The following is a 72,089-nucleotide window of genomic DNA, read 5'->3' as shown; positions in this document are numbered from 1 at the left end:
CTGCTCCAAACTTCTCTGCACTGTGGATTTATAACAAAGGAAGTATTCTAAACTAGGGACTGAGGCCCTTCCAAGCTTTTGGAAGTTTGCCAGAGAGACTTCTGCAAATCTGTGGACTCTTACATCAAAGCTGCAGACCTGATCTCAGGAGTTAGCAATTGTTTGTAATGTATACATCTTTTACCTATTTTAGAACTCTCTTCTTTATTTTTAATACATTCTTAGTTAGTTTGCTAAACATTGACTGGCAGCTTGATTTTGGTAAGTTCTGAAATATTTAGTGACCTGGGATCTGTGGCTAATCCTTTGAGATTGAGGAATCTTAATGTATGGGGAATTGGGTCACACTCAACAATCTCTTACTGTACAAGACCTATTTGTCTGGATTGGGAACTAGGGGCTGGAATGCTTAAGGGGACTGCATGTTTCGGCTTCTTGTTAACCAGTGTGGTATGACAGGAGCTCTTTTGTTACTGGGTTGGTGAATCTAATTAAAGAAGAAACCAGCTGGCAATGGGTCACATGTATATTGTAACATGACCCAACAGCATTTATCCCTTCAAATGTAATATGCATTTCTTTATGGGCCTTTGTGCCCAGTCACATTGCACTAATCTACACAACCTACTGTTTTCAACTATTTAGCATGCTTTGAACTGCGCACAATTGTTCAGTGAATCCACATCCCCGCTCCCTCCAGGATGACACCAGGAAGAGCTAGGAAGGCCACTGCATGGAGTTTGTTTTTTCCTTTTACGTTGCTATTTAATAGGGATAATGTTCAAGGACTTGGAATATATTTGCAACCTAGGCAACTAATAGCTCAGCTTCTTCAAGTCCACAGGGTGTACATTGCTCATTACACTCTGTTATCATCAAACATGGTCCCTTCAGTACATTTTTCTTTGCAGATGAGCACACACAAAATGAAGCCAGTTTACCTTCATGGAAAGTGATCCGACGTTCTTCCGGGGGCACAAAACGCTCCTTTGCCACTTGCACTACTTTAGGTAGGTCATAAATTGTGACTGTAGAATTTGGGTACAAAGAAATACATTCCTGGGCCAAACCACCTGCACATCCTTATAGTGAAAGTGAAATACAGGGTAAATGCTCAAATATAACAATACTGGCCATTTTTATAATATCTTCCATCTCAGAAACTTAGACTGCAATGAACTCAGACTCATGCTGCCTTGTGAGATAGGTTAACGTTAGTGTCCATTTTTATAGAAGGAGACACTAAGTACAAAAAAGGTAAGTGATTTGTTCCTGGTTTCCCAGCCTCTCTCTGGAATAAGACCCAATTCTTCTGCTTCCCAGTACTGTGATCTAACCACTGGACCATAAAGGGTATTGCTTTAAAACAACATAGTATGATGCAATTACAGCTGGCTGGAAATTTTCAAAGGAAGAGTGTTTTCTTTCAAAGAAATGGCCATTCTGAATATGAAATTTTTGTGCAATATTGACTTTTTCTAAGTTTTAGTTTTCATGAATTCTTTATGACTTTTTTAAATAAAAAAAAATAACTAGTAGTATTTTTCATTGAAAACCTGTATTTTGATAAATAGGAAATGGAGATAACCATTTCAATGTTTTCAAACAAACATGAAAATTTAAACAAATAAAATTGGGTCTGTTCTGAACACTGGAAAACAGAAACTTCAATTTTTTAGTGAAAATATTCTGAAAAATTTTCCACCAGCATTAGATGAAACTCAAACAGATAGTCCATTCTTCTGTTTTAAAGTTCCCATCTTCAGTCATTAGGAAGTCATGTAGCATAATAATACTTAGCCTCTTATATAGTGCTATTAAACTAGATGATCATGATGGTCCCCGCTGGCCTTAAAGTCTATGAGTCTATAGTGCGATTAATCTATAAATATCAAAGCACTTTACAAAGGAGGGCACAGATTGTTATCTCCAGTGCACAGAGGCCCAGAGAGGGGAAATGACTTGTCTAAGGTCATCCAGCAGGCCAGGGGCAAAACTGGGATAGGACCCAGGTATCCTGAGTCCCAGCAAAGTCACAATCAGCAACGCCGCTGCCGCAGTGCATTAGAACCCTTCCCTACAAGCTGGCTTTGAAAAGCCCTTGCCTCCTCTCATTAGGATTACACCAAAGCCAGGTCTTTAGTCAGATAGGAAATGATGCACTAAGCCATGAGCAACATAATTGAATTGTAAAAAATGGAAAAGATTCACATCCAGTATTCACTATTCAAAAAGTTGCCATACCAACCTTGTTCAGGATTAGATTTTGTTTGAAACAAACCCCAGAGGGGGAAAGAAACAGGTGAGGAGCGTAATTTGAGTTAGTTTACGTTAAAAGGACAGCATATGTCAAGGTTATTTTTCCCCCATGATATTTAAATTCATGTTTTTCTCACTGTTTACAACAATGAACTGAAAACTGACCTGGTTTCTCTCTGCTTCTGCTGCTTTTGCTCCATCCCACAAGCACATGGGTTTGTTCCTGCAGAGCCAGTCATTTGCGTAAGACTGTGGGCAGTGAGCATTCAACAACAGCCTGCTCTAAAGATCAGTGTCAATGGGACAATTCCCATCAACTATTTTAGGGTTTGGATTCAGACTGAAAAAGGACACAGAAAGATTTTCTGTAAAAGGACTTTGCAAACAGAAAGAAGGATGGGAGGGAAGCAAGTGGTCCAAATTTTGAGCCTACCAAATTTAATAGTGACTCTTCAATATTAATTCTATACAAACAGCCACCAAAAACACTTTTAAATCCCTTGTAATAAAACACTGATTCCAGTCTAGGAAGCAGAGGACTGAAATCGCAAGGCAACCAATACATTTGTCTTAGGGAGAAGGCAGGAGGAGGGAAAGGGACTTTAAGTTGTGTTCAAGTGATGGGTGGGGCGTGGGACAATTTGGAAAGATTCCATGGCTATGAATACGTTAAGCTTCAGGATAACTTACTTACTTCCAGCTTGCCTGCCCTACCTTGCCAGCAGCCCATCTGGTGAGCAGTTTTCTGGGTTGCCCCAGCTCCCTGGCTCCTCAGCAATTCCTGTGGTGGGGTTACCCCAGAGTAGAGCTCTCAAGAAGCATCTTTCATTTGAGAAACTTTGAAATACTCCCCCCTCCAGGAACACTTTGGTGTTTCCAAAATGAAGTATTGCAGAATTTCCCTTCTGCAAAAATGTTTGAGATTTTGGCTTTTCATCCCAATTTGGGATACAGTTTATTTCTAAAACCTTGAAATTTTTGCAGTGTGAGATTCATTTTCCCACCCAGATCTACTTAAAATGAAATGGTCAGAGGGCAGAACAGATCATGCTTATGGACCTTGATTCACCCAGGTGCTTAAGCATAGGCCTATCCTTAAATACATGATAATTCCCATTGAGGCTGAATCAGAGCCATGGACATGGAAAGAATCCAACAAATGTAGTCAAGAAAACTTTAAAATAATAATAAATGACAGTGAAAACACCACCATCATCATCATCATGTAGCAAATTTTAATACCTCACTTGGCTCACGAAAAACACAGAAGTGATTGTGGTGTGACTGCAGAATTTTGACATCCAAACTATAAGGCTATATTTGCTGCCATAAAGGAAATACATTGGCAGAGGCTGTTCTAATGCAATGAATGGCTCCAGCGGAAAATTGTCATCAATATTAGTCAGAAAACCATTGGTAAGGCCATTGCAAGGAAAAATAATGCACAGTTGAGGCCAGTTCCAGCGTTTTTGCCGCCCCAAGTAGCAAAAAAAAAAACCACACTTGCCCTTGAATGGGGAGGCGGAATCCTGCCCGCCAAACACGGAAGCGGAGTGATGGTGCAGCCACCGAATTGCTGCTGGCGACTGAAGAACAGTTGCTTCCCCGCCGCCAAATTCCCGCCGCCGCCGCTGAGGGCAGATTGCTGCCCCAGAGCCTGACGTCCTGCCACCCCTTTACATTGGCCGCCCCAGGCACCTGCTTGGTTTGCTGGTGCCTGGAGCCGGCCCTGGTTGAGGCTTTCTGAAAGGCTTTAGAGTAGTGGTTCTTAACCTGGGGTGCAAGATGCCCTTTCTGGGGGTGTGAGACATGCCAGATATTTTTAGAAGGTAAATCATTGAAAACACAAATTAAGCATAGGCACGTAAGTACAACTACTTTGTTTCATCAAACCTATGTATTTATTAACATTATACATTTTTAACATTGATTACTGTAATATACAAACAAAAAATATATGTAGATTTAAAGAACTGACCTACTTCAATGATTTTTTGATAAGGGGTGCGAGAACACCTTTTGAGAACCAAGGGGGTGCAGGCTGCAGTAAAGGTTAAGAACCACTGCTTTAGCAGTTGAGAAGTGAAAATGGTTAGAACAGATTAGCCAGACTTCATTCCTGCTTTCTGTGTTTTAGAAGCATGGAAGAGTGAAACAGCGGGGGAGAAGTAGAAATGGAGATTGCGTGGTGCTATAAATTCTGACAGGATTGAAATACAGAGACAACGTTAAAGCTGTTTGGGGTAAGATGTATGTAGGCAATTCATCAACCTGAAGTCACTGAATGTAGTGAAGATCAGCCTGGAAGCAGTTCTGATAGAATTTCTTAAGCAAATGGCAAAAGAAAAACCTATCAAACCAGTGAGAAGGAAAATAGGCTGCTACTTAGATCTATGGGGTTCTTTAGACTGAGGAAAACATTCTGCTTTCTAATGCTTTTATCATTTTCATATTTTTATACAACTTTGGCTCAAAATGTAAAATGCTTCCCTTGTGATTGATCCTGGCCATGTAGTCTGTCCTGTTTTTCCTTTACTCACACAGGTCGAAGAACAAGTGCAATATGTATCCATAGCTTACCAAAGAAAACAGTTCAAAGTTCTGATAACACTTACCTCCCAGATCATAAATGACAGTGAAAGGTGAAAGGTCAAATGCAGCAATCACATCTCTGACATATATACTCCAAAATGCATTCAAAAAATACATAAATTTGATCATCTCTTCTTCTTATCTAGTCATTTAAAAGAACATTATTTGTAGCACAAGTAATTATGACACATTCATTCATGGCTAGCATCATATAACTGGTGCCTTTAGCTGAAATACTGTATTAAACCCTGTTTCTCGGCCAGCATGCACAATCATCTATTTTGACCACTATTAAAATGAACTTACATTAACAGATATTCAAAATATTAAGAATAAATCCACCCTGTTTCATATTCCTACATTTTAATAAGATTTACTGAAAGTTACACTTATCTAGCAGTGTGTTATGATGCTAAGCCTAAGGGTCTCCAGCTGTTTTTCATTTAACAGAATTTTCCATTATACCAAACATTGTCCATAGCACATTGTTCATGACAGGTTGCCAGTAAGAACATGATGTTTAGATACCAAGGTGATGAGCACCAGACGTACCAGAGAGTCTCAACACTGGATACCATTGAAATGATGGGGTTTTCATGTGAATAGGACTAATTATCATATTTCACAGTCAAAGTGGTAATACAAAATAGAAAAGTCATCCACATAAAAGAAAAGCATAAAACTCCCGACCCAAAATTGATTATTACCTGTAGAGAGCCCCAAAGATGTCTTCTGATGAAATACCAAATGCTCGCTCATACTGTTTTTTTCTATCTCTTAAAGAAAAATAAATATGGGGTATTTATATTTTAACACCTTACTGCATTGGTGACAATTACGGCTTATTATGGTACCTATTTTATTCAACTTATTAAGGTACAAATGTTACCCTTTGTGTTATTGATTTGATCAGTGATTCTGAAATGCGGCCACCAACCACTTTTTGTGCCGTCATGGGGCTGCCAGCAGTAGGTACTTCGGCCCCGGGATGGCAGGGCTTCAGGGGCCCCAGCACTTCAGGAGGCAGGGTACTGGGCCACCTGGGGCAGCCAATCTCCCAACCCACATCCCTGGGGAAGCAAGGCCCGCAGGGCAGCAGCTTCAGCCAGACTCCCATCCCCCATCTGGGGGCAGCTGGGTCCCCTGGGCTCCAGGCCCCTGCCCCTCAGGCTATCTGACTTCAGCCCCCATTCCTGGGACAGCGGGGCTCTCAGGGCAATGGGGCTTTGGGGTCCCCAATGCTTCAGCAGGTGAGGCAGTAGGACCCCTTTGGGGCTGCCTAGGTCCTGGCCCCCATCCATGGGGTAAGTGGAGCCCGCAAGGGTAGTGAGGGCAGCTGGGCTCTCCAGCCCCTGGTGGCTATGGAGTTCCTGGCCCACAGGGCAGCATGATCACCATCATGAGTTGGCTGCATCCTGAGGCCACCAAAAAAAAATTGGGGCTGGGGGGAAACCCTTGGCTTGATCATTCTGAAAGCTGTCTGTGCCACACCAAAAGATTCAGAAAGGAAATCAGTCTCTACTTTCTTATTATTTTATGTTCATTATTGAACACTACTAAGAGGAAGGAAACACAACTGCTATTTGACGTACCAGAGATAGGGCTCAGATCCTCAGCTGGTGTAAATTGACATAGCTCCATAAAGAGCTGTGCTGACTTGTACCAGCTGAGATTCTGGCCCAATATACACTGACTTCCTTCCTCACTTTCTTCTGCCTTTGGCAACACAACCAATTAGGATCCCTGCAAGCATCCCTCAGACACTATTCATCATCATTTGCCTGGCCGAGGGGGTTTCCCTCCACAGAAACTATTATCATGATAAAATGTTCCCCTTGGGACACACCAAAGAAGCATAGTATAGAAGTGTGTTTCCTGAATCTGCAGTGAATTCATCCACTGAAGCACTAGCAAACATAAGCTTATGTAGTAATAGTTCAACATGCTTCCCAAACAATTACCAGTCAATATCTTCATTTTCTCTTGTTTCCCCAGAGACACATCTCTTCCTGAGGAGGTTCACAAATGTAGCAAAATGCTTTATTGCAATGGGTGTTGGCACATGAATTTTGAACAAATGACATAAGATTTCGTCTCCTTACCTCACAGCATCTGTCAGGTAGTGCCAGCACAAATAGATGGTTTTGGAGTAGTACATCAAATTATGATACTGAGACTTGGGACTTGATTTTGTAAGATAGAGGTTGGAAAGCTCTGGGTTCCTGTAAAAGGCTAAAAGGAAAAAGAAGGTAAGTTAACATTTACAAACTTGTTATTGTGCAAAGCCTGTTTTACAGCATAATCTTTGTAACAAGAACAAGCTGTATGAGTGCAACCAAAGCAACAAAGAAACTAGATAGAATGGAGGAGGGCCCGGGGGCACGCATGCATAGCATACCATATCTACCCATCATATTCTGAAAGAACTGGAGTGAAGGATTGCAGGATGTAAAAAGCATACCCCATCACCACCACCAGTTCTTTGTGAAAGTAGATAAACCATACGGCTGTGGTGGCAGCTCTTTCCACTATGCTTTTTAGTGTTTGTGCTCAAACACATTTTATTTAAACAATAACACCTAACATACTAGTCTTTTTTGGCCTGGTGAGGAAACCAAAGGGAGAGTTAAGTCCCCACGACATAATACCACCTATTATCCCTAACTTGAATAGCTCAGACACTTCTGAGGCTATCTACTGCCACTGGCTGATTACGGGAGTCATCTCAAAGATGCAAAGTTTTGGGTTCTAACTATGCTTACTATGTGTCTTTAATGGACAGACATATAGGCTGCTATAGAATGTGTTCTCTCTCTTACACAGAGGCAAACTCCCACTGAATTCAATGAGAGCCAGATTAGGCTTTAAATCTATTCCTCCACTGTGTATGATGGGAAGACTGGGGTCTAGGCAGCTCCAGGAGAGTCTCTGTGTGGGCTCTATACCCAGGCAGCTGCCACAAAGGAGAAAAGTTCCTCTGAAGCATCCAGCTGAACTTCTATTAGCAGGGTGGATGCTGCCTCATTTGTGCTCCTGCAGCTGGCCTGGTTGCCATGGAAAGGGTGCAGGTGGCTTCAGAAGTGGCTACAGATTTCTAAGGGCTCGTCTACATGGTGAAATGTACTGAAATAGCTGTTTGGTAAAAGCTCCCCATGTTGACAGCTTAGTTTAATCCATTTTGGAAGTGGATCAAGCTAAATGGAACAAGCCAACTCTTATTCTACTGTGGAAAGGCTATAGCACTTTAAATTTCCCCGTCCTTATTCCAAAATAACTTCCACATATAGATGTCACCTAAAAGAAGAGAAAGTATTTGTAAAAAGGCCACTCTTCATGGATGTGTGTCCTAGCAGTTCCCCTGCTATGCAAACAAACACAATAAGAATAAACTTTAGGATCCAGTGTACCAGTGGGTTTATATTAACCCTTAGAACACTGCTTGATTTCCATGGAAGGACTGGAGAGAGGGTCTTGATAGCTGGGAGGGTGTGTGTATGTGTGTGATCTATGAGGAGCAATCTGAGAGGTTGCAAGTAAGTACAAGCAAAAAGAAAAGGAGTACTTGTGGCACCTTAGAGACTAACAAATTTATTAGAGCATAAGCTTTCGTGAGCTACAGCTCACTTCATCGGATGCATTTGGTGGAAAAAACAGAGGAGAGATTTATATACACACACACAGAGAACATGAAACAATGGGTTTATCCTACACACTGTAAGGAGAGTGATCACTTAAGATAAGCCATCACCAACAGCAGGGGGGGGAAGGAGGAAAACCTTTCATGGTGACAAGCAAGGGAGGCTAATTCCAGCAGTTAACAAGAATATCAGAGGAACAGTGGGGGGTGGGGTGGGAGGGAGAAATACCATGGGGAAATAGTTTTACTTTGTGTAATGACTCATCCATTCTCAGTCTCTATTCAAGCCTAAGTTAATTGTATCCAGTTTGCAAATTAATTCCAATTCAGCAGTCTCTCGTTGGAGTCTGTTTTTGAAGCTTTTTTGTTGAAGTATAGCCACTCTTAGGTCTGTGATCGAGTGACCAGAGAGATTGAAGTGTTCTCCAACTGGTTTTTGAATGTTATAATTCTTGACGTCTGATTTGTGTCCATTCATTCTTTTACGTAGAGACTGTCCAGTTTGGCCAATGTACATGGTAGAGGGGCATTGCTGGCACATGATGGCCTATATCACATTGGTAGATGCGCAGGTGAACGAGCCTCTGATAGTGTGGCTGATGTGATTAGGCCCTATGATGGTATCCCCTGAATAGATATGTGGACAGAGTTCGCAACGGGCTTTGTTGCAAGGATAGGTTCCTGGGTTAGTGGTTCTGTTGTGTGGTGTGTGGTTGCTGGTGAGTATTTGCTTCAGATTGGGGGGCTGTCTGTAAGCAAGGACTGGTCTGTCTCCCAAGATCTGAGAGAGCGATGGCTTGTCCTTCAGGATAGGTTGTAGATCCTTGATGATGCGTTGGAGAGGTTTTAGTTGGGGGCTGAAGGTGATGGCTAGTGGTGTTCTGTTGTTTTCTTTGTTGGGCCTGTCCTGTAGTAGGTGACTTCTGGGTATTCTTCTGGCTTTGTCAATCTGTTTCTTCACTTCAGTAGGTGGGTATTGTAGTTGTAGGAATGCATGATAGAGATCTTGTAGGTGTTTGTCTCTGTCTGAGGGGTTGGAGCAAATGCGGTTATATCGTAGCGCTTGGCTGTAGACAATGGATCGAGTGGTATGATCTGGATGAAAGCTAGAGGCATGTAGGTAGGAATAGCGGTCAGTAGGTTTCCGATTTCGGGTGGTGTTTATGTGACCATCGCTTATTAGCACCGTAGTGTCCAGGAAGTGGATCTCTTGTGTGGACTGGTCCAGGCTGAGGTTGATGGTGGGATGGAAATTGTTGAAATCATGGTGGAATTCCTCAAGAGCTTCTTTTCCATGGGTCCAGATGATGAAGATGTCATCAATGTAGCGCAAGTAGAGTAGGGGCATTAGGGGACGAGAGCTGAGGAAGCGTTGTTCTAAGTCAGCCATAAAAATGTTGGCATACTGTGGGGCCATGCGGGTACCCATCGCAGTGCCGCTGATTTGAAGGTATACATTGTCACCAAATGTGAAATAGTTATGGGTCAGGACAAAGTCACAAAGTTCTGCCACCAGGTTAGCCGTGACAGTATCGGGGATACTGTTCCTGACGGCTTGTAGTCCATCTTTGTGTGGAATGTTGGTGTAGAGGGCTTCTACATCCATAGTGTGCTTTTTCAGGGAGTTTCTTGAGCAAATGCTGTAGTTTCTTTTGGTAACTCTCAGTGGGATCAGAGGGTAATGGCTTGTAGAAAGTGGTGTTGGAGAGCTGCCTAGTAGCCTCTTGTTCATACTCCGACCTATTCATGATGACGACAGCTCCTCCTTTGTCAGCCTTTTTGATTATGATGTCAGAGTTGTTTCTGAGGCTGTGGATGGCACTGTGTTCTGCATGGCTGAGGTTATGGGGTAAGCGATGCTGCTTTTCCACAATTTCAGCTCGTGCACGTCGGCGGAAGCAGTCTATGTAGAAATCCAGGCTGCTGTTTCGACCTTCAGGAGGAGTCCACCCAGAATCCTTCTTTTTGTAGTGTTGGCAGGAAGGTCTCTGTGGGTTAATATGTTGGTCAGAGGTGTGTTGGAAATATTCCTTGAGTCTGAGATGTCGAAAATAGGATTCTAGGTCACCACAGAACTGTATCATGTTCGTGGGGGTGGAGGGGCAAAAGGAGAGGCCCCGAGATAGGACAAGAAAGGTGAAGAGGTTCGTGTCACGGGGCCTGGCATGAACACTGAATTCATTCACTAATTTAAATTGATCATTTGGAACTGCTGATTTTTGGAATTATCCAAAGACAATGTTACAAGTTATTTATTGTTCGAAAACCCTGCTCATAACAACATTTGTATGCTTCCTGTGTTTAATACAAATAATTTTTTTAAATGTTCTTGTTTAAAGCATGCTACTGTTGCTTCTGTCAGCAAAATGTGTGAGTGGAATTTACAGAAAGATCCACGATGTTCGCTGCATACGGAATACAACAGATTAGGAAAAGTAGATAGATATTGTATCTAGGGTGACCAGATGTCCCGATTTTATAGGGACTGTCCTGATTTTTGGGTCTTTTTCTTATATAGGCTCCTATTACCCCCCATCCCCATCCCGATTTTTCAAACTTGCTGTCTGGTCACCCTAATTGTATCTGGTACAGTCTTTTCCTGCTCTCTGTGGGCTTTTCTCCTCATTTCTGCCTACTCAATAGTGTACTGCAGGCACAATTCAGGCTGAAAGTGGAGAACGCACAGCAAAGAAGATTCTTTGTATACATAGGATTTTCATTCAGGGTTACTTTGTCTGAACACATCTCTTTCTAAGCTATCTGTAAATATTTCTAAAATACACTTCAGAGTTCCAGACCTTCAGCCAGTGTAAACAGGCATAGCTCTGTCAATTTCAATGGAGTTCCACCAGTTTATACCAGCTTAGGATCTGACCTCTTGTCTTTAGCTCAGGAAGTCTGTAACTACACTTTATGAAATAAGGATAATTAATATAAAGATATAAAGACAATTGGCCAAGTCAGCGGGAGAGCTTAAAGAAGTCTAAATTAGTGTAACTAATACCTTCTTCTGGCCTCCACACTATATATATATATTTACACATCTTACAACATTCTCTTAGATTCCCTTACAGATGCTTAGACTCAAATTCCCTTACTCATGGGTGATTACTATTGCTTGTGAATTTGGTCCAATGCGTTAAAAAGGTTCTTAGGAGAGGTAGAAAAGTGACTATGCATCTGTTTTACTCTCTTACTCCTACACAAGTTCAGTTTTTGTAAATCTGCTGCATTGAGATTTTTCAAATCATACTGTACCTCTTCCCTCATTCTGGCATTTTGGCGTTTAATATTATAACTCAGTCTCGCACATGCTATTTAATGAGGCTTTAAAACCAACAGTGATTTAATTGTTAGTCTTCGACCTTCCCGACAATATTACCTCCTTCACTTTTCATTTCGACTCCCAGGAGCTTTAATCCTACACAGGCATCAAGTAACCGTTCCGTTCCGATGGCACTGGTGCCCAAATATTCAGCAATGGCATCTGAAGACAGGGGCCCTTCTGACTCCAGCAATAGATCAAACACTCTCAATTCACAGGCAGTAAACATAATCTGAAAGCAAACGGAGGTGGGTCAGTGGAGTAAGAGAAAGTGCAGATGCTCCCTGATGAGTTTTAATATAATTTCCAAGCATTATTTGTATTCTTACCTTTGAGACTAAAAACCCATTGTTGTATTGAAATATGATCTGAAGATAGTCAAGGTCTTGTGTGGAGCTCATTTTCCTTCAGCACATTGTGAGAGATCCTCTTTCCTTAGTTGTTCAAATAAGCTAATTTTCCAGTAGATACAGATCACACTGGGTAGTTCACTTAATCTGATTGATCAGGGGCTTCCCTAGCCTCTTCCCCAAGGGGGTTGGGGCCGAAGTGTGTTGTTCTGTCCCATCTAGTGGCACGGAGACCATGTAGAGAGAGAAATAAAATTAATCTGCTTTACAGCCTTAGCTAACAGCCAGTTGGCTTTTAGCTCATGCAGTAGAGGCTCGTGCACTAAGCTCTAGAGGTCCCACGTTCAATCCCACCCCCCCAAGACTGGGTTCTGTCAGCATTATGTTGGGACAGTGCCAAATTATTATTATGAATTACTGTGATTGATATGAATGACTGTGGTAAGCATGAGTTTGGTATGGCCTGAAATTGGCTAGAATGGACCGTGAATTTGGTAGGGCCCTATGTATTGTATAACTTTTTACTGCTTGTGTGATTCTTTCTCAAATAAACTGCGGAGCATTGAGCAAATTGAATCCAAATTTTCACTGGTATCAGCTACAATCTGCCCAGCTGTGGGCCATTAAAAATCCATTTCAATAAGGTGGACCTTAGCCGCCCTCTCCTTGAGACTCTGCCCCCACTGTGGACCCCCCACGCTGCCCGGACTTACCTCTGAGCAGCTGCTGGAGGTGAGCACCTGGATAGTAGCTGCCGCTTTGTCTGCTCTGCTTTCAGAGCCTGGCGGCCACAGAGCAGCAACTGCTACTGGGGGTGGGCTACGGGGGGGCCAAGGCAAATTTTAGAGTGGGTATAATCCCCTGCAAGCCCCTCCCTTATCACTACCCCTATTATTAGTTGTGAGAAAGCTATGTTATAAAAAACACACTAGAAAGGCAATGTAAGTGTATGTAACATGTTGGACATGAAGACACAGAAAATATTAATTTAATTAATAATAGTATTCTGTACATTTATACGTAGCCCAGAATCCTTGTAATAATTTAGGCCTAAACTTAGGTTGAGTGTCATGAGCAACAGTAGAAGTAAGCCTGGGAAGAAGGCAGGAGTTACTGAGAGCAGCCTCTGGCCTGAGTGTCCGCCCATCACGGCGCACTAGCCAGTGCAGGTGGAGGGACCGGGGTGCCCCACAGTGGCGCGGACTGACTGGTTGAAGAATTTAAATCAGCCAGTTACTTCTATTAGGTTTCTCACTGTTCTGTCTCTGTCTGTAGGCTCTCTGTCTATAAAGTACAGACAGGAGAATTACTATGTATTTTATCAGCCAAAATTGCATTTTAAAAGCTAATGAGAAGTTACAGAAAGCAAAATAAAGATGTTTAGATGATAGTGTTTACAAAATGTCAAAAACCTGAACAGGGGATGTTCAGTTTATCAAGACATAATAAATCAGTTGCATTAATTCAGGGTCTAATCATAACCATGGTACAATGGCAAACTTCTGTCCTAATTCTATGCTGTTCTGAGTGGGTGATTTTAGCACCAGTGTGGAACTATAGCTCATTAAATATAGATCCTTATTTATCTCCAGTCAAGTTTATCTGCCCGTGGATTTATGGAATGCTCATGTCAGTTCAAGCACACAATTCTAAAGCAGAATTTAGAAATTCAGACAAATAATCCCAGATCAGTTCAAAATTACCTTTTCCAGGTATATTTAGCCAAGCATTGCCACCTATACCAGCACAAAACTATCAGTTGTTATACCCAAAATGTAATATGCAGGTATCATTTTGAAGCTATTTTAATTTTTTTGGAATTTCACCAGTATTGTAAACTTTAAACAGAGATTTAAATAAAAGAGGAAATCTTTAGTTTATAAACCAGTTCACATCTGTTGCTTTTTTTTTTCTGTCTATGAAACTGTGGATTCTCTTGACCATAAAAAACTTTATGTGATTTCTAAACTGAACTCTTGGAAACACTCAGGGTTTCTCATAGTTCATTTTTGTTGTAGGCAAGCACAGTTTCCTGTAACAAATAGTAGTAGGAGGCTTATTTAGTGTAATTAGTTTCTCCAGTCTCAGTACTCTCAACTACTTACTAATTTAACATAATTTCCGGACAAGGCTAAACTTGTAAGTGAAATACAGCTCACAAAACATCATGCGTTTTAATCACTTGGGCCTTGTCTACACATTGACCAGCTTAGCTATTGCAGAATAAGCTATTCCACAATAGTGCCTCATGAACACTCTGTTCCAGAATAAAAGTATACCCCAATTATCCAAAGGTTGCTGGAGACACTCAGCCTAAATTTAGACCTAAATTATTACAAGGATTCTGGCCTATGTGTGGATGTACAGAATGTTATTATTAAGTAAAGCCATATTTTCTCTGTCTTCACTACATAGTGCGACTACACACAGATTACATGCACATACAATTACCCTTCTATTGTATTCTCTGAGCATGTCTGTCTTTAAAAACTTGTGCCACCTCTTTGGCTGAAGTTTAAGGAGAGTAGATGAACCTCCTGAAAAGGTCAAAAGCAGAAGTCAGCACTGAGAGAGAGGGATTTACATTCCACTGACCTACTTTAAAAGAATGCTGTGCTTCAACATTCAGAAGTCATGGCGTGACTATTGCGGATGAACTCACAACCTTAACTCTGTTCATTGTGTGTTTGCACAACACAAACTGTAATCGCATATTGAGCTGCTATTTCTCAAGTAGCACAATATGTCATATAGTGTTTTCTACGGTGTTAGATACACATATCATCTTCTGCACAATGTACCACTCTGTGTATACCAGAGTCCATTCAAGTTAGTTACGTCCAAGATACTGTAGAATCTTTCTCTCAGTCGTAAAATTTCCTTTCATTAGCTCAGCTTCCCCTGCTGGGTTCTTATCAATCCCTTCTTCCTTTTATTAGTAAGGGGGATTATACCACCTCACGTGGTAGCAACATGGAAGGAAGGAGATAGAGGGACAACTTGCACCCACCTTCTACTATGGGTCCAGCTAGGGGATACGAAACAATAGGGCTGATTGCCCCATAACTCAAACTACCCTGAATTTTCTTCTTGGGGCCTCTTCATATGCAACCAACCAGTTTTAGAACCTCCTCCTTATTAGCCCTTTCCTGGCTAGGTGTTACTCTTTAATGAAGCAGTTGGACCCACATCTTGATTAATCTTGATTAATCCCAGGCTGCCCTTATATCTCCCAGAAGGCCTGGTTCTTAGTCACATGGTCTCCAACACATGACTTCTGTACTCATCCCCTTCATCTGGGGAGGCAAGCTAAAGTGTCACACATGAGGCTGAATCCCAACTACTGTTCCCTCTAAACTGTGCGCGTGTGTGCGGGCGCACACAGATCCTAAACCCCATGCACACGGCGAAACACCGCGCGCACAACAATTTGCACAGAAGAAAATTTTTGCGCACGCGGCCTGTCAAAATTTAGAGAGAACATTGGTCCCAACCCCACTCTGCTTACCTCACCTCAAAAGGTTAATTCAGCCCAGGTCAAGGTGTCTGAGGGATGACTTGCTTCCAGAAAAATTATTCTCCTAACTCTCACTACTCAGGGATCAGTGTTAGTATATAGGTCTGTTTGTTAGCCTGGGATAGAATTTGGGGTTTGACTTTTTGATACCCTTATACTAATATGTGTAAACAAAGGACAAAAACGCTATGATGTTGCTTATGCCTAGTCAGCTAGATTTGTTAGTATAATGGGAACCGATAGGAGCAGTTAAAGTGTTACTCAGAGCATATTTTAAGATTGCCTCAACCCCTATCTCAGGGCAAAATCAAGCAACCAGGTGGGAGGGGCAAAGGGACTTGGGAGCTGGGGGGGGCTATAAAACACTAAAAGACCAAAGAACTGCTGACCCAAGCACAACCTCATTCCTTACCCGTTCCATGGGGTACAAAAGATGTGGGATGAAGACCGCAGACTCAAAATGGAGCATGACCAAAAATTGCAAGGGGTGCGACTGTGGGCGTGCATTGCAGGTATATTTGGGCCTGCTAAGAAGGAGGAGATGGGAATGGGGACGCAGGCAAGGGTCAGAGCTGGGAAGGGGGCTGTGGGATAAATGCTCTGCGTTGTCAGAGCTGGGAACGGAACAGTGGGAAACAGACTCTGCCGGCGTGTAGAGCTATGGACATGCTTGCTTGGAACTAACCCCGATAAACATCACATTGCCTACACTTCAGACTTCTGGTCTTTTGCTGCTTGCTGTCTGCGCAGCAAGAACCAGGGAAGTGGGAGGGTGAAGGGAAAGTCCTCTAACAATTAGTTGATACTCAACTGGAATAAGAGTTTTTATTCCTTCCAAAACTCCCCTTTTTTTAATTATGTTTACTACAGCAACTTTGGTTAGCGTAATGATCAGTGCAGACAGCACCTCCACCAACATACAGTGCTGCATTTCTGTTTTAGTGTGAAGCTGTAGTCTTGTATGTTGTTATGTGTTGTGTCTGATCTGGGGGGATTAGTAGGCAGTCAAGTCCTGCCTGTATGTGCTAGAGTCCAGTGGTGAGCTGGAGCTGGTTTACACCGGTTCGCGCGAACCGGTTGTTAAATTTTGAACCAGTTTTAGAACCGGTTGTTAAAAATTGTTACGGCTCCCTGAGTTCCCGGCCGGGGAGGCTCCCTCGGCCCCTCCCCCGCCTTCCCCCCTCTTGCAAAGCCTCAGCGTGCTGCGCCGCTGGCACCAGTGCTCTGGACCACTCCTGGGCAGCTCTGCAGCGCCTGCCGCTTTGAGCAGCATGGTAAGGGGGTGGGGCTGCGAGCTCCAGCGGGCCACACGGCATCCATGCACGCTGCCCTGAGCAGCATGGTATGGGGGCTGGGCTGGGGCTGGGAGGAGGGGTTGGATAAGGGGCAGGGAGCGGTTGGAGGGGGCGGAGGTTCTGGGGGGCCGGTCAGGGGATGGGGAACGGGTTGGGTAGGCATGGGAGTTCCAGGGGATCTGTCGGGCAGGGCCGGTGCAACCACTAGGTGGACTAGGCAGCCGCCTAGGGCGCCAAGTGGTTGGGGGGCGCCAAAAATTTGGGGGCGCCAAACATTTTTTTTTAAAGCAGTGAAGCACCAGGCTGCCATTGCTCCCCGGCTCCAGAGGGGCCGTCTGCGGCATGGTCAGTCGTCTCCCCCGGGGGAACAGCCGGCGGCAAAGTAGGGAAGGGGAGGAGCTAGCACTAGCAGCTGCGCCTTCTTCCCCACGCCACGGGCCGAGCCGAGTTCCCCGCCACCCCTAGGACATTCGGCGGCGGCTGCCACTGCCGAGAGCCCCACAAGTGGCAGGGAGCCCGGCTCGGCCTGCAGCGCGGGGAAGAAGGCGCAGCTTCCCTCTGCTCTTTGGGTGGAGAAGCTGGGTGTCTACTCTGCCTGCAAGGTACCTAGTCAGGCTGCGGGGAACCTCACGGATCTGCTGAGCACCGGGGCGGGGGGTGGGCAGGTTCAGTCCCTGGCCTGGGGAATGGTGTAGGTGGGAGCAACCCGGGCACCCCTCCCCCAGCCAGTGCCACCCCCTCCAACACCCACCGACCTACTTCTTCTCCCCTGTGCACTCCTCGCCCCAACAACCCACCCTGTCCTGCCACTTTTGCCTCTGGGCAGCCTGCACCTGGCACCCCCCCCCCCGCAGCCAGCCATGGTCACCTTCACTCCCCCATCAACCTTGGGACCCCATGGCTCACCGCCAGCCATTGCCTTCCTGCCCACTCCTCCCTTGTGCAAACGCCTCTCTGCCACCTTCACCCCCCTGCAACAACTCCGGGCACATACACACCCCTGCCTGCCAGCCCCTTGCAACAACCCCCTCCTGACCACTTCTCCCTTGTGCCACTCCCTGCTTGCCACTGCACCCCCTGCAACAAGCCCCTTTTGCCTCTGTGCAATCTCTTCCCTGCCACTACACCCCCGCCCTCTCCACCTCTTGGCACATCACTTAAATCAGAAGTTTTTATAGGGAACTGGTTGTTAAGATTGTGGCAGCTCATCACTGTGGTAGAGTAGTTACTTTAAGTGTTCTAGAAATTCCTTTGCTTTGTATAAATGAGTATTATAATACTCTTATAATATAAAAGTTTATTCCTTTTCTGGATCCAGCTAAGCTCCTAGACTCAGTGGTATCCTGTAGCATGAGTGCCACAGACAGTGTGGGGGGAAAACACTTCATTTGATTAGTTTTGAATGTGATACTTTTCATTATACTGACGGTCCTCTTGTTGTTGTGATGTGAGACTGAATTAAGAAACATTTGAAGAAACTGAAAGATGGCAAATCCTGACAAGAAAGAGTTCACTCCCTTTACACTGTATACATTTTCATAGAATCTCAGTGCATCCAACAGTATTCAGTACAATGATGTACAGTTTATATTTGCAGAAAGAAAGCTGAGTACAAACCCAGATGGGTCAGACATTATGTTAAAGTGGGGAAAGTACAAAGTCTGACAGAACTGAAAAAATGTATAATGCAAGTAGTATAAGCTTTCCGTAGTGTTGCTTTCACATGCTATTTCTTGTTAAACACGTGTTAATTACTTTATTCCCACAGTTAGAGTCCAGAGCCAAACAGGAGTCACATTGAAGCTGGCAGACCGTCAATCCCTGTAGGCTCAACATACGTAATGAATGAAAGTTCTAACAGTGTATTGTTGTACAAAGAAAGTGACAAGGTTAACTATGAGCTGGGTTCATTGCTGCAGTCTAGTAAAAGCTGATCATTTCTCTGCATTCATACATCTAACAATAGACAAGAAAGAAGAGACAGAATTATTTTCTTCCTAAAATGGCATCATAGAGCTTTCCTGTTTTCTTGACTTGAATCTCTCTGAAACCAGCTGTAGTGAGGAGCTTGCTGTACTCGGTTGGCGTTCGTTCTTTTCCTTCAGCCTGAACCAACATGTTCATAGAGTAAAGCTGGGTTTCTAAAGGTCCAGTTTTGTCTTCATTCAAAAGTGTTTCAACCAGCAGCACTCCGCCCCCTGATGGGATGAAGAGATTTAAAAACAAACACATTGATTTGTCAGAGGAGGATGCTAAAGTTTATTTTCCAACTGCATTTTTAGATATTTCCATAACCTTAGTAATCCCCCTTATATGAAAAGAAAAATCACGTTATATTGCTACAGTATTTAATGAAAGAGGGATGCAAGAGGGATTCTATGCATCAATTAACTTATTTCCTGTACTTCAAAGTAGAGAATGAAGGGGAACCTATTAGTTGGGATTGAAACATTTATTTACTCTGGCAGAAATGAACCCCAGAGGTGTGGTTGCCAAGCCTCTCTGAAAATCAAACCCCATGGCACCTAAAAATGCAGATTGGAAATTTTCAAAAATTGAAGAGGTACCTGTCAACATCATTAGGCACCTAAATAACTTTAAATATCTTGCCTTCCATATCTAAAGTGGAGTGCCCAAACCTAGAAACCAATTGTGAAAATGTTCACATTGGCCATTATTACTCACATGGCCTGGATACAAATCTCTGATTTAAAATGAGAAAAGCTTTCAATGTATGTTTCTTTACTTAGTCCTTCATTTAAATGGCTCTTTAAAAAAAAAGTCTAATATAAATGATGCATATAAATCTCTATTTTACAAAGAGGAGAACATACCAGGCTTGCAAGCCTTGTGGATTTTTGCTAGTAGCTGCATACACTTGTCATCTGCCCAGTCATGCAGGATCCTAGCCAAAATGTACAGGTCAGCTTCTGGAATTGGATCTTTAAAAAAATCTCCTGTAAAAAAAAAAGAAAAACAATGCAAAAAACAGGCCTGAATAAGCAAACATTTTAAATTTGGTATTGCAAAAAGTACAAGCTAGCTCCAAAACTACTCAAAAGACTTGCTGGGAAACTACATTCTTCTGGCTTGTCATGCTCATTGCCAATGCTAAGCAGTGACTAACAGTGTAAGGCAAAAAGAAAAGGAGTACTTGTGGCACCTTAGAGACTAACAAATTTATTAGAGCATAAGCTTTCGTGAGTTACAGCTCATATCCGATGAAGTGAGCTGTAGCTCACGAAAGCTTATGCTCTAATAAATTTGTTAGTCTCTAAGATGCCACAAGTCCTCCTTTTCTTTTTGCGAATACAGACTAACACGGCTGGTACTCTGAAACCTGTCATAGTGTAAGGCAGAAATTCTCAATGCTGTGTGGCAGTGTGAAGGGGGTTTGTTCATGTTAAGCGTGGAAGAGGCCTGAAAAATGTAAGCAACCAAACATTTAAGAGACATATCTGATTCTTTGGAAACATTTTAGTGCTTCACAATTTCTCCGAAGAGACGGAAATGAACGTACATACAATGCAATAAAAAGAAAGTATAGTGAGAGTTCCCTAAACAAACCAGAAAAAGTTAATTTTTACCTCCTTCTACCTCAACTAAATTTAAAAAACCTCCTCCAATCTAGGTGGTCCCACAATACAAATAAAGAAGATTCACAGCCCACTTAGGGGGCAAATCTCCCAGTATTGGATAATTGCTGATGTGCTCTTTATCCATCCACTTGAATGCCAATTTAATTTCTCTCTCTCTCTCTCTCTCTCTCATTCTCTTTCCTGTCTGCTTCACCCATATAAACCGTCTGTCGCACTTCTCTGTCTTTGCTATTAGGTCATTTCTCCCCCCCACACACACACCCACTTTTTCCCCTTCTTCACTTCCAGGTCCCCTTTCTCTATCTCTCCTCTCCTCCTCCAATCCCCACCCTCCCAAAACTGACCATTTATTTTGATTTAAATAGTAAAAATAGACATCTAAAAGCAAGATGCCTCAACACTCAATTTATATCGTAACAGGATCCCAACAGCATTTATCCCTTCAAATGTAACATTGACATCCTTATGGGCCATTGTGCCCAGTCACATTGAACTAATCTACACAACCGACTGTTTTCAACAATTTTGCACACTTTGGACCTGCCCACAATTGTTCAGTGAAGCCACATCCCCACTGCGTGACACTGAAGGGCTAGGATGGACACAGCATGGAATTTGTTTTTTAATTTTTATGTTGCTGTTTAATTGGGATGATGTTCAAGGCCTTGGTATAGACTTGCATCCTTGGCAACTAATAGCTCAGCTTCTCCCAGGTGAGTAACCAAGTCCACAGGGTGTACACTCAGTATGCTCAGTACACTCTGTTATCATCAAACATGGTCCCTTCAGTACATTTTTCTTTGCAGATGAGCACACACAAAATGAAGCCAGTTTACCTTCATGGAAAGTGATCCGACGTTCTTCCGGGGATACAAAACGCTCCTTTGCCACTTGCACTACTTTAGGTAGGTCATAAATTGTGACTGTAGAATTTGGGTACAAAGAAATGCATTCCTGGGCCAAACCACCTGCACATCCTTATAGTGAAAGTGAAATACAGGGTAAATGCTCAAATATAACAATACTGGTCATTTTTATAATAGCTTCCATCTCAGAAACTTAGACTGCAATGAACTCAGACTCATGCTGCCTTGTGAGATAGGTTAACATTAGTATCCATTTTTACAAAAGGAGACGCTGAAGTACAAAAAAGATAAGTGATTTGTTCATGGTCTCCCAGCCTATCTTTGTCTTCTCTGAAATAGGACCCAATTTTCCCTGCTCCTAGTCCTGTGATCTAACCACCAGCCTGTAAAGGGTATTGTTTTAACCGTGTGATGCAGCTATAACTGGCTGGAAACTTTCAAAGGAAGAGTTTTTTCTTTCAAAAAATGACCATTTTCAATATGAAAATTTTCTGAAATATTGACTTTTTCTAAGTTTTAGTTGTCATGGAATTTTTTAGGACTTTTTTTTTAAAATGAAAGCAGTTACTGGATGTTTATTTCACTGAAAACCTGTATTTTGTTAAACAGGAAATGGAGATAACCATTTCAGTGTTTTCCATCAAACATGAGAAGTTAAACAAATAAAATTGGGTCTGTTTTGAACACTACAAAACAGAAACCTAATTTTTTAATGAAAATATTCTGAAAAAATTTCAACCAGCATTACATGAAACTAAAAGCTAAAATACCAGTGACCTACCACAATAGATATTCCCCTTATCTAAAATCAACGAACCATTCTTCTGTTTTAAAGCTTCCATCTTCAATCATTAGGACGGCATATAGCAAATAATAAAGTCTATGAGTCTATAGTGCTATTAACCTATGAATATCAAAGCACTTCACAAAGGAGGCACATATCATTATGTCCATTGTAAGACTGGAAAAATAAAGGCTCAGAGAGGGGAAATGACTTGCTTCAGGTCATCCAGCCAACCAGGGACAGAGCTGGGATAGAACCCAGGTCTCCTGAGTCCCAGCATGGTCACAATCAGCACAGTCCCTGGAGGAATGCATGAAAAACTCTAGGCACACTTCACTACAAGCTGGATTTCAAAAGACCTTGCCTCCTCCCATTAGGTTTACACCAAAAGCCAGGTCTTGGTATATAGAAAATGCCGCAATGAGAAAAATAACTGAATTGTTAAAAATGGGAAAGATTCACATCCAGTATTCACCATTCAAAACATTACCTACAGTTAATGTTCAGGATGGGTTTCATATGTATTGTAAAACAAACCCCAGAGGGGGAAAGAAACAGGTGAGGAGCATGAGTTGAGTGAGTTTACCTTAAAAGGACAGCATATGTCAAGGTTATTTGTCCCATGATATTTAAATTCATATTTTTTCTCACTGTTTACAACAATGAACTGAAAACTGACCTGGTTTCTCTCTGCTTCTGCTGCTTTTGCTCCATCCCACAAGCACATGAGTTTGTTCCTGCAGAGCTAGTTATTTGCATAAGACTGTGGGCAGTGAGCATTCAACAACAGCCTGCTCTAAAGATCAGTGTCAATGGGACAATTCCCATCAACTATTTTAGGGTTTGGATTCAGACCAAAAAAGGGCACAGAAAGATTTTCTGTATAAGGACTTTGCAAACAGAAAGAAGGATGGGAGGGAAGCAAGTGGTTCAAATTTTGAGCCTACTAAATTTTATAAAAAGAAAAGGAGTACTTGTGGCACCTTAGAGACTAACAAATTTATTAGAGCATAAGCTTTCGTGAGCTACAGCTCACTTCATCGGATGCATTGAAAGCTTATGCTCTAATAAATTTTTTAGTCTCTAAGGTGCCACAAGTACTCCTTTTCTTTTTGCGAATACAGACTAACACGGCTGCTACTCTGAAACCTAAATTTTATAGTGGCTCTTCAATACTAATTTTACACAAACAGCCACCAAGAACACTTTTAAACCCCTTGTAATAAAAACACTGATTCCAGTCTGAGAAGCACAGAAGAAATCTCAAGACAACCAGTACATTTGTCTTGGGGAGAAGGCAGGAGGGGGGAAAGGGACTTTAAGTTGTGTTCAAGTGATGGGTGGAGCGTCGGACAATTTGGAAAGATTTCATGGCTATAAATATGTTAAGCTTCAGGATAACTTACATACTTCCAGCTTGCCTGCCCTACCTTGCCAGCAGCCCATCTGGTGAGCAGTTTTCCAGGATCCCCCAGCTCCCTGGCTCCTCAGCAGCTCCAGTGGTGGGGTTGCCCCAGAGCAGAGCTCCCAAGAAGCATCTTTCATTTGAGAAACTTTGAAATATTCCCCCTCCGGGAACACTTTGGTGTTTCCAAAATGAAGTATTGCAGAATTTCCCTTCTGCAAAAATGTTTGAGATTTTGGTTTTTCATCCCAATTTGGGATACAGTTTATTTCTAAAACCTTGAAACTTTTGTGAGATTCATTTTCCCAGCTAGATCTACTTAAAATGAAATAGTCGGAGGGCAGAACAGATCATGCTTATGGACCTTGATTGACTCAGGTGCTTAAGCATATGCCTATCCTTAAATACATGATAATTTCCATTGAGGCTGAATCAGGGCAATGGGCCTGGAAGTAACCCGATAAATGTAGTCAAGGAAACTTTGAAATAATAATACACAACACTGAAAACATCATCATCATCATCATAATCTACAGCAGACCTTAATACATCAGTCGCATCATGAAAAGCACAGAAGTGATTGCGATGTAACTGAAAATATTCTGCAGAATTTTTACAGCCAAATTACAGGGCTATATTTGCTGCCATAAGGGAACTACATTGGCAGAGGCTGTTCTAATGCTATGCACAGCTCCAGGAGAAAATTGTCATCAATATTAGTTGGAAAATCATAGGTAAGGCCATTGCAAGGAAGAATAAGACACAGCTGAGGCATACTGAATGGCTTTAGAGGTTGAGAAGTGAAAATGGCCAGAACAGATTAGCCAGACTTCATTTCTGCTTTCTGTGTTTTAAAAACTTGAGAGAGCAAAACAGCAGGAGAGAAGTAGAAATGGAGATTGTGTGGTGCTATAAATCCTGACAGGACTGAAACACAGAGACAATGGTAAAGCTGTTTGGGGTAAGACGTATGTAGGCAATTCATCAACCTGAAGTCACTGAATGAAGTGAAGAATAGCCTGGAAGCAGTTCTGGTAGAATTTCTTAAGCAATGGCAGAAGAAAAACCTACCAATAAATGAGAAGGAAAATAAGCTGCTACTTAGATCTATGGGGTTCTTTAGACTGAGGAAAACATTCCACTTTCTAATGCTTTTATCATTTTCATATTTTTGTACGACTTTGGCTCAAAATGTAAAATGCTTCCCTTGGGATTGATCCTGGCCATGAAGTCTGTTCTGTTTTTCCATTGCTCACACAGGTCGTAGAACAAGTGCAGTACTTATCCATAGCTTACAATAGAAGACAGTTCAAAGTTCTGATAACACTTACCTCCCAGATCATAAATTATGGTAAAAGGTGAAAGGTCAAATGCAGCAATCACATCTCTGCCACAAATACTCCAAATTGCATTTAAACCATACATGAATTTGATCATCTCTTCTTCTGATCTAGTCATTTAAAAGAACATTATTTGTAGCACAAGTAAATTATGACACATTTATTGGTGGCTAGCATATTACTCTTTCACTAACTATTATCTCAAATACTATATTAAAGCCTGCTTCTAAGCCAGCATGAACAATAGACTACTGTGTCCACTATTAAAGAACTTACACTACTAGCTATTCAAAACATTAAAAATAAATCCACCCTATTTCATATTCCTACATATTAATGAAACTTATCAGAAGAAAAACATGTTACACTTATCATCTAGCAGTGTCTTATGATGCTAAGCCTAAGGGTCCCCAGATGTTTTTCATTTAACAGAATTTTTCAGTATACCAACTATGGTACATGACAAACTTTTCATGATAAGTTGCAAGTAAGAATTTTTTGCTTTGATACCAAAGTGACAAGCATATTAGAAAAACCAGATATTCTCAACACTGGATACCATTGAAATTATAGGTTTTTCATGTGAATAGGACGGATCAGCATATTTCACCATCAAAACGGTAATACAAAATAGAAAAAATCATCCCACCACTAAATTGATTATTACCTGTAGAGAGCCCCAAAGAGGTCTTTTGATGAAACGCCAAATGCTCGCTCATACTGGTTTTTTCCATCTCTTAAAAAAAATTTAGAAAATTGTGAACATATTTTTGGTTTAACACCTTGCTGCATTGGTGGCAATTTTGGCTTATAAAGATACTATTTTATTAAACTTATTAAGGAAAAAGGGAATCACCTGTGGCATTACAAGTGTTACCCTTTGTTTGATTTCTTGAATCATTCTGAGAGCTGTCTGTGCCACAACCAAAAGATTCAGAAAGGAAATCAACCTCTACTTTGTTATTATTTTATGTTCATTATTGGACACCACTACGAGGAAGGAAACACAACTGCTATTTGATGTACCAGAGACAGGGCTCAGATCCTCAGCTGGTGTACATTGACATAGCTCCATAAAGAGCTGTGCTGACTTGTACCAGCTGAGATTCTGGCCCAATATACACTGACTTCCTTCCTCACTTTCTTCTGCCTTTGGCAACAAAACCAATTAGGATCCCTGCAAGCATCCCTCAGTCACTATTCATCATCATTTGTCTGGCCGAGGGCTTCCCTCCACAGAAACTGTTGTCATGATTAAATGTTCCCCTTGGGACACACCAAAGAAGCATAGTATAGAAGTGTGTTTCCTGAATCTACAGTGAATTCATCCACTGAAGCACTAGCAAACATGTAATAATAGCGATACTTAGCACTTCAACATGCTTCAGAAACAATTACCAGTCAATGTTATCATCAGCAGGCAGGACTGAACCTGGGACCTCTGGAACTAAATGCAGGCCCCTCAAGCCACATAGTTGTTAGCTAACACTGTAGCAGATTCATTAATCTCCAAGTGATCTCAGTGCCACTACATGGGACAGAGCACTACACCCAGGACGTGTGTGGGTTACATATGTCTTCATTTTCTACTGTTTCCCCAGAGACACACCTCTTCCTGAGCAGGTTCACAGATGTAGCAAAGTGCTTTACTGCAATGGGTGTTGGCACATGAATTTTGAAGAAATGACAAAAGATTTAATTTCCTTACCTCACAGCATCTGTCAGGTAGTGCCAGCACAAATAGATGGTTTTGGAGTAGTACATCAAATTATGATACTGAGACTTGGGACTTGATTTTGTAAGATAGAGGTTGGAAAGCTCTGTGTTCCTGTAAAAGGCTAAAAGGAAAAAGAAGGTAAGTTAACATTTACAAACTTGTCATTGTGCAAAGCCTGTTTTACAGCATAATCTTTGTAACAAGAACAAGCTGTGAGAATGTAACCAAAGCAACAAAGAAACTGCAGGAGATTCCCCACTCTAGATAGACCAGAGATGGGGGAGGGCCCGGGGGCACGCATGCATAGCATACCATGTCTTCCCGTCAGATTCTGCAAGAACCGGAATGAAGGATTCCAGAATGTTATAAGCACACCCCATCACGTCTTTTGTGAAAGAGCAAGAGGAAAATGTATAAGCCACACAGCTGTGGTGACATCTCTTTCCACTATGCTTTTTAGTATGTATACTCAAAAGCATCTTATTTCAGCAATAACAACTAACATACCAGCCTTTTTTCACCTGGTGAGGAAACCAATGGAGAGAGTTAAGTCCCCAGGACATAATACCACCCATTATCCCTAACTTGAATAGCTCAGACATTTCTGAGGCCATCTACTGCTACTGAATTTCAGTATTCTAACTGGCTGATTAAGGGAGTCACCTCACAAATGCAAAGCTTTGGACTTGTACTATACTTACTATATGTCTTTAATGGACAGACATATGGGCTGCAATAGAATGTGTTCTCTCTCTTACAACAGAGACAAACTCCCACTGAATTCAATGAGAGCCAGATTAGGCTTTAAATCTTTTCTTCAACTGACTGTGATGGGAAGACTGAAGTATGGGCAGCTCCAGGAAAGTTCTGTGTGTGCTCTCCACCGAGGTGAGGAGGAGAAAAGTTCCTTTGAAGCATCCAGCTGAACTTCCATTAGTAGGGGGAATGCTGCCTCATTTAGGCTTCTGCAGCTGGGCTGTTTTCCATGGAACTGGCCACAGATTTCTAAGGGCTTGTCTACATGTTGAAATGGACTGGAAAAGCTGTTTATTAGAGCTCCCTGTGCTGACACTATTATTGTGGAATATCAGTATCCTTTTCCAATTTAGATTAATCCATTTTGGAAGTGAATCAAGCTAAACTGGAACAAGCCAAGTTAAACTGAAACAAGCTAACTCTTATTCCAGAATAAGCATCCACCAGGGGAGCTACTGTGGAATGGCTATAGCACTTCAAGTTCCCCCTTCCTTACTCCAAAATAACTTCCCCATGTAGACATGGCCTAAGAGCAGAGAAGATACTTGTAAAAAGGCCTCTCTTCTTTTATGTTTATTTAGCAGTCCCTCTGCTATGCAAACACAGTAAGAATACTCTTTCTGACCCAGTGTACCAATGGGTTTATATTAATCTTGAGAACACTGCTTGATTCCCATGGGGAGGACACCTAGCTGTGATGGAAGGACTGGGGAGAGGGTCTTCATAGAGCTTGACAGCTGGGAGAGACAGAGAGAGAGAGAGATTAATGCAGCCCAACCTGAAAGGTTGCAAGTGAGTACAGCAATTGTGAAGAGGTTTGTATGCATGGGGCCTGGCACAAATGCTGAATACATTTGTCATTCACTAATTTAAATTGATCATTTGGAGCTGCAGATTTCTTACATTATCCAAAGACTATGTTTTGAGTTATTTATTTTTTGAAACACCTCTCAAAAACAGACCTTCAGGTGGTGTAAATAGGCATAGCTCCACCAATTTCAGTGGCGCTCCACCAATTTGTACCAGCTGAGGATCTGGCCTAATATCTTTAGATCAGGAAATCTGAGACTGCACTTTATGAAATAAAGATAATTAATATAAAGATATAAAGACAATTGGCCAAGTTAGCGGGAGAGTTTAAAGAAGTCTAAGTGTAACTCATACCTTCTTTTGGCCTCCACACTATATATACATTTACACATTTTACAACACTCTCTTAGATTCCCTTACAGCTGCTTAGTCTCAAATTCATCGACACATGGGTAATTACTATTGCTTGTGAATTTGGTCCAATGCATTAAAGAGGTTCTTAGGAGAGATAGAAAAGTGACTATGCATCTGTTTTACTCTCTTACTCCTACACAAGTTCAGTTTTTGTAAATCTGCTGCATTGAGATTTTTCAAATCATACTGTACCTCTTCCCTCATTCTGGCATTTTGGCGTTTAATATTATAACTCAGTCTCGCACATGCTATTTAATGAGGCCTTAAAACCAACACTGATTTAATTGTTAGTCTTCTACCTTCCCGGCAATATTACCTCCTTCACTTTTCATTTCGACTCCCAGGAGCTTTAATCCCACACAAGCATCAAGTAACCGTTCCGTTCCACTGGCGCTGGTGCCCAAATATTCAGCAATGGCATCTGAAGACAGGGGCCCTTCTGACTCCAGCAATAGATCAAACACTCCCAGTTCACAGGCAGTAAACATAATCTGAAAGCAAACGGGGGTGGGTCAGTGGAGTAAGAGAAAGTGCAGATGCCCCCCGATAAAGCAGCTCCTTAGGTGAGAAAATTTTACAAGAATTGCAAAAACCACCACTAAAGTGTTTTTCAACCATCAAAATGCTGTGATTGAACTGCAGTTGCTTTTAGCACTGAGACCATTGCTTAAATTGTGCCACTTCTTTCATTTTGGTTCCGTGCTGATCTATCCATTAAATAATCACATATTCAGGCCAGGTAGTGTGTATGCATTTTTTTTTTGCCTTTATAGGTTTAGAACAGACCCTTACAATACTACATTTTAAAGGCACTGTGTTATGATTAATAGACTGATGATATGACGTATTGTTAAAAAAACTATGAAAGTCTCATGCAGCAAAACCAGAAACAATCCTAAAAGCTTTGGAGCCCTTAGATAGATCTAATAGCCTATCCCCAAATTTTAACAAATGTCTTTTTATTATGTCTTTCTATCTAGCATGGAATGCATAATGCTCGATTGCATATTTTATTGTCATAAAAAACGTTCACAAAAATGCCAGAGCGTGCCAGTTCTAATCTCCTGCTTGCCAGGATCCTTTGTAAACCTCCACAGAATTCCCCCTCTCCCTCTAAGAGATAACATAACACTATCCAGCAGAATCAAAATTACCTTCCGATTATCTTTCAAAAATATATTTTAAGAGTGTGAATTTGAAAAATATTGGCCATTCACTGCCTCTCGGGGTCCTTAGAAAACTGTTATTGTTTGAACTAGCCTATATTCGCTCCACAGTGGAAAGGAGACTCATTGGACATTTAATTCCCCACCACCACACACACACACACACACACACACACCTATGAATGATAATTCTTGTTTTGCTGTGTTGGCTTTTGACAGAGCAGGAAATATTAAATACTAATTGGAACACATGATTTGTAAAAAAATCTTCAAAGAGGGAAATGAAATCTCTGGGTTTCCACCTCTGCCTTACTACCATTCTGTTTCTTGAAAGACAGTCATTAAACTAGATCCGTTTTTCCCCCAAGGGATATAATCTGCCAGAATATAAATAAGCCACTATGTTCTCTTTTGCAGCGCAAGGTAAATACAGATATGCAAAATTCACTGTAGGTGAATATATTTTTGCAAAACTGTGTTATCTGGAGTTAGATTTTGCAAAATCAAAACCAAGGGTTATTTGGATCTGTGGTCTGTTTATCCAAAAACCCAAAATTTAAAGGTATGTGGAGATATTCTATTAGCAAAACAGACTGGCATGATTTTGGGTGATTTTAATTTAGCAAAACATTATTTGGAAGACTTTATAATAACACAACTTGGTGTAGATCTGGGTTCCCTTTACCCAAAGCCCCAAAATTTAAGGAGTTGGTTAAATTATCTCAGAGCTGGCCCATCCTTGAAGGTGACGTCTCTTACAGGTTTTTTTCTGCAAACTTTCATCATGACTATTTCAAGTTAAAATTTGACAAAAATCCTAAGATTGAGGTTAAAATTGGGACCCCTTGTACTGAGTCTGTTCCTTTCTTGAGATTTAAAATAACCATCTAAATTGAGTTTGGAAATTTCTACCTACCTAGTTTTAATATAATTTCTAAGCATTATTTGTAATTCTTACCTTTGAGACTAAAAACCCATTGTTGTATTGAAATAAGATCTGAAGATAGTCAAGGTCTTGTGTGGAGCTCATTTTCCTTCAGCACTCTGTGAGAGATCTTCTTGCCTTCGTCATTTAAATAAGCCTCTTTTCCATTTGGTCACACTGGGTAGTTCACTTAACCTTATTAGTTGTGAGAAAGATGTTATTAAAACACACACATATTGGTTGAAGAATTTGAATCAGCCAGTTACTTCTATTAGTTTCTTGCTGTTCTTTGGCTCTCCATCCATAAAGTACAGGCTGGAGAATTACTATGAATTTATGTATTTTATCAGCCAAAATAGCATTTAAAAAGCTAATGAGAAGTTAAAGAAAGCAAAATAAAGATGATTAGATGATAGTGTTTACAATGTCAAAAACCTGAACAGGGGATGTTACAATTTATCAAGACATAATAAATCAGTTACATTAATTCAGGGTCTAATCACAACCATGGTACAATGGCAAACTTTTATCCTAGTTCTATGCTGTTCTGAGCACGTGATTTTGGCACCAGTGTGGACCTATGGGATCCTTTAATATAGATCCTTATTAATCTCAAATCAAGTTTATCAGCCAGTGAAATTATGGAATTGCTCATGTCAGTTCAACCACACAATTTTAAAGTAGAATTTTAAAATTTGGGCAAATGAATTATCAAACCATCCCCAAACAGCTCAAAATTACCTTTTCCAGGTACATATAGCCAAGCTTTGCCACCTATTCCAGCACAAGACTATCTCCCATTATATGCAAAATATAATATGCAGGTATCATTTTGAAATTATTTTAATTTTTCTGGAATTTTACCAGTATTGTAGGCTCTTATTTTAAGAAAAGGTTCAAATGATGAGAAAATCTTTAGTTTACAAGCCAGTTCAAAGCTTCTTCCTTTTTGCTCTTTCTCTCTCTAAGAACTGTCAATTCTCTTGACCATGAAAAAGATATGTGATTTCGAAGCTAAACTCTTTGTTACACTCAGGGTTTTTCATAGTTCACTTTTGCTGTAGATAAGCACAGTTTCCTGTAACAAATATTAGTAGTAGACTTAGTTAATGTAATTAGTTTCTCCAGACTCAGTACTCTCAACTACTTACTGATTTAACATAATTCCTGAACAAGACTAAACGTGTAAGTGAAATACATCTAACAAAACATCATACATTTTAGTCACCTGGGCCTTGTCTACATAGGGAAATTGACCAGCATAGCTATTGCAGAATAAGCTTTCCTCCATAGTGTCTCATGTAGACACTCTGTTCCAGAATAAAAGTATCCAAAGGTTGCTGGAGACCCTCAGCCTAAATTTAGGCCTAAATTATTACAAGGATTCTGGCTGATGTGTGGATGTACAGGATGTTATTATTTAAAATGCATATTTTCTCTGTCTTCACTACGTAGTGCCACGACAAACATGTTACAATACATTATCAATGTATTGTATTCTCTGAGCACATCTGCCATGAAACAGAGAAACCATCCACCAGCATGGAAAGGGTTAAGGAGAGCCTTTGGGCCCAGCTAGCCCTGCCCCATTATACCTGCAGCCAATGCCAAGCCCAGAGGAGAGAGAAAAGGAGAGAACCTGGCTCAGTTTGGGGCTGACTGGCGAAGAGGCAGGAGCTAGCTGCCTCCCTACCTGAGGAGAAGGATCACCGTCCTGGCAGCGAAGGCAGACACCAAGAAAGAAGCACCATCTCCCTAGCCAAGGGATACTGAGGAAGAGGCTGAGGAGCACCCAGCCTAAGAGAAACCCAAGTGACCAAAACACAGAGACCTTGTGGGGGTTCTGACCCTGCCAAACTTATGGCTGCCCTGCCCAGAGGAACCTGGGACTATGGCAGGGCACCACTCATGGTCCATGAGGGGGCACTACTAGAGACAAGCCACAGTGACTTTGACTATAGGGGCCACACTCCAAACTGAAGGGACAGTGGTAGGAAGTAGCCCTGGGCAGTGGATGTAGACTCCCTGCTGGGAGATCTCCTACTCAGGAGTTGACCAACACAGGGCCCTGGGCTGGGACTCAGTGGAGTGGGAAGGGCTGGAACCCCCTGCCCCTCATCTTAAAGACTGAGATGCCTTGACCAAACAGGATCTGGAAATCAAGCACTCCAATCAAGAACTCCAAGCAGCCCAGCCCTCCAGTATCTGTCCTTACAGGCACATGCTGTCTCTTTGGCTGAAGTCTCAGGAAAGTAGATGAACCACCTGAAGAGGTCAAAGTCAGAAGTCAGCACTGAGAGAGAGGGGTTTACATTGCACTGTCCTTCTTTAAGAGAATGCTAAGCTTGACCATTCAGAAGTCATGGTGTGACTATTGCAGATGCACTCGCAACCTTACCGCTGCTCAAACTGAATTACATAATGAGCTGCTATTTCTCAGTAGCACAGTATACAGTTTTTTCTACAGTGTTAGACACACATATCTTCTGCACAGTGTACCACTCTGTGTATGCCAAGTTATTTATATCCAAGATATTGTAGACTCTTTCCCTCAATCACAGAGTGATAAAGTTTAAATCAAAAAGGGACCACTAGATCATCCAGTGTGACCTATGTATACCACAGTCCATCCAGCATCACTCAGCACCTACACACAAAACCCAACCTGAAATTAGATCAAAGCATTATAGCCCAACAGAAACTACACTATTCTGTATCACAGGCAGAAACTTGGAGGGATTTCACATTTAATGAGACACGGTTTCTATGGTGCCTTGTCCACATTCAGTCCACACTATTATAGAGAATAAACCTTGATAATATTTTTAATCAAGGGCCTACTTGCCTTTGCAAGACTGGGGGATTATTGTTTAAATGAAAAAAATGTTGGCATGTGTGGCAAGTGTGATTTGGAAAGACATAACTTGCCAAATGGCTTCTTTAGTAAGTTATTTCCTTCCCAAATATCATTTAATTCTTTCACCACCTGTCAAGTGTTATTCACTCCACTGGTATTAGAGCCGTTCAAAAGAAGTCATATATTTTTTTTCAGTGGGGAAAAGGCTTTACTTCTTCCCCCTACTCTCTGTCTATTCAATCAGCTCCACCCTTATTGCACAAATTGCATTTCCTCCCCATCAAAAAAAAAAAAATTGAGAGAGAGACAGTCACCCACCTTAAAACAGCCAGCAGCCCATTTATTAGGATTTGAAAGATCCAGGCTCAAGTCTCTGTGCTAAATTACCTCTTGAAGTCCTGGGAAGGTGCGTGGGTTTGTGCCCACCCACAACTGAAAGCGCGTTCCCTGGCCCAAGAGTTGAAGCGACTTAGCCCAGGGTTCAACTAAATTTGGGGGACAACAAATGATCAAACAGGAATGGGAGTGAATGTTACAGGGCCATAAACAGAGATCCTGAAGGGGACACTGAGCAAAGAACTCCAGACAGCATCCACTACTCCTCAAAAGCGCCTAAAGAGCCAGTGTACGCGTGGGCCAGAAGAACTCTGCCTGGATGTGTGATTGAAGGGAGGACAGAAATAAGCTCCACAGTCACAGAGTGCCTCTCCGTCCAACATCCTCCTCCTGATTTTATAGGTGGCCATGTTGGCCAGCACCAGGAGGAGGTTGATGAGGAGATCTTGCGAATTCATGGGGCCACGGACCGGGTGTGCATGGAAATCAGGAGGTGCAGGGGGAAAGTGCACCCAGAATCTTAGACGAAGGTTCTGGAGAAGCTGGAAAAGGGCAGCAATCTGGTGCACTTGAGATAAATGTGCACTAGAGTCTCCCTCATGACACAAAAAGGACAACTGTCGCAGGAATAGGGGTGAACCGCGCCAAGTACACACTCCATGAAGGAGCCGCCAGCTGATATCCCCAGTGGACCATGGAACCGATATCCCCAGTGGACCATGGAATACACGTGGCAGAAGGTCCTGCCACTTAGTATCAAGATGGGACACAAGGGTGAGGAAATAGAATGTGTGGAGTACAAGTGTGTATAGATGTTTCTTTGGCGTGGTTCAGAAATGAACCAGCTGCAGATCGTGCAGCCAGCTCAGACTATGGGGGGGGGGGAAGCAGGCTGCGGGGGCTCACAGAGCAAGGGTGTGATAATTAGGTCCAGAGGGCCATCCTGCACTGAATCAGCTGAGCAGGAACTTCAACCAGAATCTCCCACTTCCTGGATGAGTGCCCTAACAACTGAGCTAGCAGCTATTCTAGGGTAGATCATGCTCTCAAAATTCCATCCTGGCCCTGAGAAACTGAAAATTTAAACTGAGTTGTTCCACAGAAGATTTTGGTTTCAATGAATTTGCATTTTCTGATTAAAAAAACCAAGTTGGCTAAAATTTCCCAATCTTCTCTACTTTCAGCATTGCGGCACAGAATTCTGCCAATTGAACTAAAAACAATAATTCCATTAGCTGGCAGCTATTATCCTCCAGCTTGCAGATTGCTTTCCTCCAGGTAGAGCAGTCTCTAGAGGGGAATGAGACCTTAGCATGAATTACACTTTGGTTATAGGTTTCAAAGTAGAAGCCGTGTTAGTCTGTATTCGCAAAAAGAAAAGGAGTACTTGTGGCACTCATCCGATGAAGTGAGCTGTAGCTCACGAAAGCTTATGCTCTAATAAATTTGTTAGTCTCTAAGATGCCACAAGTACTCCTTTTCACTTTGGTTATAGGTTCACCACTGTGAAAATGTTTTTTGATGCTTTATTCTTGCTGTAGCTTTGGCTACATAACCAGAAGTTTAAGAGCATAATAACTAATTAAACTGCTGTGTTGCTACAAGACTGACAAACATTTTATTTCAGTCCCAGCAAAGGACAGAAGAGACTTGGGTAATAAAAAGGCCATAGAGTTGATTAAACCCTTGGAGAGCTTTTGTACCATGGCTACCAAGATTATTTTTAAGGACACCAGAGATAATCATCTTAGAAGATTACTACAAGCAAGGAGACTGAGGAGTGATGAGGATTGCAGATAACTGCACTAGCCTGATGGTGTTTTGAAAAGCAACATGTTTTCATGTATACTGCCACCGAGGCTTAAACTCTAAGCTCCTGCTAAGATACGAAGGAACTCTAAAAAATAAAATTAAGGTTGCTTTCGTTCTCTGGGAGCACCATCAGCCACCTTAGCACTGTGCCAAAGAACATGTGCTATGTAAAGCTGTTACTTTGTTAAATCTGCAAGGAGCTGTCTATGTGCTTTTGATTAATGAAGCTATCTTGCCACAAATCACTTGCTGTAGACAAATATTACAACACAAAATAATTACAGCAACAAACAAGTCATGCAGAAGAGGAGAGATTTTTTAAAAATGATATGGCTGAATCAGATTTGAGAATAAAATGTGATTACATACGAGAAAACAACAAAGCTGCCCATGAAAAATGAGGACTGATACCAATTTAACATGTAATATATACAGTTGATAAGGATAGATATGTTACTAGTATGGAAGTGACTAGGCTAATGAGATTATGTAATGTTAGTATGGAAGTAACTATGCAACTGTTGGTATGAAGGTACTGAGCATACTCAATATAAAATAGATATCTTTAGAAGCCTGAGCAGACTCAGACTGAGCTGAGTGCTTACGAAGATAACACAGTGCTGTGCTTTTTTGCCTGACTCCTGAGTGCTTACTGAACATTGCACTGTATGTCTGTTTGAAGGAATATGCAATATTGATATACAACAAGTTTTCTTTCCTTGTGTATTGTCTTTCTCTACTAGACACTGCAAAATAAATCCAGTTTCCATCTGCATTTAGCAAACTTTTTGCACGACACACCAGAAATGAAAAGGAGTACTTGTGGCATCTTAGAGACTAACAAATTTATTAGAGCATAAGCTTTCGTGAGTTACAGCTCACTTCATTGAATGCATGCTCCAATAAATTTGTTAGTCTCTAAGGTGCCACAAGTACTCCTTTTCTTTTTACGGATACAGACTAACACGGCTGCTACTCTGACACCAGAAATGGTGACCAAAATGAGTTTCCTTGCTTATGTTAGATTAATTAGCAGACACTTTGAGTATACGGGCCTCCAGAGATTTCCACCACCTCCACCTCCAAACAAAAAGCCGACAGCTTCAATCTTCCTCACACCTGTAGGAGGTCTTTAAGATATAAGCCTTTTAAGAACAGAGCCGGGGACCAGAAGACATTGTTGCTTCATTCGGTTTTGCAGAGACACTGTCTGTCAGTAACCCACTTGAACTCAGACCTTGCTACCAAAATGAAGCCCCAGAAAAAAAAATTGCTGCAAGCTTTGTGAGACCTGATAGACGAAGCAGTGCGGCTGAAACTTAAACAAAGGAGAGAGTCAAAAAAGGGAAATAACGGGGATAGTGATTGTTGCAGGTATGGCTGTAGGGAATGGTTTGCTCCACCATTCATCACAAATGTAGTAGGTGAACACATGCCTACTGGCTATCCCATGCAGATCTTGCCATTACCTGACCTTCTCTCTCCCTCTCTACTGTTCAAACTAATCTCCACAAAGCTCTAGCTACAGCTTAATCTTGGTATTGTAGAACCACTTGAGTCTTCTGTTTTAGGGTCCTTCACTCTGTGTGAGTGGGGAAATTGTATATAGATGGGAAAAGACTCATAATGGTGGACATTGAGCGCCCATACTCACTCTCTTGGGAGAAGCCCCACTTCTTGTTGAGAATAGCTTTTCATGTCACCTGTTGAGGGTTAAGACAAGCAGGCATAAATGAAGTTATAGACTGAAATAAAGATGGTCACTATCTACAAGAAGTGTGATAGCACCCCCTAGGATGGTCATTTTTTGATAGGTGGGAGGAGGAGGAGAAGAAAGGAGCACTTTTCCTCCCTCAGGTATCTGGTTGGAAGGGGCTGGGGGAGAACCATTCCCAGTCCTCCAAAGAGTGTGAAGAGACTAATGGTGAGGTTGAAAGGGAGCAGAGACAGGTGGAAGTATAGCAGGCTTCATTTCATGAAGAGCAAGTGGAAACTCAGTCGGCTCCACTGCACATGACTAGACCTTCTATTCTGATTCCCCTTCCCAGCACCATATGCCTTAGATGATTGGCGCTGGAGCAGAGAAACTCCTCTCTCATCACTCTGCTCCTGTAGAATTATGCTACCCTTTACCACTGATAATTCTGCCTAGTTTTAGTAGATACACTACATTCAAGCACCCTTGTATTTCTGGATTCTGTGGGAGTTTAAGAAGTGTGTTCGTCCCCTGGTAGCTTGTTCCTATTCTTGTTGGAGGACGTTCTCCATCATATCTTTCAGAGGGAGCAGAAAATTTTTTTTAATGGTTGTTGTGAAGTCTTGCCCCAAGGTCTCAAGAGCTGTACTCCAGGAGTGGAGGAAGGCGCTGCCTGACTTTATAAAATCTCAGCTCCTTTGCCTGTACTGGCTCAAGTGATCATATTTCCCAAAGGGAAAGCTGGACACCATACGGAGGTCACTCAACCTCCCCTTCCCTTGTGTGGAGCTGGCCTGAACTGCTCACCTGAAACCCCCCCCTCTCGCACAGGGCTGGCTTTAGAGGGCCCCCCTTCCCATGTGTGGGGCTGGCCTGAGCTGCCTGGTGCCACTGCTTGCCGGAGCCCCACTGCACAGGGCATTGCTGCTCACTCACCCCTCACCCCAAGGAAGGGACAGTATTGTTGTACCATGGAGTTGGCTGAGCCAGGGTACCATGGATTCTTTTACCACTGTATCTTACCTGCTCTGTTCTTTTTCTAGATGACTTTCCTTAAGAGGAGCATATGACATAGACACACTTTAACATTCACTGAACTCCATCCCAGTTATGGGAACCTGAGGCTCCTATACTGGAGGGTGAAGGCCTCCAACAGTTGCTCTCCAGAAGTCCCAGACTCTGAAGTGATGCATGACTCCTCCTCAACCCTGATGGCCTCATTGTACAACAGGATGCTGATGGGGGGCCAAGAAGAGCATATAGTTTTGCACCACTACTTAGCACAGGTAGTTCAGCAACACTCTCTCTCTTTGCCCCTGAGGAGGACCTTGACTTATGGCAGGAACCAGAATCCAAGGCTGTAAAGTTTTACAGTTTACTCTCACTGTCCTCACCAGTAGCCCCTCCTGCTTTATTGTTACATGCCTGAAGCCCAGCCCTCCCGCTACTCCATCCTAAAATGCTCCAGAAGCAAGATAAGTCTATAGAACAGTTTTATTGAAAGCCCATGAACCACTGTTACACATTCAGTGGAAGCAATAACAAAGATTATTAATGAACTGTCATTGTGCCCCTGTGTCTGTGCATTTCCCAGTGAGTATGCTGGATGCTATAGTCCCAGGGCCATACAGGAAGTAGGGGATGGGTTTGCTCAGGGACTGGTTTGGGGGATAGGGCAATTTTAGAAAACATACAGTTGTTCAAAGACCCACCTTCCCCCCTTTTCCCCATCCCCTTATAAATGGTAGCCATACAGAAGTTAGGGGAGAAGGGGTATATGAGTGGGTTAGGTATGGGCTCACTTAGGTTTAGGAAAGGAAAAAGGAACCCTGTGATCACATCAGCTCTTTCTCCCTATTATCATTAGAAGTGTTCTATGGCATTCCCAGTCCCTAGTGTCAGCCTCTCCTTGTTCTGTGGTCCATAGGTGTAGACTTTGGTTCTTGGGGATCAAAATCCAAAGATATGTAGGCACATAAGTGCCAATGTCAGTCCACACTTTTCCTGCAGCAGTATAGGGTGATATATCCCTCGGCATGGAAACAGAAGTTACCTTCTGGTTCCCTACTGTTCCATGATGCATGAGTATATGGCATCCCAGATTTCCCTTGCCCCTGGGGAACTAGGACAGGGTGCACACAGCTGAGCTCCAGCTCTCTGTACAAGCTTTGCAAACCCATTCTGTCCTGTGCTTACTTGGTATGGAAGTACTCTCCTTTTCCTTCACAAACATTGTGGATGGCCATGTAAGCCACTATAACGTGAACCACATTGGCCATAATGGAAGCTAGATAGTTGCACAGACATCGCCAATGAGCGTTAAGCCATCCAAACAAGCACTCAACCACCATTCTGCAGCTACTCAGTCTGTAGTTGAATTTCTTTTTGTCTGGGGCACTGCTGCTGTCAGGGTACAGTTTCATAAGCCAAGTTAAAAGCAGGTAAGCAGGGTCCCCTAAAATAATTGGTGCACTGAGACACTGTGCAGAGCTATGTTGGTTTTTGGGGAATAGAGTCCCTTCTTCCTTCCGCAAGTACAATCCCAGTCTCCTGAGCACCCTAGAGTCATGAATCTTTTGTGTGTCAGAACAGAACCACATCATCCATGACTTGGTCCATGTCTTCTGGCAGAAGGGGGAGGTAAGTGGGACCTGCCATCACTAAATGTGTGAAGGCAGAGGTCAGTTCCAACCACATGCATCAAGACTGTTCCAGGAGCGTCTCCTGTGATGCAGAAAAATGTGGGATATGGATACCACTCTTGTTAATGCTGCCATTTCATCTTATATCAACAAGGAGCAGTGCGGACGTAGCTATATGCATGTACCCTGTGTATAACTGTGCCCTGCACAGCGCATGTGGACACACAGCACGGTTTCAGAGTATATGCAATAGCAGTCCAAGGACAACTACTGGTGGATGCTTGCAAGTAACAGATGTAGTTTAAAGGACAAAAAGAGAGAAATTACAGACAGGAGAGGGTTTGGAAAGTATATCAGGTTGCAAGAGAGGGGTTTACAATCAGGCAATTGGAAGAGCATATTCAGATAGGAACAAGATTGTGAAGAAGGCAAAAGGTCAGTGTGGTTACAGTGATTTATAAAGGACGATACAGCAGGTGGAAACTGGACAGATACATTAGCTGGTCAATTCCAGACTTTCTAACGTTTAGGGTTTTTTAAAGGTGAAATAGTTTGTTAGAATTTCTTAACATTCTTATTGGGGGCTAGCTAGACTACAATGAAACACTTTCAATCCTAATCTTCAACAGGCTTGTGTAACCTACTGTCCAGTCCCAACTATGGTTATAGAACCTGAACCATATTGATCTCAGAATTTTCCTAGTCAAGCAATTAGGGAAATATTTTGAGCAGACTGGCACAACAAAGCCAGGATATACTTTGTACTCCACCTAGCACAGTGGTGTCCTGGACCATGACTGGGCTCCTAAGCATTGCGAGCAAACAAACAAATAATATTGTTAATTTAATAAAGTATTTGAGTTTACAGTTGGCTTTATTGGAGTAATGCATCTCTTTCACATTGAAACTCCCTGTCTCAAAGTAGTAAGGTTAATTTATATTTTAAATTTAAATTGTTTCAAAACTGATTTGCAAACTACTTGTTAATTTACAGACATACCTACAATGAAAACTAGAAAGATCCATTACTCTTGGCATTCTTGACATACCAGTACCTCCCCCAGCAATGTTCATTTCACATTTTAAATGAAAAAAAAAAAATCAGTGTTTTGGAGTGTAAGCAGTACATGTTAATTAGGCTAAGAGCCTGTTGATCGGATAGATTCAACTTCAGTGAACAGGAGTTTAAAAAATATGTTTTAAAGCCACTACAGATGGCCAAGGATAATAGTTTAAATAAATATCTTTCTGATTGTATGAAGTCACTCACCAAGACTACTTTAATTCAGTAGAAAATCACAGAAATAGTACCAGATTTTAATTAGACTGCTCTTGAAAGTCAGTCTTGCCTGTTAAAGTGATCATATTTTTAGTCAGTGATTTATTTTTAAAGAAATTTGTAAGATTTCACATAAAACAGCTTATCTATTGCTACCAAAACATTTTTAGTAGATGCAAAAAATTAGTCACATTTTTAAAATGTGGGTACATTATTTCCAGAACCTGTTTTAGTTTCCACTGGGATCCAATGACATCTGATTTGAAAGCTAAAGACACTACATCACCAGCAAACGTGCTGTGATACACAACTGATTCTGAGCAAAGACCAGTTACTTATCACACAGTAACTGTGTTTATTCAAGATTTTATAGTCAATGTGGATCCCAGTGTAGATGTGCATGTGCCTTATGCACAAGAGATTGGCATCTTTTGAAAAGCAGGGTCCTCATTTACCCCATCTCCACATATGCCAGAGAGAGGGTATAATGGGGAAGCTGCAACACTTACAGAAACCTCGAGAGAAGTTTGGCAAGCGGTGACATAGACATACACATTGACCTGTAGCCTAGTAGTCTGAGGCAAGTATGCACCATCATAGTCCGACTTGACTTTAGGTCATTTGTTAGTGGCTGGAGAGACTGGAACTTGTCCTCTGGAAGGTAGGCTTTCACTGATCGAGGTGATCATGGTCCTTCTGAATTCTTGCATGAGATAGGGTGAGAATTTTTCACAGCACACAAGGAGACCTAGCTGGTGAACAAGGAGAGGACATATTCTAGGGCTGTCTGTCTCCCACTGGGACCTGCCTCAGATCAACCAATCATCTAGGTATGGGTAAACTCTGCTACCACTGCTGGGCCTTTTGTGAAAACTCTTGCCAATGTGGAGAATCTAAATGGCTTGCATCTTATACTGGTCATGACTACCTCAGGTACTGTGAATCTCAGGTACTTCCTGGGGCTAGATGGATGGTTATAGGGAAGTAGTATCCTGGAAGTTGAGAACCACGAAACAGTCCTGAGCTTGAAGTGACAGAATATTGGGAGGGAAGGGTACCATCCTGAACCTGAGAAGGTGTATGTAATTTGTTGAGTTTGCTCAGGTCTAGCATAAGATGAAGACATAAGGAAATCAAGAAGTAGAAGCTGCTTTCCTTGTATTCAATTGGCACCTCCTCTATGGCTCCTAGATGAAGCAACAAAGCCACTTCTGCTTGAAGAAATAGGCTCTTGTGAGAAGTGTCCCTGAAGGAGGTGGAAGGGAGACAGGTAGGGGGTAAGGAGTGAAACTGGATAGAGATCATTGCCCCTGGCTACCCTAACATCCAACTGATTAATGTTGCAGACCATACCTGATTGGAGTGGGGCGATGAAGCTTCCAAAGGTCACATGCTCTGAACTGGCTCCAGTGGAGCTCATGATAATCCTGTAAAATTTGCCAACATGCCGCTGGTGCAGAGTGCCTCACCAAGAAAGAAGACTCGCATCTCCTGGTGTATCTGAGCCTTTCCTTGGAAAGATAATTGGGCTGCCTGGCATGATCTGATGGGTTCCTTTGGCACAGAGGCTGGTAGCTATAAGATCTGTGATAAGAGGCCGGAGTGTAGATTCCCAGGAGCACATGGTAGCTTGTGAGTCCTTCTAGGAATTTACAGCATTGTGTGTGTGTGTTTGCAGACAACTCCGTGCCTTTGAAGGGTAGAGCTTTATCATGGCTTTCTCTTCCTTGGGAATACACATGAAGCCAGGATACCCTTTGCATCATCACCATCACAGCCATGGACCTCGCCAAAGAGTCTGAAGCATCCATGGCCACCTGGAAGACCATCTTAGCCACTAGCTGACCTTCCTTGAGGACCTCTTTAAGATCATCCCTGCTCTCAGATGGGATCTTGGACATAAAGGTTATTATTCTGTCCCAAGTTAGGGATTCTATTTGGCTAGAAAAGCTTGACTATTCACTACTCGTAACTGAAAAGAGAAGGAAGGTGTAGACTTTTCTCCTGAACAAGTCTAGCTTCTTTTGTTCTTTATGTTTTGGGATGCTTTTGTTGGATTTGGACTTTTCCTGCACTGCTGAGACTACCAAGAAGCCCAGAACATATAGATATAAAAACCCTTTCTATGGGACATTGCACCGCTTTTCTGCTCTGTGTGGCTGCATGTGTTAGGCATTTGTCACAGGGCTTTAGCAGTGTTGAGCAATCCTTCATTTACTGGAAGGGCGATCCTGGCTGGGCCTGATATCAGTATATCAACCAACTTGTGAGATATTTTTGGATAACTGATGTTTCTATTTGTAGTGTACCTACTATTCTCATAAGCAGATCTTGGAATGTCTTAAAATCATCCAGCACCAGTGCCACACCTACCATTTCATCCAGAGATGAGCACAAAAAGGTGCTGGGGAAAAGGGTGCGGGAAGACATGAGAAGGATGTTCCTCTTCTGGTTCCATGTCTTGCAGTGTCTCACTTTCTTCCTGGAACGGTTTCAGTGGTCTGGTCAAAGATGCCATCCAGGACTGCGATCGCCTCTGCCTGGAATAGGGATCAGCTTCTGGATGTATGTGGAGGACCCCAATTAGGCTAATAGGGCCACAATAATATGCAACATGGATATATCTGGCTTTTTGGATGATGGCCAGTCCAATACCAGCCCTGGTATAGTTGCGGTCTATCTTTCCATGGTCTCACCTGTTAACTTCTGGAGAGCGTCCCTTGCTCAAGGGAGGTGAGAAGGTATGTCCAGGTGACAGGGGAAATGTGTAATTTTTCCGTAAGGATGGCACGGAGGTATTTTGCACTCTCAGTACTGGTTTTGCTTCAATGCCAGTTGTTGCCTTGGTAGCAGCATGGGTCTGGATCCTCCAAGGACATATCTGGCAGTACCGTAAGCAATTCTGCTGATGTGGTCAACATCGATGGTTGTACCGTTGTGGGTTGAGTCAGTGCCAGGATAAGTTTAGTCAGTGCCATGATAGTACACGGCTCCTTGTCACTACCCATGAACTTAGTGAAGGACATCACAAGATAGTCTCCTGGAAGCTTTATGCAGCGTTTCTCCAATTATAGTAACTGCCCTTATGCTCAGAAGGACTTCTCTGTGCTGAGCTTTGGTATCAGCACAGACGATGCCAGCTGCAGCACCAAATCCCTTTCCTATGCATGGGTTTATTCTGTGCCAGCCTTGGGCATCACACATCTACTGGAGGAGGTGCTTTCCTCCAGTACCTGGTGAGATCTGACTCCTCTGGGTCCAAAAAGACTTTTATTGATGGCTGCAGTAAGTGGAGCATCAGTTGAGAGTCTCTGACTTGTGAGTCCTCAAAGAAAAGGGTCAGCATATTGAACATCCTATCTGGTATATGGCTCTCATCCAAGCAGAAGAGACATCTCCTATGCCCACCCATAAACATGATTAGCCTGTTGCAGGAAGGGTTGGGTTGGAGTCCAAGGACTTAGAATCTGGCATGCGGCAGCAGCAGTTGTGCTGCTCGCATGTACAGGGAGGGGTCAGAACTCAGTCTTGATGAGTTAACTCATTAAGCGTAGTTTCCTACAACACACAGATAAGAGTTCTGAAGTGTTCAGAAAAGTTTAGCCAGACCTAAAGACTAGCGGTGCAGACACTTGCTAGGCTCTGTTTTGCCCCTCATCTTTATGCCCTTATATGGGAGCATGAGAAGGTACAGGGGCATATGTAGCCCTGACAGAAATCACTATTCAAAAGATTCTGATCTCACGTGCATGCACACTCACAGGATCCACACTGACACATATTTTAAGAACACCACTTACCAGGAATTGCTCAGGGCTGCAAAGCAAGTCAGAAGTACAACCAGAACTAAAACTCAGGTGTCCCTCGATTCCAGTCCCACATTGGTTCCACTAGGACAGAATGTCTTTCAAAACACACCATACTGTAAACTGGGGTTGAAAAATGCACTTGCCTACTCACCTACTCAAGTGGTAAATCTTGCTTGCAGGGCTCTGTGACCTAAAGCAATATTTTCCATAGAACCTACATTTCCATTTTAAAAGACAGCCTGGTCCTTATGGTTAAGGCATTTTGAGATGGGAAACCACATGTAAATTGAATCTGCAGACAGATTATGTCAGATAATGGGGCAACGCCTTTGCTTCTACTCATGTCTTTGCCAACCATCAACAAAAAAAGTTAACGATTGTTATCTTTCACCAGTGTTAATCATGGGTCTGGAAGTCAGGCAGTCGTTAATCTGATAAGTATCACAACATTTACTTTGCTAGTTGGGGAAGCAAAAAAGCTAATAGGAGGTGGGCACATACGTTTTTGGACAAAACTTCTTTCATCAAAAAATGCAGATTTGGGTCAACTGAAACATTTTGGGAATCTGTGTCTATTTTGGTGAATTGTTTCAGATGAAACAAAATCTTTTTTTGGGGGGGGAAATGTCAAAATTAATCATTTTGATTTTTTTTTAAGATACACTCACAAGGGGATGTAGGCATTGGTCACAAAACCACTGGCATAGTAGCAGCACCACTGTCCCCCTTTTAACCGTTAGCCCACGCACCTGCAACGTGGAAGATTCAGGCTCAATTTCCTTCTTAGGAACAGGGACTTGAATCCAAATCTTCCCTGACACTACCACCACCAAACACACACGAGTTTCCTAGTCACCAGGCTATCAGAGATTCTGGAAGGGTCTTTCTCGATCTCCTGTTGAAGCTGTTCCACTCTGTATAAATAAATATTCTTTGGCACAGGACCTGGAACTCAGGTGTTTCCCCCTCCCCCATGAGTGACCTAACCACCATACTACAGAATCACACACACTCACTCTCTCTGCTCCTATCACTATTGAAGTATTTTATGCAAAGTGGAATTGCTTCAACGGGAGAGATCGAGAGACTCACCCCAGAATAGCCAGTAGCCCAAAGGTCAAGGTGTTCACCTGGGAGAGAGAGACTTGGGTTCAAGTCCCTGCTCCGGAGCAGGGATTCCAACCTGGGTCTCTCCTCCACATCCTTGGTGAGTGCCCTATCCACTAGGCTCTAGGTTATAAGGAAGGAACCACTGCTACCACTGCTTTTGAATCTAAGCCACCTTTTTTTTTTTGCTTTAAAAATAAAATAAATTTTTTTTACATGTCCCAAAAAAAAAATTTAATTCAACCTACATGAAATTTTTTCACTCCACCAAAAATTAAAAAGAAAAAATCTGTTTCCATTGAGCCTGAACTATTTTATTTTATTTTATTTTTCAGAACTCCCAGAGAATGAAAAATAAAACCAGTTATTTGCCCAGCTTTAAAAACAGAATGACAAAGGTACAGGAGCTATTCAGAGGGAAGGAAAGCTAAAAAAGCCAACGGGTGGGATACAGTAGCCACATGGCAATGAAAATGCAGAGGGCTGGGGGAATGGCTCCTTCTTTTTCAGCAACTTGAACTTAGGGGAAGGTGAAAAGTTTTCAGCAGACAGAGGCTAATGAGAAAATCTAACCCCCTTACCCAGAGCTCAGCAACAGCAAGTTGGTAGAAACCCAACCAGTTGGGGGAAGTAACTGGGCTGCACACCAGTGTCCTTATTTTTTGTACTGACTCCAGGAAGTAGCCATATATCATACATTCTGACCCAAAATGAACAGTACAAAGTTAGTGATCTCATTCAGTATAGTTGAGAATTACAGGGATCTCTCAAAAGATGTGTCAATTTCATTACTGAACTACACCTTCAAATAATTTTTTCAAAACAAAATCTCACAACAAAGCAAGTTTTAATATAGTACTTTTGCAAATTTTAATGTACTGACATATGAAAACAGCAATTTGGGTTTACTGGAAATAGATTTTTCAAGTTTACCATAAAAATGAAAACTAAACTGTTCTTTCACCTTCATGTTACAAGATGTTTTAAGATTCCTGAGCTTCAGTTTTAGAAGCAAAATGTTATAAAAAATATTTAACTAGATAAATTGCATCCTTGAATCTGAACATTGCAAGTAAAAAATAATTTAGCAAGAAGGCCCCTTTTCAAAAAACAACACATCTTTATGTACTTGAAACATAAATTTAACTGTTTCCATACTATTTTAAATAATTAGAAACAGCCAAAACATTTTAAAGACATGACATAGAGCAGCTTTCTGGCCATTTTTGAATATTTCCTGGTGTTCTAAAAGCATAATAGTGCAACTATTCTGAAATAGAAAAGAATGCTGAAATATATAAGTGATCATTTGGGCCTTGTGATTTTCCACAAAGTAAATACACCTCAAAGAACAATGGAGGCATTGCAGCACAGTTTAAAAGATATTCTGTGAATATTATGGTCACTTTCAAATTTCATACAAAAATACTGCCCCCTGGCACAATTAGCAAAAATTCTGCTTTGCTACATGTTTTTTTCATTGAGTGAATAAGGAACGGTTTGTAGTCAAATATTTTGTACACAATAACTTGCCAAGACTGGAATCCTGGTAACTGACACCTATATCTCTCCTAATTCAGAAGATGTTGTGATTGCAGACATTAGAAACTAAGTGATCTAATCAAAAGATTCAGAAAATGGAAAATAATAATAACCAAGTTAGGTTGGTTATCAGCACTGTAGAAATTCAAGCACATATGGTTATATCTACAGCATTGTTGTAATGTAAAAAAAAGGAGACAAAACATGAAGAAACATCAAAATCTAGTTAACTGTATCTTGGTTCCATGAACTAGATTCAAGTTAGATAATTCACCAAACAGCAACTTCATTTTTTCCCCCACAGTAGTCACACAGATGAGACCTACTTCAGAACTTTCTGGCCCTGATCTGTCCTGTAATAGCCTTTTTTGAAGGCAAATTCCTTTATTACCTACTCCAAGGACTTCTCTGCTTATTCAATGATCTCTTTCGGTGCTTTCGTTTCTTGGCCAAGCTTTTGTGACCATGACTTCGCTCTTTTTTATCTTGTCTACTCTCACTACTCAAGGCCCTCTTATGCTGGGTGCGATCTGGGCTTAAGCTTCTTCGGTGAGGGCTGCGACTTTTGCTAGAGTATTTATGGAGTCTTCTTTCTTTCCTATACTTTTCGTCTTGACTATTCAAGTCTCTTCTGTGTTTGCTCCTTTCCTTTTTATCTTTGCTATTATCAACACTTATGTCACTACATGAATGGCTCCTCCCCTTACTTGGCTGTCTGTTACACTTGCCTTGCTCAGAGGATAAGTCCTTCCTGCATGCATTCTGGTCATAGCTTGGTGTACTCTTGTGTTGCAGGTTATTGGCAGGAATACAAGAAAGCACACCTGAACTCCTTTTATCAGAAGAGCTTTCAGTGCTATTGAAATTAAGTTTCTTGCTTTCCTTAACATTAGCTTCCTTGTGAAGGTTTCCATTTAAATACTTTGATTGAGAGTTCACACTTTCATTGGACATTACTTCCCTCTGATAGGCCTGATTTGGTTTACCCATAATGGACTGTATCGAGGTAGATGTTATACAGCTAGATGACACAATCTGTGGACCACCCACAACAGTTTTCAACCGGCCAGACTGAGATGCTTTAGTTTCCTCCTTACTCTGAGTGTCATCTGTTTTCTTGCTCAGGAGATTGCTTAATAGCTTCTCCCTTAGCTCCTTCTCTTTTCTTTGCAGTCCAAGTGCTCTCTCTTTTTCCTCCTCTACACGTCTGAGTTCAGCCTCTTGCAGCCTTCGTCTCTCTTCCAACTCCTGAAGACGGACTCTTTCTTCATTATGTTCCTGCTCCAGAAGCTTCACTGCCTGAAAGACATTGAGAAGGAGAGAGAAAATGAATGAGAAAGGAAGTTTATAGATTTGCTTATGTCTCCCAAAAATCTCTCTGTTAAAGAAATCAGAAGTTTTCATATACAAGGGAAGCCTGTAAAAAATGAGAACCATTTAAAAAAATAATAATTTACATAACTCTGTGCACTAAGGACATTGTTCAACAAATAAAGCTGAAATGAAAAAGCAGCCAGCTCAGTTTAAGTAACCGGTAATGTGACTTGGTACTCTTCGTCTCCAAGTTACTCGTCAGAACCCAATACGAGCAAAAATCATTACTATCCAACAACTATTCAGGTATCTATCTCAAAAGAGTTGAGCTCAGTCTGCAAAGTTCCCAGTGGACAGGTGTCAACGTTATAGTAACCAGCATTGGGATTAGTGTTTTTGTTGGCAGTCACAAAACTCAAGGATTGAATGGGTTTAGATGCTTCAGGTAGGTTACAAAAATTGAAGTTTTTATTCTGTTAAATATGTAAATGTTTAGTACAATCAGCAAAATATTGTGCGATTTAAATATTAGATTTACCTTACTTTGATCCTTAACAAAAGAGGCTTAGTTCAGTCCTTTGAAAGTTTTACCCTAGGCATGAAGGGAAAGACAGCTACCCACAGAAAATGGTGCAATAATTGATATCCTCAGGTATTGCTTCAGTGCACAACACAGTAGTATCTAAACAACTTTGATGAACCACAGTGATGAACATACTATAAGAATCTAGTTTTTTAAAAAAGGAAAATCTTATAAAAATTCTCTAAGGATTATTGTACTTGGAGTGAAACTATCTACTCAATGGGGATCAAGAGCTCAGGAATTACTATGTAATGTACATATGATGATGTGATGGATGGAAAGGAATGCTGCGTTAAAATGTTAACGCTACATTTATGCTAATATACAGATTAAAACACCCCTGATGTATGATGGCAGCAAGAGACAAAGCTGTGCATCGCCACATACTGTGGCATTTCTGCTTACTTAAAACAGTTACTAAACATTAGCCATTACTCCAAAATATCTGCGATTATAACTTTTTCAAGAAATAAGACAATATTGTGTCCTGTTTAGGGAACATATGGAAACAGTGTTGACGACTGCAGACTCAGACATGATTTGACACGTCACCATCACTGTCAGTGGATAACAGATATTTGTATTTTTGTAATATTGTTACATCTGCTTTTTCAAAAGTACTTTTCAAACATTAGCAAAAGAAACCACAATAATCCCTACTTAATAAATGGGAAAGAGAGCAGTTAAGTGAACTGCTCAAGGCCACAAGTGATGCAGTGGCAAAGCCAAAATTAAAACTTGGAATCCTCTGTCTTAGTCCCCTGCTCAGTTCTTTATGCCCTGGTTTCCACACATTTCTTTTTTTGGATCTCAAAGTAGTGGGCAGGCCTCTTTTCTCAACTGATGCATAATGTTATTTAGGTCAATAATTTCAGGCTCTCTTTTTACTCCATCCCTGCCTTCCTAGGGAACAGATGCATAGGCAAACATCCTATGGTTTCAAGACAGGCTCTTATGAGTTCACAATCCATAATATTGATAGGGGTGACTGCTGGCACATGTAATAGCTAAATGGTTTGGCTAATGAACACATAAGCCACTTAAAATTTTAATCTACCAGTTTTCATTTTTGTTAGCTCTTGAAATAATATGGAAAAGACAGCTTTTCAAAGTTACCTTTGCTCTGCTAAGCACTTCTGCAATTAGTCTAATGGACTGAAGATTTCTTTGCGCTAACAGGAGCTTCCTCTCTTCTAGTCTTATTTTCTCTTGAAGTTTTTTCTGCTCTTCTGCTTGAATTTTTTCAAGTTTCTTTTTGTTTCTACGAACTTCACGATCTTTCTGTTTCTGTTCTCTTTTGCGTAACTTCTCTTCTCTTTTTCTCTCTCTTTCAAGTTCTTCAAGTTCCTTCTGTTTCCTAAGAGTGATTAATTTGTACATTAGCTATGACGAGAACAATTTTGGATTTTGACTTGTATTACAATTTAAGTTAAAAATAAAGGATTTTGTTTTTGTTTTGTTTTTTTTAAGAAAGACAGATCTTACTGATTGCTGACAGCTAGACAGAAGTAGGAAACATCACATATGCATTCAGTGAACATCTTTAAACATTTCCCTTCCCACACAAAACTAAACTGACATCAGACAGACAGTTCTAGGAATAAGCAAAAAATCTAAATATCAGATGTTTTAGGAACCAACACAAGTAAGATCATAGAGCATTACACTGATCAAATTAGAAACACAGTCATTTTGAGTCAGTTGGCTGGGCAATCCATCCTTCAGAAGAAAAACTTTGAGCAGATATCAATTTTAAAATGTGTAGATAGTTGCAAAGGCCAAGATTTTCAAGAGAATAGGCGCCTAAACAGTGGCATGATTTTCAGAAATACTGAACAGGCAGCAGCTTCCACTGAAGAATTCTACTTTAACCACACAAAAGTAAATGTATCTAGACAACTTAGCTTCCTTACTCAGGCAAAATTTCTGTTCAAGTCAATAGTTTTGTTTTATTAAAGAGTGAAGAACAGTGCTCTTTGAGAGTTATCTATCATCTAAATGATAAAAAAAGATCACTGATGCATGGGCTCCAGCTTCCTTAACATACAATCGCTGAAATGATTTGGTACCGTCAGATTTATGTTCCATATATACCTGGCATCCCTGAGAGATTTGTACGTATATACATACTTTTTTTTCCTAGTAATACATTCTAATACTTGTATCCCATCCCTGAAAAAAACCTATATACATCAAAAAGCAGCAAGCTTTGTTAAAGCACAGACATTTCAATAAAATGATTTACTTGTACAATTAGCACAAGGCCTTCCAATTTGCTATCTAGAAAACAGATAAAGCTAAACCAAATTACTGTAGTTTAAATATTTCAATTATCCAGTTCTAGGAAGTATATTTCCATCAAAATATCAAAGAGAGCTCACTTTATTTTGGCTCTCTCGCTGCCTGAACCCTGCTTCCTCAGAACTAATACAGAGGGGTCATTCTGGTCAACTGTCTTCTAGGAACAACGACAACACAACAACTGGGACTTAGAGGAATGACTGCTTCTAGGAATGTAAAACCCACCACAACTGAAAATCAAACATAACACATTACCTTACCATTGTTAATTGCCCATATAGTACTTTTGATGTGAATGAGGATTTTCAAAGGTGAAGATGTTTACCACTATCTTTAACAGTAAAAGCTTTTAGTCTGTTACCAGCATTGCTACATATTTTACCAAAATCATCCATTTTAGTTTAAAACACTTTTTAAAATAGTCCAGAAACAATAGCATTATGCAGAATTATAAGAAATTATAGGTATTCTAATAAATTTACCAAACTTTCAACTTCAGTGATGGTCATCTCAGCTCCAGATTGCATTACACAGGATCAAAAATTAAAATCTGCAAGTAGAGGTAAGGAGCTGCAACAATTTCTACCAGTTGAAGATAGCTTATAGGAAAACTGGTCTTAAAACAAAAGATTTGCAAAACATAACTAACTCTTGAAACAACTGAAAAATTCTGCCTTTTATTACTAAGGTATTTTGAAATTAGAAGAGGATTAAGAATTTGGAATCTGATTTGCTCACACCACTAACGTAAGTGATCAAAACATGTTTAATAGTAGAGAGCTGCAAGATAAAGAGTTTTTAATATTATGTTTGGAGAATTCTGTGAAGAGTCTCCAGGGAAAAAAATGGGACTCTGATTTAGAAGACTGAATAGTTAAAGCTAACAATATATTTTGAGTCAATACCAGACTTAAAGACCATTTAATATCTTCACTGAACTAGTCAAAACACTTTGTAACTGATAGCGTATGTCAGTTTTAACATAAGATTGGATTTTTGTTTCTGTATGTGGAAAGATCTTGCCCATAAATTAACTTTTTCTGGGTTAGAAATATGATTGCTAGTGCAGCATGAGAAAAAAAAAAGTACAGTAAAACCTCAGAGTAACAGAGTGAAAAACAGAGGTTGTTCATAACTCTGAACAAACCGTTATGGTGGTTCTTTCAAAAGTTTACAACTGAACATCGACTTAGTACAGCTTTGAAACTTTATTATGCACAAGAAAAATAATGCTTTCCCTTTACTTTTGTAGTAGTTTACATTTAACGTAGTACTGTACTGTACTGTATTTGCTTTCTTTGGGGTGTGGGGGTTCCTCTGTTGCTGCCTCATTGTATACTTCTGAGATGTGTAGCTCATTGGTCAGTTTGAAGTTCTAACTGTATATAAAAGTGAAGTTAAGTTATAATATGATCAAATTAAACATTACTAATTTTGAATGGAATGAAGAAATGTGGGGACCCAAAGTTTTAGCCCTGCAAGAGACTGAGATTTAGTCCAATTGCTCATTCATTCACTCCTAATGCGAGGGAGATAAGGGGAAGGTAATGCAGTTTTATTGTATTTTATCATTAAAATTAAAAAATGTAGATATAAGTTAGATCTACCTTTCCTCCTCCTTTTTTTTCTCTTCTGCTTCTTTCTCTCTGCGTTTTTGTTCCTCTCTTTGTTGTTCAAGCTCTTGAAGCTTTTGCCGTTCAAGCTGCCGTTTCTTAATTGATGCATCACTCAGGTGTTTTGTTGAGTCAAAGGAAACCTTTACAGAGCACAGTTAAGAAACAGTGAGTTTAAGAGGTAAAAAACAATTCTAATCTAGTACATTTAAGTGTCAGCTTTGCTTTCACTTCATCCTGAAAACTAAGGTTTGGGGACTTTTGGATTTTTTTATGCTTGTTCTTGCAAGTCTTGTCATGTGAGAAAAAGTAAAAATATTTTACTCATGAGTCTGGGGATTTATCCGGTAAGAAATATATAAACAATTTAATATGTAGCTCCAAACTTTCTGAACTGCACAGTATTGACTGACTTTCTTTTCATAACAAAGTTCACATTTTACTCAATTATCAAATTGTAAGTGCATGGCTCCCTACTTAAAACATGTCAAAGCAAATCTTACTAAGCCAAATTAAAAAAAAGAAAACTAAATAATATTTTCTTGTGCTCCATGAATTTAGATTCTGTCTGAAATTGAATTTATCCATGTTTTTCAATTCAAAAGTAGTACTGGTATTTGTGATTTGAAAAAGTGAATGCTAGTGAGCTTAACCTAAAATAATAAATTTAGGTACTTCTACATGATTTTCAATTTTAAACAGTCTTCTGAATATCAATCCCCTATAACTGCAAAGTAGGAGAATATTATACCTCATTATATAGCCATCAGATTAATACTTAAAAATTTGGCCCTTGTCTCTGTAGACATCATACACCCATGACACATCTGTTATCTGACAGTATGGCCTATCAAATTTGTTATAATAGCCTTGTTATTCTAACCGATGAGCAGTGGCTGCAAAAACAAGCCTTTTATTGTGACAGAAGCGGTAAGATAAATATGCCAGATTTTCAGGTATCATGGAAATATATTTTTATTAAATTTTCAAGTACAGTTTAAAAATGGGTTGAGATCACACAATGCAACAAATTTTTCTTAAATTTTGCTTATATCTGCACTTCAAATACAATTTAGATGTCTGCTCAGTTGTATAAATTGATTTTATTTTCATTCTACAGATGTTTGCTGATTTTTTATTTATTTTAATGTTGTATCTTGTTACCCCTCTTTAAAAAGGAACTGTATTTTAAAAGTTTAATTTTCTTTAGTTTTCCTATGAATGTGCTGAACAAATATATATCATTTAAGTTCAGCATGCAACTTATATTCGTAAATACATACATAAACACACAAATACACTGGCAGTGTGGTCTAAAAGAGTTTTATTGGTAAATCTGAGATGTACAGGCCACGCAGACACAAAGCAATTAGATGATCAGAGCTGTTCTGGAGAAGAGAAAGGTGCTCTGTCTTGTGATGGGGTATGCTCCCTGCACTCATGCTGAATAGGTTAACGTAGGCCAGAGGGCACAATTAACCTATTAGGCTGCAAGATGGGGGAATTAAGGCCGAGTGGAAAGCCTTAATTAGTGGAAGCTCACTTGTGCAGGAACAGGCAGGGCATATATAATGCCAAGGAGTTGATAGTGCAAAGGATCTGCAGGTAAATAGTCTGCAGTCGCTCCCTGGGACAAGAGAGGTGTGTTCGGGACAACAGAAATTAGTTTGCAGTTACTCAATGGAAGAAGGGAGATTGTGTTAGCAAATCCAGAGATGTGGGAGCCATGATTAGGAAAGATTCAGGATAATGCAGACTTTGCTGCTGATTACAAGATCCCTCAGCTGGAACCCAGAGGAGAGGGTGGACCCAGGTTCCCCTACCAACCACAGGGAAAGTGGCAGCATAGGGGCAGTGAATGAGAAGATTGCCTAAAACTGCTGGTAAGGAAATTGATACTCCAGAAGGGGGAAAACATGCATAGTGATCTGGCCAGAGGCCCAAGTCACAAAGAGGGAGCATCCTGGGTTACACAGAGTGAGAGAGAGCAAGAGTGCAGCAGCAGGGCATGCAGTGAGCAGCAGAAGGGAGCTTCGGACCTGGAAAGAGCTAATCCGCACAGCAGCCAGAAAGAGGCACCATATGTGAAGAGTTGACCCCAGGACATATCTGCTGGGTGCTAAGATACGGGATGTGGACCTTAGGCTAAAAAGGATCCTAATGGAAGCAGGAAAGAATCTACTCATTGTCATTCACATGGGAACAAATTATAATGCTAGATTCTCAGGGGAATGCATCAAAGGAAACTATGAGGAAGACATTTAAAGAAACGGAGGCTGAGGTGATCTTCAGTAGGATTCTGCCTGTCCCTAGAAGAGGAGAACGAAGGCGAGACAAGATTATGATGATCAACAGATGGCTCAGGCTGTGCTACAAGCAGGGCTTTGGAACACTGAACCCCTGGGAGTCATTCACGGACAGAGGACTGTTCTCATGGAATGCCCTCTACTTGAATAGGCAGGGAAATAGATTTCTGGGATGGAGGCTGGCACAACTGATTAAAAGATTTAAACTAGGAATCTGGGGATACGGTTGGGAGATGCTCATGTAACATCCATGCCTAATACTAATATTGAGCAGGAAGAAAACCAAGAAAGAGGATACAGCAATGGAGAAAGAGTAGGAGAATGGACATCAAGAGAAAAGATAATGCCAATACCAATGATGATAGTATTGCCTCTATCTGCTGACAGCAGAATGACTGTACCCAACTGGGTGAGGAATCTGGGCACAGAAAAGCAGAAACAACTAAGATGTTTGTACACCAATGCAACGAGCCTGGGTAACAAAATGGAGGTACTAGAACAAATAGTGCAGGAAGTGAAACCAGATATTATAGGGACAACAGAAACATGGTAGAACTGTAGTCATGACTGGAGTACAGGGATTGAAGGGAATGTGTTGTTCAGGAAAGACAGAAATAAAGATAAAGGTGGTGAAGTAGCATTGTATATTACTTATGAGGTAAACTGTAAAGAAATCAGACGTGACGGAATGGATAAAACAAGAGTCCATCTGAGCCAAACCACTTGGGGAAAAAAAAAGTGACCAGATGGTCCCCAGGGATAGCACTTGGGGTATGCGACACACCCCCAGGATCTGATTTGGATATAAATAGAGACCTCTTTAATATTTTTAATGAAATAAGTACTATTGGGAATTGTGTGATTATGGGATACTAATTTCCCAGATATATATTGGAGGACAAATGTTACTAATAATGGTAAGGCCCACATTTTCCTGGATGTGATAGCTGACAGATTTCTTCACCAAATAGTCACCAAACCAACAAGAGATAATTCCATTTTAGACTTGCTAGTGGTGAACAGTGAGAAGAACCAGTTGTAGGTGACAACCTTGATTTGAGTGAGCATGAGCTAATTCAGATTAAACTAAATGGAAAGATAAACAAAAATAGGTCTGCAACTAGGGTCCTTAATTTCAAAAGGGCAAACTTTAAAAAATTAAAGGAAGTGGACTAGGCTGAAGAACTCAAGGATCTGAATGTGCAGGAGGCTTGGAAAAGTTGCAGAAGCTATCTGAAGCCTGCATCACAATCAAGGGGGGAAAACATTGTAGTGAAGGCTGGCAGACCAAACAGGATGAACAAGCATCTTAAACAGGTTATTAAGAAAAGGCAGGACACCTACAAGGAATAGAAGATGGGCTGGATCAGGAAGGAAAGCTAAGTATTGAAGGTCAGAAAGTAGAGGGGGAAAAGTGAGAAAGGCCAAAATCCAAGCAGAGCTGGACACTGCAAAGGAAATTAAAACTGGTAGTAAAAGGTTCTATAGTCATATAAAGAAAAAAATCAAAGAAAAAAGAATTGGAACCACTAAGCACTGACGATGTGTGTGGGGGGGAGGGATTAAAGATAATATAGGCATGGCCCAACACCTAAATGAATACTTTATCTCAGTTTTTAAATAACTGTAATGAAGAGTTTAGGGGTAGTGGTGGGGTGGCTAATAGAAATGAGGATATGGAAGTAGAAATTAATGAAGCCAAGATCAAACAGCTTAATGGGACCACATGGAAGGGCCTGGATAATCTCCATCCACGAATATTGAAGGAACTGTCACATGAAATTGCAAGCCCAATAAAAGGGATTTTTAATGAACCCATACACTCAGGGTTCATATCCTATGCCTGGAGAATTGTAATATAGTACCTATTTTTAAGAGGCAAAAAATGGTGATGCAGGAAATTACAAGCCAGGTAGTTTGATCTCAATTATATGCAAGGTGTTGGAACACATTTTGAAAGAGAAAGTAGTTAAGGACCTAGAGGTAAACTTTAATTGGGATAAAATACTACATGATTTTACAAAAGGTAAACTGGACCTTGAAAACTGGAGTAATAGAAATGGGATCAATTTAATAGTGCAAAGTGCAAGATGCACTTAGGGGCTAACAAGAATTTTTACTGTAACCTGGGGATTTACCCAAGAACATAAGAATGGCCATACTGGGTCAGACCAAAGATCCATCCAGCCCAGTATCCTGTCTACCGACAGTGGCCAATGCCAGGTGCCCCAGAGGGAGTGAACCCAACAGGTAATGATCAAGTGATCTCTCTCCTACCATCCATCTACACCTTCTGACAAACAGAGGCTAGGGACACCATTCCTTATCCATCTTGGCTAATAGCCATTAATGAATTTAACCTCCATGAATTTACCCAGGTCTCTTTTAAACCCCGTTAAGTCCTAGCCTTCACAACCTCCTCAGGCAAGGAGTTCCACAGGTTGACTGTGCACTGAGTGAAGAAGAACTTCCTTTTATTTGTTTTAAACCTGCTGTCCATTGATTTCATTTGGTGGCCCCTAGTTCTTATATTATGGGAACAAGTAAATAACTTTTCCTTATTCACTTTCTCCACACCACTCATAATCTTATATACCTCTATCATATCCCCCCTTAGTCTCCTCTTTTCCAAACTGAAAAGTCCTAGCCTCTTTAATCTTTTCTCATATCGGACTCATTCCAAACCCCTAACCATTTTAGTTGCCCTTCTCTCAACCTTTTCTAATGCCAGTATATCTTTTTTGAGATGAGGGGACCACATCTGTACGCAGTATTCAAGATGTGGGCATACCATGGATTTATACAAGGGAAATAAGATATTCTCCGTCTTATTCTCTATCCCTTTTTTAATGATGCCTAACATCCCGTTTGCTTTTTTGACTGCAGATGCACACTGTGTGGACGTTTTCAGAGAACTATCCATGATGACTCCAAGATCTTTCTCCTGATTAGTTGTAGCTAAATTAGTTCCCATCATATTGTATGTATAATTGGGATCATTTTTTCCCAATGTGAATTACTTTACCTTGATCCACATTAAATTTCATTTGCCATTTTGTTGTCCAATCACTTAGTTTTGTGAGATCTTTTTGAAGTTCTTCACAGTCTGCTTTGATCTTAACTATCTTGAGCAGTTTAGTATTTGCAAACTTTGTCACCTCACTGTTTGCCACCCCACCCTTTCTCCAGATCCATTTATGAATGGATGAACTACCCGTTGGAAGTGACAGAGGAGGAAAAAAGGCCTGGGTGTTTTGACTGATCACAGCATGACTATGAGCTGCCAATATGATGCAGCAAAAAAGGCTAATGCAAGAGGATGCATCAGGCAAGTTATTTCCAGTGGAGCTAGAGAAAAGTTAGTATCATTATACAAAGTATTAGTGAGACCTCATCTGGAATACTGTGTGCAACTCTGGTCTCTCATGTACAAGGGCTTGTCTCCACTTACAGAGGGCTCGACGTGCAGCAATCGAACCACTGGGGGGTCAATTTAGCAGGCCTATTGAAGACCAACTAAATTGACCGCCAATTGCTCTCCCATCAACTCTGGTACTCCACCAGAATGAGAAGCATACGATAAGTCGACGGGAGAGTTTTTCCCGTCGACCCAGTGCGGTGTCGATACTGCTATAAGTCAACCTAAGGTACGCTGCATAACTTAGGTCGACTTAGCCCCGTAGTGTAGACCTGCACTGAGAAAGATACTGTACCAGGTGCAAAGAAAGGCTACTAGGATGATCAGAGGAATGGAAACCTACTTTATGAGAGGAGACTCAAAGAGCTTGGCTTGTTTAGCCTAACCAAAGGAAGACTGAGGGGACATATGATTGCTTTCTATAAATATATCAGAGGGATAAATACCAGAGAGGTAGGAAAATAATTTAAGTTAAGCGCCAACATTGACACAAGAACAAATGGATATAAACTGGCCACTGACAAGTTTAGGTTTGAAATTAGACAAAGGTATTTAACTATCAGAGGAATGAAGTTCTGGACCAGCCTTCCAAGGGGAGCAGTGAGGGCAAAATACCTAACTGGCCTCAAGAGAGAGCTTGATAAGTTTATGGAGAAGGTATGGTGAGATTGCCTACAATGACATGTACACCATCTGCAACTGCTAGTAGCAAATATCCTGAAAGGATGGAAATGGGACATTAGATGGGGAGGGCTCTCAGTTACTATAGAGAATTCTTTCCCAGGTGTCTGGCTGATTGGTCTTGACCACATGCTCAGGGTCCAACTGATCACCATATTTGGGGTTGTAAAGGTATTTTTCCTCAAATGAGATTGGTAGAGAACCCAGGGCGGGTTCTGCCTTCCTCTGTCATGCAGGGCATGGGTCATTTGCAGGTTTAAACTAGTGTAAATGGTGGAGTCTCTGTAACCTGAACTCTTTAAATAATGATTTGAGAACTTCAGTACTTCAGACATAGGTTATGGGTCTATTAGAGGATGGGTGAGCGAGGTTCTGTGGCCTGCAATGTGCAAGGTCAGACTAGATGATCATGATGGTCCCTTCCAGCCTTAAAGTCAATGACAACATAAATGGATGCTAATAAAGCCCATCTACCACACTTATGTCTCCTGTATATGCCTCCTGTTACAGGAAAACTATTTTAGGGAGTTTAAATATGACACACCACTGCCTGTAATGCTAGACATCTTAGTCACCGTCAATCCAATATTACAGGGTTCAGAGGGACCATTAAAAACATCTTAAAAACTCATTTAAAAACCTTGTTTAGTTTACTTTTCTACACACAAAGAAGTCATGACCAATAACTCCAGGTCTTCCAGGGCTAGTGACAGTTAAATGTGTATTCCTCTGGGAAGCTGGAAAGTTCCCATTTCTAACCCTATAGGCCATGAGTAAAGAGACTTTAATGTTGTGATATTTTTCTATAGTAAAGCTATTTCTGGTGCAAGAATTAATCTTCAATGTCCTGGAGCCTCAGGACAAAGTATTTTTTTCACATTTTGGTGGAGCAGTGGAGAGAGGAGAAAATCCACCTCTAAAAAGTTGATTTAAAGATAAAATTATGGCTGTTTTTAATATTCTAGCACCATGAGTAATTTCAATAAGACCCAGGGGAGATGGGTTAATATTTACAAACACAGTTTGTTTGGTTGTTTAAGAAATTAAATGTGGCATTTAGAACACAGACCTAAATCAAAGAGAACAGGAGTATTTGTGGCACCTTCGAGACTAACAATTTTATTTGAGCATAAACTTTCGTGGGCTACAGCCCACTTTATCAGATGCCTAGAATGGAACATACAGTTCCTAGTTCACATATATAGCTCCCATCATTGTGTTACTCCTAGCACAAGAGCTATGCCAATGTTAAGATTTTTTTTAATTTGGTGCAGGATTTTGTGTATTACATTCTACCTCCCTAACACACCTTACTTTTGAAATTCCACTATGGATGTTGCAAGAGACTGTTTTTATGCTGTCACTTCATCAACAATCTGACTTGATATCAGAATAAAATGCAGCTGTAGAATTTAACATACATGGAAAGGACATTCAACAGTACTTTTCCCCCTTAAGGTCTATTATAAAAACTCCTCAGTTCCTCACCTTTACATTGCAAGCCACTGCTTTGCCATCATCACCTTTGTACATCAGTTTCATCCCTCGCAGGGCATTCATGGCCTTGATGAAACCTACATACTCACGATATTGAACGTAAGCTTCAAAATTCAAATGGCCTCCAAAACTGAAGGTGTGAAAGTTTCTACCAGTCATTTCTTCTCTATATGGGTCCAGCATGGGTATGTCCACATTACGTATTTCCCCAAATTTCTTAAATACTTTTATAAGAACTTCCTCACTTGGTTTTTCTGAGCCAGAGTCCTTCAGTGCAAACCATTTGCAAGGTAACCCCTCTAAGTGAATGGTGTCTGGTCTCTCCCCTGGCAAAGTTTCGTTCATATCTTTCGCATCACGGAAAAAGGAGTCCCAGTCATGTCTAGTAGGAAAGTCAACTTTATATTCTGCAGCACGAACTTTTAAAATGTCAGAGAAACCACTAAGTTTTATTGTTTTGCCATCAAGACATGCTAGAAAGGATTTAACCAAACTCTTGTTTTCAACTTCTCCTTCAAAACGGATGAAATCCATGGTGCTTTTGGAAATCCGTAGCGTGGAAAACTGATGAGTTTGCACCATTCCCTTTAGTCTTTCCATCACTTCCCAATTGGAAATGGATTTTCCTGGTTGCTTCAGCTGAGGAAGTGCTACGCTGATAGACATTTTTGTAATGGGTTTAAGGTATAAGCCATAGGAAGCACAGAGCTCTACTGCTTCTGATGCATCATGAACTATTGTAGCAGCCGCCATAGCACAAAAAAAGAAGTATAAAACCAATAAGAAAAATGTATACTCAGTTAACTTGTAGGAGACACTAACTGAGGAACGTGGTCCTTATCTGTAAATAACTGACTGGTTCTGAGACTTAAACGTTACCAAGTAAAACCACTGATTCTTGGCATGAGAGTTAATTAGGAAATTTAAAATTAACAGCATTGCCATTATAAACTGTTTTCTAACCATCACAATATATGAATTCCGTTCCAAGACTTAAATACTACAGTCATAAGCAGTACAATTATGTCCACAGGGAAACTGAAAAACTGACGATATGAATAAGTGTGGTTTGATACTCAATGGCTCAGCAAAAAGCTAGGCTTTGGGAGGAAGTACTGTGGAAGTTATGTTGTCATCCAGTGTTAACATGAGCAGAATTACTGGAGTGTCAACTCGCAACAGTTATACTGCAGCAGTCCAGCCTTGAAGAAGAATTCCATATCCTCAACTAGATGACTTTATTCTGGAAGGAAAAAAAAAACAACAGACGTCCATTTAAAGGGAAGAATTAGTCTTATAACTCTTGCTCAGACCTGAACAAACTACACAAGGTGCAACTTCAACACAGTGAGATCCCCTCTCCATGATGGTAATGATCAACACAAATCCCCATTTGCTTACTAGGGCCACAAATGGGGGAAGGGAGAAGGGTTGGTGTAATTAATAGGCAACAGAACATTCTTTCTAAAATTACATTTATGAGTTTTACCTACAGCATAAAATAATTTTAAAGATAGAGCTCATATATATAACCATCCACAGATCTGCCAGAGATTTACAAATACAACCATTATAATTCATAACATAATCAGACTGGGGAAAAGCTGAATTTTATCAGTAAATGTCAAACATCTATTTCACCTTGCGTACGCATACCTATGAAAAAAATATTTCCATCAATAATAAAGAGAAACTTACAGACAGGCAAAATAAGAAAAAAGCTAAGTGAGAACTCAGGTGTTGGGTCCCCAGTGGCACTAGCACACATGTGACACAGACCAGGGTAAGTAAAATGAAGGGAATTTGGAGCAGTAATATTACATCAGGACCCTGTAAGGTTGCCAGGTGTCTGGTTTTTGATGGGATGATCCGGACGAAAAGGGACCCTGGCGGCTCCGGTCAGCAGCACTGACTGGGCTATTAAAAGTCTGGGCGGCAGCACAGCGCGGCGCAGCCGAGGCAGGCTCCTTATTAGAGTTTCAGAGTAGCAGCTATGTTAGTCTGTATTCGCAAAAAGAAAAGGAGTACTTGTGGCACCTTAGAGACTAACAAATTTATTAGAGCATAAGCGTTCGTGAGCTCATCGGATGAAGTGAGCTGTAGCTCACGAACGCTTATGCTCTAATAAATTTGTTAGTCTCTAAGGTGCCACAAGTCCTCCTTTTCTTTTCAGAGTTTGTTTCACAGCTAATTACTTTGCATATTTTGACACGTGCGGTAGAAAATGTGTCTTTTTAAGCCCGGTACAGAAGCTTTTAACTTTTTGAATCGACAGCTCCGGTGAGCAGAGATGAAGTGAGCTGTAGCTCACGAAAGCTTATGCTCTAATAAATGTGTTAGTCTCTAAGGTGCCACAAGTCCTCCTTTTCTTTTTGCCAATACAGACTAACACGGCTGCTACTCTGAAACCGGTGAGCAGAGGCTTAGCCTCGGATTCTCCCCCGGCCCCGCAAGAATTCTGCACGACGGGGGAAGTTTCAACCGACAGAAACAACACGTCAAGAGCCTTAAAATAACCTCGCGCTGCCCAGGGAGCTGACACGCGCCCCCGCGAGCTGCGCAGGCCGGCCCCGGGCGCAGCCTCGGTCAGCGGCAGCGGCCCCTTTCCCCGCCCCCCCAGCAGCCTGGGGGGCCCCTGGCCGCCGAGCGCCGGGCACCAGCGGGGGCGCTCGCCTGACTCTGCCGCCCTCCCTCCGCCAGCCCCAACCGCGCGGGGGATCCACAGACCGGGCGGGGGGGGGAAGGGGGGGTTGCGAATATTTACGGGGTCAAAGGTCACATGTACCCCCGGGCAGGTTTCTGCGCTCCCCGGCCCCCCAAGCGGGAGGGTCACGAGCCGCGGCCCCCGCCCCCGGGACCGACTCACCCGCCACGTCGGTCTCCGGCCTCCAAACCGCGGCCGCCGCCGGCGGCGTCGGACCCCAAAGAAAACAGAACAGCCGCCTCGCGCCCCGGCGTCCCACAAATCCTTGCGGCCGAACTTCCGCTTCCTGGTTGGCTCAACCAGAGGGATGGGTGGGGCGGGGGGCGAGCGATTCCAGAGCGTCCTGGAAGTGGCCGGGCTGGGCCGCTCCTCCGCGTCTATGGTTCCAGGAAGGGGAAAAAAAAAAAAAAAAAAAAAAAAAAAAAAGAACCGCGCGAGCCCGGCGCGGAATGCGGCCGCGCGCCCCCTGGCGGGCGGAGAGGGGATGGCAGCGCCGCCTGCGGCCCGGCGGGAGTCGCCCCCTAGGGGGCGTTGGGTGCCAGTGGGACTAGCGCAGGGGTGTGACCCAGGCCTGGCTCAATCCAATGGAGGGGATTTGGGGCAGTAATATTCCGTCGGGGCCCGTAGGGTTGGCAGGTGTCTGCTTTTCGACCAGAGCGCGCAGCGGGAGCCCGAGGCTAAGGCAGGCTCCCTGGGGCTCCAGGAAGCAGCGGCATGTCCCTCCTCAGTGGTAGCCAGCGGGCTCCGCATGCTGCCCCCGCCCCAACCGCCGGCTCCGCAGCTCCCATTGGCCAAACCGTGGCCAATGGGAGCTGTGGGGGCGGCGTGGGCAGCATACAGAGCTGCCGGGCTGCCCCTGAGCCTAGGAATCAGACGTGCTGGCCACTTCTGGGGCTGCCCGAGATAAGCACCACCTGGCCAGAGCCTGCATCCCATATCCCCTCCTCCACCCCAACCCCATGCCCCAGCACTGAGCCCCCTCCTGAACCCTAACTCCCTCGCTGAGCCTGCACCCACTCCAGTACCCCAACCCTCTGCCCCAGCACTGAGCCCCCTGCTGCACTCCGAACCCTTGACCCCAGCCCTGAGCCCCCTCCCGTACTCTGAACTCCTCATTTGTGGCCCCAGCCCAAAGCCTGCACCCCAGCCCAAGTCCTCACCCCCTCCCGTGCTCCAATCCCCTGCCCCAGCCTGGTGAAAGTAAGTGAAGGTGGGGGAGAGCAAGCAACAGAGGGAAGGGGAATGGTGTGATTGGGGGTTGGCACTCAGAGAAGGAGCAGGTTAGGGGCGGGGCAAGGGTGTTCAGTTTTGTGCAATTAGAAAGTTGGCAACCGTAGGGCTCTTTGAGCTGTGAGACTCAATTGCTCAGACTGTTTATGCTGAGTGCCACCACTGATAACGTGACTCCAGGTGCTGGAGCTTTGACAGACCCCTCTACATATCACAGGAATTATTGCAAGAATTGCCAGTGCTGTCTCCTGTACTGCTCCCATTCTCAATCTCCAGCAGAGGAGAAGCACCATGATCCTCACCCCTCATAGCATGGGGTGCTGCTAGGGTTGCCAACCTTTCTGGACTGGTAAAGAATCTCCCAGAATGGACCTCGGTCCTCCGATGGCTATTGAAGCCAATCCGGGAGATTTTAGGCCCCTAAAAATTCAGTCAGCAACGTAGCAGGACTAAGGCCGGCTCCCTACCTGCCCTGGGTCCACGCAGCTCCCGGAAGCGGCTGGCATGTCCCTCTAGCTCCGAGGTGCAGGGGCAGCCAGGGGGTCTCGCACGCTGCCCCAACCCCGAGTGCTGACTCCACAGCTCCCATTGGCCAAGAACCATGGCCAATGAGAGCTGCAGCCGCAGTGCCTGCGGGCAGGGCAGCACACCAAGCCACCTGGGCTCCCCTGAGCCTAGAAGCCGGACATGCCGATCGCTTACTGGGAGCCGCCCGAGGTAACCGCCGCCTAGCCAGAGCCTGCACCCTGAAACCCCTCCTGCACCCCAGCCCTGAGCCTGCTAATGCACCCAGACTCCTTCCCAGAGCCTGCACCCACTCCTGCACCCCAGCCCTGTGCACCAGGCTCAGCCTGGAGCCCCCTGCCACACTCTGAACCCCTCCATCCCACCACCCAGCCCAGAGTCCACACTCTCTCCAGCACCCCAACCCCCTGCCCCAGCCCTGAGCCCCCACCAGCCCCCTCCTCCCAGAGCCTGCACCCCACAGCTCCTCCAGCACCCCGAGCCCCTGCCCCAGCGCAGCCAAGAGCCCCCTCCCACACAAGAGATATAGTCAACTTGGGCCCCAATCCTGCAACGTGGAGTGGGTGAGTGGATCCTTGTGCTTATGTGGCACACCAGTGATTTCAGAATTTAATAATACAATAGTAGGTATGATGTTTTCAGACCGGTATGTAATTTTTAAAGCCATGATCCTACAATGCAATTTGCATGGGGAACAGGGTTCCACTTGGGTGCAGGGATCCACCTGGTAGAGATAATTTCAGGTTTGGAGCCTTAATAATGCACCTGGCAGCCAGGTGAGAATATTACACACACCAGAAAGGGGAGGGCAGAAGAACAAGCAATGATAAACATAAGTTACAGCTGTATAACAATGTGTCTTGTCCATTTAGTGACTTCAGTTACATGGCTGTTCTTGTCTTGCTCCTCTAAGCTGAATAGTAAGCCCTGTGTTTTTTGCAAATGCTAAATAACATGTAAAAAAAAACAAAAAAGAACATAAAAAATGACATAAAATGAAAAACTCACCCTGTGGTGGTGGTAGTCCCTGTGGCTCCTGTCCCAAGGAGCTGGACCCAGGTGCCTGGTCTGAGCATTTCGACCTGGCACCCGAGGTCGCAGGTCACTCACTCAAATTTGGCTCACCTGCCCCTGTGTCATGATGATGGAGGGATGACAGGGCCAAACCTGAGCAGCACTGCAACCCTGAGCACCACATTGCCACACCTAGAGCAGGGAGATGACCCCAGTGCTATGGGACAGGAGTCACTGCTGCAGGGTAAGTGCAGGGTGGGCCCTACCACCCACCCTTTGGGCAAGATCCAACATCCTCCCAGGGGCTCTCACTTCCTTGGGGGAGCAGGGAATCTAGTGGGGGAGTTGGGGTTCAGTGCAGAAGGGAAGGGGTTTCTGGGGCTAATGGGGGCTTGAAGGGTGAGAGTCCGTGGAAGAGGGGGAATAAATAAGAGGGATGGGGTTCCTGAGGATATAGAGGGAGAGGTTGAGGTGGGGATGGGGGACTGGATAAAGAAACAGTAGGGGTTGGGAATATCCATGATGCCCTATGGTGTTTGTGTCCATAGGCCCAACTTCTGCTGGTGCTGGTGGGTGCTTGACCCCCCCTCTGCCCCTGGCCCCACCCCAACTCCACCCCAGCCCTGCCCCCATTCCAACCCCTTCCCCAAATCTCCAGCCCCGCCTCTTTCCCACCTCCTCCCCTGAGCGCACTGTATTCCCACTCCTCCCCCCCCCCAGAGCTTGTTATGCTGCGAAACAGCTGTTTTGCAGTGCTAAGTGCTGGGAGAAGAAGTGGGGATGTGGCACGCTGAGGAGAGGAGGTGGAGGTGAGGTGGGGCGGGGGCGGAGGGGAACCCACCAATTTTTCCCCGTGAGTGCTCCATCCCCAGAGCACCCGTGGAGTCAGCGCCTATGTTTGTGTCACTGAATGGGGATGGAGAAGTGGGGGTTATTTGAGGGCTGCAGTAATCAGTACATGTCAATGGGGAGGGATAGCTCAGTGGTTTGAGCATTGGCCTGCTAAACCTAGGGTGATAAGCTCAATGCTTGAGGGGGCCATTTAAGGATCTGGGGCAAAAATTGGGGATTGGTCTTGCTTTGATTAGCAGGGGGTTGGACTAGATGACCTGCTGAGAGTCCCTTCCAACCCTGATATTCTATGATCTAAGGAGCTGATTGTAAGCAACAGAGGACAAATCATGAAAAAAGAAAAATGAAGTGTATAGCTATATGCTTCTTTTTAATTCATAAAACCTTTCAATTCCATGGAATAATGCTTAATAAAATGAGGTAGTATAGATAAACTAGGATGTATATAATCTTTTTATTTATCAACAGTCTTTTGAGGTATTTTATTAATGTCAATGTAATAAAAAACAACATTTTGAATGGATAAAACAAAACAACAAGCAACTCCCCCAAAATAAAATGAAAAATTATTTAAAAAAATATAATTTCATGGGGCTCTACATGTATGTTTAGTGCAAATGACCTCAGTTTTCACTGTAATGTATTGCAGTTCAAAGCAGACAGAAAAATCATATAATACTATGAAAGACCAGTAAGGGACTAATAAAAGCTTGAGGTAGCTAGTCCGTTGTTCGCACAAGAATTTAACTTGTTCTTTGGCTCTAAACTTGCATTGAAACTGATATCACTGAAGAACTTCCTATAGTATTTGGACACTTATTTCTACAGAAAGCTATCTGAACCAGTTGACAAAAAATATTTGTAGTATGCAGTGTTGTTGTAGCCATGTCGGTCCCAGGATATTAGAGAGACAAGGTAGGTGAGGTAATATCTTTCACTGGACCATCTTCTGTTGGTGAGAGAGACAAGTTTTTGAGCTACCTACAGTTGAGGAAAAGCTCTTTGTAAGCTCCAAAGCTTGTCTCTCTCACCAACAGAAGTTGGTCCAATAAAAGCTAGTGTTTCACCCATCTTGTCTCACAAAAAATCTGTATTAATTTATTTTAAAAACCATTATGCTGACTAGCTATCTGATTTTGTAGCATTAGGATATGGTGATGAGAATTGGATATCATAATAGTGAGTGGTCAGTTAAATCACAAAATGATGTGTGAACAGAAGGGCTGGAACCCCAATCTGTTGAGCCGTTTAGGACCTGAATATGTAGTTTGGTGAAGATCTGTCCTTACAGCTCTATAACCATGCAGCATACAGATGTTTTCTGTCACAGTTTGGGATGTCCATATTCTCCAACTTTGTGTTTGTGAGTGTGTGTGTGAGAGAGAGAGAGAGAGAGAGAGAGAGAGAGAGAGAGAGATGGATAACATACATATAGAACAAAATTGTCCCATCCACAATTCACATACACAAACACAAAAATGTTCCAAAAGAAATGTTACTATGCCAAGCAGGTGTACACGGTCATGGTTAGGGCTGTATTTTAGACAGACACTTAAAATGGGACAAAGTTCTGAAAAATCATATGGAGAGAACCGTCTTGGTTTTACATTTAGGATTAGATGACCCAGTGGTTTTTTTCTATCCAGTTTTTTTGATTCTGTATTGCAGTTTTAGCTTTTGATGACGCATAAGCAATCTCTGTCCAGCATTATATATAATTTAACATATAATGTTGTAGTACATTACACTTTATCATATTTGTATCTGGACAGAAATTTAAAAGAAAAAATATAATAGTGTGACAATCAGCGTCCATTCACCCCAAGGGGAGACTAGTTGGCCTAAATTCCAAAGAGTAAACAATTGAATCAGCTGGTTGTATACAATATTATTGTGTATAAAAATATGACAAGTAAGGTTTTTATGAAACCTTGTAATGTTCTGAATTTCATGGTCATTATGAGATATGTATACAGACTATGGTTATGAATTATGCATTTATGTATATAGAATACTATGCTCATGACCTGTACTAAAATTTCAAATATACCTCACAGCAGGGAGGGGCTCCTCCCAAGCCAGATGGTTACACAAAACTAAAAGCAACTAATGGCCCATGGTACAATCCAGGGGAAAAAAAAAAATGATGGCCCATTATAGTTAACAGGAAGACACCGAGTCATCCCAACTACCAAGTTGAGAGGGAATTTCCCCCACCATGAATCTGAGAGAAACAAAAAGAGAACTGCAAACCCTTAAAAGAGAAGTGGTTTGAAGTGAAGGGTATTGTGACTCTCTGTATCTTAGGGGAACACCCTGCATCCCCATGTTCATCCTTATAATACGATTGCGTGGTATCCAATGCAAAGTTTGTCATGTCAGGTGTCTTCGGAAGGCTCATGATGCACTGAGCATTGTTGTTATAGAAATGTTATGTTATAGGTGTCCTCATTGCTTAAAACAAGCCCAGGCAAAACTCTCCAGGAACAAAGGGGCAGTTCACACCTCATCAGGACATGTATGGGACAACCCAGCCCAGCCTAACAGGAACAAAGGACACTGGCCTAGGCAGCAACAAAGGATTTGTTGGACTCTCGAGTGAGTCACCCCCCCCTTCCTTTGGTCAGTTTGGGACTACAATAAGGTAATGTTCACCGGACCCTGAACGGTGGGGGGGGGAGGCGAAGCCAAGAGGGAAGAAAGAACATGATAAAAGGAGAGATGTTTACCATGCTCTCTCTCTTCTACCTCCATCTACAGACATCACCACCATGTGACTGAAGCGCTGATCAAAGGGGAGAGCCTGGCTGAAGGGCAACCAGCCAGCCTGTGGTGAGAAGCATCTAAGTTTGTAAGAGTACTGAAAGTATTAAGCTTAGAATGTGTTTTGCTCTTATTTCATTTGACCAAATCTGACTTGTTGTGCTGTGACTTGTAATAACTTAAAATCTATCTTTTGTAGTTAATAAATTTGTTTGTTTAGTCTACCTGAAACAGTGCATTTGAAGCGCATCAGAGACTCCACTTGGGATAACAAGCCTAGTACATATCAATTTCTTTGTTAAATTGACAAACTCATATAAGCTTGCAGTGACCAGCAGGCATAAGTGGACACTGCAAGATGGAGGTTCCTAGGATTGTGTCTGGGACCAGAGATATTGGTTAGTGTCATTCGGTTGCACAATCCAAGCAGCGGCTGACCAAAAGTGCTCACTCACGTAGCTGGGAGCAGCTTACATGCCAGAGGCTATGCGGGAACAAACCAGGAGTGGTGGTTCTCGCAGCAGAGCAGGGTAACGTTGGCTCCTAGAGTCAAGGAGTGGAGTGACTTAGCAGATCGCCGGTCCAGATAACACCAGGGGAATGTCACAGGTATCCAGAACTGAGGGACGATCTCAAAGGAGGTGGAGGGGGCTGCCTGTGAACCCTGGGTTCCCTCAATGGCTGTGCGGTACATTAGGAAACCGTTCAAAGGCAGTAGGTAACTTGTATTAAAAAGGGAATCTATCTAATGCAGATGTGTGAAGACTGAAGTTGCATCTTTATGTGTACTTTCTGTGTAACTTGTATGTGTTTGCTTTTCCTTATTATTTCATCTTTGATTTACACTTTTTGTTTATTTTTATCCCAAGCAGGATTCTGGTGTCCAAACTGTGTGGAGTCTGCATGCCAAAGTGAACTGATAACCGGGGGGCAGGTTTCCTCCCTTCAGGGGTGATGAACCAGAAGGGAAAAGTCTGAGTGTCCGGCAGTTAAGCACTTGAGGTGGATGGATTTGAGGAGACTCAGTCCTATTAGGGCTGATGGGATCACCCTGCCAGCGGTAACTAAGTTGGTAGAAGCCAGGGCGAGAGCTTTAGATTAGTTGGCTGGTTACGGAGGTCAAGGCTCTGCGCCATAGCAGCATAGCATTGAGCCACCCAAGGATACAGTGCAGGCAGTGACAGAACCCCTTACTCGTGTTGGTGAGCTCTAAAACACAACAGATAGCACTGTCTTTTGTGTCTCCTAGTGCAGAGGTTCTCAAACTGGTCCGTTGACCACCAGTGATCCACGAGTTCCATGCAGGTGCTCCGCGGATAGTTCCCTCTAAGGTGCACATCTGGGTGGCCAGCACACAAGAGAATGAAGGGCCACCCTCCTAATTAGTGGAGCCGCACAGGTGTGGCTTCATTAAATAGGTTCCTAGACCCTGGAAAAGATACACATGTAAG

The 72,089-nt window shown here is 42.2% G+C and overlaps 2 protein-coding genes and 1 pseudogene across 2 annotated transcripts; all 3 read right to left on the bottom strand.

The window, feature by feature from the left end:
• LOC119847765 overlaps window positions 1-12,216 on the bottom strand; it is a 14,775-nt pseudogene extending 2,559 nt beyond the window's left edge.
• Window positions 12,217-18,413: 6,197 nt separating this feature from the next.
• Window positions 18,414-31,334, bottom strand: ASMT (acetylserotonin O-methyltransferase). Its single transcript, XM_038375739.2, has 8 exons — window positions 30,791-31,334; window positions 28,983-29,157; window positions 26,678-26,807; window positions 25,637-25,705; window positions 24,961-25,079; window positions 21,411-21,551; window positions 19,810-19,932; window positions 18,414-19,173 (listed from the first exon to the last, which is right to left on the bottom strand). The coding sequence occupies exons 1-8, from the start codon at window positions 30,860-30,862 to the stop codon at window positions 18,962-18,964; spliced, it is 1,041 nt and encodes a 346-aa protein (XP_038231667.1). The 5' UTR covers window positions 30,863-31,334; the 3' UTR covers window positions 18,414-18,961.
• Window positions 31,335-47,140: 15,806 nt separating this feature from the next.
• AKAP17A (A-kinase anchoring protein 17A) lies at window positions 47,141-64,790 on the bottom strand. Its single transcript, XM_038387177.2, has 5 exons — window positions 64,417-64,790; window positions 61,542-62,793; window positions 53,643-53,791; window positions 50,851-51,091; window positions 47,141-49,136 (listed from the first exon to the last, which is right to left on the bottom strand). Exons 2-5 carry the CDS (start codon window positions 62,301-62,303, stop codon window positions 48,225-48,227), a joined length of 2,064 nt encoding a protein of 687 aa, XP_038243105.1. The 5' UTR covers window positions 62,304-62,793; window positions 64,417-64,790; the 3' UTR covers window positions 47,141-48,224.
• Between the last annotated feature and the right edge of the window lie 7,299 nt (window positions 64,791-72,089).

The sequence above is a fragment of the Dermochelys coriacea genome, chromosome 1, assembly GCF_009764565.3.
Source record: "Dermochelys coriacea isolate rDerCor1 chromosome 1, rDerCor1.pri.v4, whole genome shotgun sequence".
Lineage (NCBI taxonomy): Eukaryota > Metazoa > Chordata > Testudines > Dermochelyidae > Dermochelys > Dermochelys coriacea.
Note: the sequence above shows the minus strand (reverse complement) of the source record. Positions and strands in the feature narration are given on the sequence as shown.

What these genes read in the sequence shown, in the direction of transcription:
- ASMT (XM_038375739.2), bottom strand. Translation starts at nt 30,862, where the DNA reads ATGAGCTCCACACAAGACCTTGACTATCTTCAGATCTTATTTCAATAC. An exon ending in CGAAATGAAAAGTGAAGGAG is followed by an intron (nt 26,808 to 28,982) that starts GTAATATTGCCG and finishes TTTTCCTTTTAG; the next exon opens with CCTTTTACAGGAACACAGAG. An exon ending in CATAATTTATGATCTGGGAG is followed by an intron (nt 21,552 to 24,960) that starts GTAAGTGTTATC and finishes TTTCACTATAAG; the next exon opens with GATGTGCAGGTGGTTTGGCC.
- AKAP17A (XM_038387177.2), bottom strand. Translation starts at nt 62,303, where the DNA reads ATGGCGGCTGCTACAATAGTTCATGATGCATCAGAAGCAGTAGAGCTC. An exon ending in CAGTGGCTTGCAATGTAAAG is followed by an intron (nt 53,792 to 61,541) that starts GTGAGGAACTGA and finishes TGCTCTGTAAAG; the next exon opens with GTTTCCTTTGACTCAACAAA. An exon ending in AAAAAAAAGGAGGAGGAAAG is followed by an intron (nt 51,092 to 53,642) that starts GTAGATCTAACT and finishes AATCACTCTTAG; the next exon opens with GAAACAGAAGGAACTTGAAG.